Below are 68,453 nucleotides of genomic sequence, written 5' to 3'. Positions count from 1 at the left end.
GCTTATTGGGTTTCTCCTGCATGCCTTTTAATGCACTTGAGAAAAAAAAATCTGCATTTTGTAACGTGCAAATAAAGTAATCAAATCAAATCTGGCCCCTGTTGCCACCCCAGTGGGTGATTGATTGTTACTCCTCCACCATCGAGCTGCACGTATACACCATATACCATAACCTCAGCACAGTAAATAGTGATGCAGCAGAGATGGCTTGAGCACACCATTTCCCATTCCCTATGACCCCAAACAGGTTTCTCCTTCCATCATATCCTAAAAGTAACGTGCATTAATTCACCAAATCACGTCGCCTCCTTTTGATTTGCAAGCTTATAATAAGCTGCAGTTGTTGCACCGTTGTGAAGAGTATATAATCCACATTTCAAAAGCAACGTGAGTGCCACGCTGCAAAAATCACTGGCCCCTCTTTGGCCGCCCCATTCAGAATGTCCTGCAGGCGCCACTGTGTAAGGCGTGTTATATGATCAACTCGGCGAGGGCGAGGGCGAGCGGCGGCGTGCCCATACGTTAGATCAAATCTGATCGTAGAGCTGGCAGGAATAAATAAATTAAGCTTACAAAGTAATGGGCGAGCTGGCGTTTTATCTAATGGCACTGCAGCACTTTCGGTGCCTCCTGCGAGTGTGGCTTAATCACTTGTAAGACCTGATCGAGTGTGTGTTAATAAACATTAGGCTGTCTCTCTCTCTCCCCAGTGATTAGTGGTTTATGTTCTCGGCTCTCTGCAGGCTGAAGACGCAGTCCTGAAGATTGATGGAGGGCCATGCTATTCAAACAGCAGGCACTGCTGAGACAGAAGCTCTTCGTTCTGGGCAGCCTCGCTATCGGGAGTCTCCTCTATCTTGTGGCCAGGGTCGGGACCTTGGATAGGTGGGTGGCCGCCGTCGCTCTTTGACCAAACACTGCTTTATGTCACAATACTGAACACTTGTTTTTTTCCATCTGTGCCACACGGGATGAACAATGACTGGGGGCGGCACGGTGGCCCAGTTGGTCAGCACTCTTGCCTCACAACAAGAAGGTCCTGGGTTCGAACCCCAGGCCGTCCCAGGTCCTTTCTGTGTGGAGTTTGCATGTTCTCCCCGTGTCTGCGTGGGTTTCCTCCGAGTGCTCCGGTTTCCTCCCACCGTCAGAAAGACACGCGTGTTAGGGTTAATACTCCTGTCTGTGCCCCTGAGCAAGGCGATGGAAAGAAGAACTGGAGTTGGTCCCCCGGGCGCTGCAGCTGCCCACTGCTCCTAGCTACAATGTGTGTGTTGGGATGGGCTAAACGCAGAGAGCGACTCTCCCCACGGAGATTCATAAAGTACATCTTATCTCTTCCATTCAACGTGATTGTTAAGCGTCTTTCAGCGGTGTTGCATCGAGATCATGTGACGATCTCGTCATATGTATTACACAGCTCGCCTGTCTCAGTGAATGATGATGAGAATTCAGTACTTAACATCCATTCCGTCCATTAGCCAAGCCACTTATCCTGCTCTCAGGTTTGCGGGACGCTGGAGCCTATCTCAGCAGTCACTGGGCGGCAGGTGGGGAGACACCCTGGACGGGCCGCCAGTCCATCACAGGGCCGGCACACACACACCGGGGCAATTTTTTTTTATTTCCCCCCTTTATCTCCCTAGTTGTACTTGGCTAATGACCCCACTCTTCCGAGCTGTCCCGGTCGCTGCTCCACCCCCCTCTACCGATCCGGGAAGAGGCTGCAGACTACCACATGGCTCCTCCAATACATGTGGAGTCGCCAGCCGCTTCTTTCACCTGACAGTGAGGAGTTTCACCAGGGGGATGTAGCGCGTGGGAGGATCACGCTATTCCCCCCCCCCCCCCTGAACAGGCGCCCCAGCCGACCAGAGGAGGCGCTAGTGCGGCGACCAGGACACACGCCCACATCCGGCTTCCCAGCCGCAACCACAGCCCACTATGTCTGTATGGGCGCCCGAGCAAGCCAGAGGTAACACGGGGATTCAAACTGGCGATCCCAGTGTTGGTAGGCAACGGAATAGTCCACTACGCTACACGGACACACACCCAGAGACAATTCAGTATGGCCGATTCACCTTGATGTTGCTCACAAAATGAGTTCTGATATACATGCAGGAGTATTAATTGAAAACTAATGATATACTGTAACGATCATATTCAGTTTAGTTTTACAGGGACGGTGCACATTGATGAATATTCATGTAAAAGTGACAGTCTGGCTTCTTCGACCGACGTACACAACAACGAGCTCTCATCGTAGCAAGTTGGTGCAGGTTCTGATGTTTATGTTTTGCTGTTCATGTATAGTGAACATAGTGCCGTGGAGACCTGGCATTGTGTAATGGTCGATGTACCTACAATAGAATAAAGTAGCAGTGTGGAAATCCCCATGTCGCTGTCTGTCGACTATCTGAGCTAATCCGCTATCCCGGGGCTCTTGCTAACTAGCCACATGCTGCTAGCTGTCTCCACCTACACCAGGCCAGTGTTACAATACACACACACACACACACACACACACACACACACACACACACACAGCCTACAGGGCAGATAAGCTAAATCACAAAAAGGCAAATATGGTACGAATAAGTTACAGCAAGTTAAACCAGAGATAACAGCTTTACACAGTACTACACACACAGTACTACATACACAGTACTACACACACAGTGTACTACTGCAGTAAATAAAACAATGAGTACATGTCAGACTGTTACAAACATCTGACCGTCTTTAAAGGCGCATTAAAGACTGACTTGAGAGAAAATAATGCACATCAGGTGTAAAATAAATCTAGATGTGCCGGTGAAAATCTGCCACTGATTTTATGGCGATTAAACATCTAAAAGTGGAGAAATGCTACCTGCACCTCTGAATTTCACCTAGCCATTCATTCATAGCCACAACTAAAACAAAAGGAATTAAATGTTTTCTAGCATAAAGTATGGACTTGTTGTGTGGTGTAGCTCAGACATTGGAAGTTGTTTGGGCGACATACTTAATAATGTAAGAATTGATTAAACAGGGGGCTACATTTAGCTGGATATATTCTGAGCTAGCTGACAGCTAACGCGTTGCCTCCATGCTGGAATCGGGTCTGCCACTCGGTAGTGATGGAACAAGTATTCAATTCCTTTACTTAAGTAAAAGCAGCAATACGACAGTGTGCGAATATTCCATTTATAGTAAAAATGTGGCATTCAAAACTTCACTTAAATAAAAGTAATGAAGTATTTTGGTAAAGTATACTCAAGTATCCAAAGTAAAAGTACTTTTTTAAATGGCCCCTTTCACAGTGTCAAATTGTTTGTTAACCTGTCAGCAATTTCTCTGTTGTAGCTGGTCTAACTACTATATATACTTTTTAAACGCTTAATGCATCATGTTATGATCTTACCGTATGTTTTGCATATAAAACCTTAAATGCAACGTGATTGATTGATTGATTGATTCTGCATAGTAACTGGTAACTACCGTCGTCAGATAAATGTAGTGGTGCACAAAGTACAATAACTCTCTCAGAAGTGTAGTAGAGTTAAAGCATAAAGTCTCACAAAATGGCAATAAGCAAGTAGAGTACCAGAACCTCAAAATTGTACTTAAGTACAGTACTTGAGTAAATGTACTTTGTTACTTTCCAGCTCTGGTGCTCAGTGGGGTAACTGTTTAGAGAATTTTTTCTCACTTTGTTTTTTGTTTTTTTTTCCTCTCTCTCTCTCTCTCTCTCTCTCTCTCTCTCTCTCTCTCTCTCTCTCTCTCTCTCTCTCTCTCGTATGCAGGCTGCAACCCATTTGCCCCATAGAGAGCAGACCGGCCTCTCCTGAGCCAGAGCAAATCCCGCTTCGCACGCTGCAGTTCAAGCGCGGCCTGCTCCACGAGCTACGCAAGGGCAATGCCACCAAAGAGCAAATCCGCCTGCACAACCTGGTGCAGCAGCTGCCGCGGGCCATCATCATCGGGGTGCGCAAGGGCGGCACCCGAGCCCTTTTGGAGATGCTCAACCTGCACCCGGCGGTGGTCAAGGCCTCGCAGGAGATCCACTTCTTCGACAACGACCAGAACTACGCCCGGGGCATGGACTGGTACAGGGGCAAAATGCCTTTCTCTTTCCCCCACCAGATCACTATCGAGAAGAGCCCGGCGTACTTCATCACGGAGGAGGTGCCCGAGCGCATCTTCAAAATGAACTCCTCCATAAAGCTGCTCATCATCGTGCGCGAGCCCACCACGCGAGCCGTGTCGGACTACACGCAGGTGCTGGAGGGCAAGGAGCGCAAAAACAAGACGTACCACAAATTTGAGAAGCTGGCCATTGACACCAACACCTGTGAGGTGAACACCAAGTACAAGGCGGTGCGGACCAGCATCTACACCAAACACCTGGAGCGCTGGCTCAAGTTCTTCCCCGTGGAGCAGTTCCACATCGTGGACGGCGATCGCCTCATCGCCGACCCGCTGCCGGAGCTGCAGCTCGTCGAGCGCTTCCTCAACCTGCCCTCCAGGATCAGCCAGTACAACCTGTACTTCAACGCTACCAGGGGGTTTTACTGCCTGCGATTTAACATTGTCTTCAACAAGTGCCTGGCGGGCAGCAAGGGGCGCATCCATCCCGACGTGGACCCGTCCGTGGTGGCGAAACTGCAGAAGTTCTTTCACCCCTTCAACCAGAAGTTTTACCAGATCACCGGCAGGACATTCGACTGGCCGTGACGAGCTTCGGACGTCTTTCGGTTGAAGTCACCGGGACGGCTCGTTTTACGACACTATAGAGGGACGTCAATAGCACTTTGGATTGAATTTAATACGAGAACGACGACGTGACCAAATATCAAAGGAAGTTAATGTATTTGTTTTTAAGTGTGCGGAGGTTCAAAAAAAAAAAAAGAAGATATAGTTTGGGGGTTTGACGAGCTGAATTGGTTTATAGCACTCGATCTAGCAAAAAGTATGTCCCAGGTCCTCACTCAGCCCCGTCAAGAAGTTAACGTACTAAAGTGAGGTGAATTGAAGAGATTATTTTTGTGTCATTACGTGTTGCTTTTCAAAAGACTGTAAAACACCCCCAACGTTCATGACCTTCATGCAGTTGCAATAAGCTTGAACTGTAATGGCTTTCCATTAGAAACCACACGAATGAGCATAAAAGAAATGTACACAACATTTGCTGAGAGCCACGGTTGTTCCTCGTGCTGTTTCTTTGATTCTATAAGCATGTGGTATCAAGTTCCCATGAGTTTGTTGTGGACTGCTGTGTTGTTTCTTGTCCCTTTCCCCCTCCCGTACCATTGCATTCTTTCTTTTTTCCTTTCTTTCTTTTTTTGTTGCTATTTTCAACCGTATCTTTGGTTAATTCTACTGCATGAGCTCTGCGAATTATATCAGTTCCCAGACGCCCATCAGAGTAGAAAATACCTATAACAGGATCGGATTGTTCAAGTTTCACTCAAACCACGTCCAGAACCCTCAAGCATTTAACACTTGGCCTTGTGTTGTATTGTAACTTTGTTGCTTTACCCCCAACACACACGCACACACACATAATACACACACACACACACACACACACACACACACGCACACAGCTTTTACACTGGTTTCCAATGTGCTTGGCAGAAACAAAAACAAAAAAAAGCCATCGTAAAAAAGAAAGTCACCTAAACATTCTTGTCCAACCAGCTGTTTATTCTACGATGAAATTTGTCTGTTTATGTGCAAATATTCATTCTGTATCATAAGTGTGTTGTTAAAAAAAGATTTAATTAAAAGAACATGTAAACATATGCCGTCTGGATTATTACATCCACTGGTTTCCTTCTTTCACTGGACGATCAGAACAGAATAGAAGAGAATAAGTTGATCTGTCTATGGTTGCCTTCAGCCTCCCTTATTGGGGTTCATTGTATCCATGGTAATGGGGGCAATTGCCGTGAATGGCGCCAGGTATGCTGGGCAGAACTACTATGGACTCCAAACGTGTCCTGGGGAAAAGCAGGGGGTGTCCATATTAAGACGTCTATGCTAGATGTGAACTCACAGCATGCGTAAGCAACATTGATTGGCAAAAAAATGTGCACAAGACAAGCAGTTGTTGAGACACTTTGTCAGCCAAAACTGCCTACAGTGTGTATAATATCTACTCTCGGAATGTGTGTGTGTGTGGTGTTAGTGTGTGTGTGTGTGTTAGTGTAGATAGCGGTATTGTCTCAGAGAGTAAGGGAAAAATCCCAGAAAATTAAAATTATGCATAATTATGCATAAATGTGCAAAATATGCATTTTCTAAAAATGGCTAAAAAACCACTTTTCTCAGCATTTCAGGTGATTCTGAGCATTTGGGGGGAGGGAGTTGGAGTGGGGGGGGGGTTAGGGGCAGGGGGAAGGCGGTTAGCTGGCAGGATGAAGAGGAGGGAGATTTAGACGGGTGGAGAACCAAACCGCTACATTGTAGCGGGGTTCTTCTAGTACGCATCATATACCACCAATGTAATGTGCCCTATAGCAGTGGTTCTCAACCTTTTTGGGGTCCTGGACCCCCTGCGTATTTTTGATCTACCCTGAGGACCCCCTCCACCTGATCTTGGGGGAGGGGGTTGCAATTTGATAGAAACAGTAGAAACTGCATTTTAAATTGCATTATAGCATTTATTCACTCTTTGGGGCACAAATAAGAGCTTTCAGTTGTAACTTAGATATAGTTAACAAAACAGAATTCTTATGCAGTAACTTTCAGATATATGTAACAAAACAGAATATGTATTCAGCAACTTTCAGATATATGTAACAAAACAGAATATGTATGCAGTAACTTTCAGATATATGTAACAACACAGAATATGTATTCAGTAACTTTCAGATATATGTAACAAAACAGAATATGTATTCAGTAACTTTCAGATATATGTAACAAGACAGAATATGTATTCAGTAACTTTCAGATATATGTAACAAAACAAAATATGTATTCAGTAACGTTCAGATATATGTAACAAAACAGAATATGTATTCAGTAACTTTCAGATATATGTAACTACAGAATTTTTATGCAGCAACTTTTAACAATGCAAACGGGAGCGAGATCTCTTATTAAAATACAATAAATTACACTTGTGAAACAGATGTAATTAGAGAAAAAAGTCCTGTTACCCTTTATAGTTTAGGTAGATAAAGGTCTCAGTCACATTTGAGTAAAATAATCCTATTTCTACAAATGTCATAGGATCTTTTTTTTTAAAGATATTTTATTTTCACGGACCCCTTGCAATTACACCACAGACCACTAGGGGTCCGCGGACCCCCGGTTGAGAAACACTGCCCTATAGGACCAGAGTGGTGTAGCGCATCTGGACTGGCGCAATTAGCGGGGTGTAGCTCGGGGTTATTTTGTATTTGTGTTGGCAAAGAAATGGACAAACAAAAGGAATTTATAGACAAGCGCTTGGACGTTGAGAGCCGAGAGCTTTACCGCCGACCGGAAGAGCAAACAGACTTTGAAAGAGTATAAAAAGAATAAACCCTAATAAGAGCTGCGACGCGACGTGACGTAACGTGACGTAACGTGACGTAACGTGACGTGACGCTCCCCTCTGCGTAAAAAGCAAACGTTCCGACCGCCACCGCCGCCGCCGCCGGGGGACTCCCCCCTCCCGGGGCCCCGCCCAGTCCGCCCCGCCCACCTCCGCCTCGCGCCTCCCATTCAATTTCCAACCCCGCGCCGTGGTCGTTTGTTTTCCTATTTCAGCCTCCGACCCTCCGTGTCTGTGAGCCGAGGTAGCGGAGCGTAAGGGGGCGTTGAAAGCATGGCCTACACGACCGCGGGTGGAACCAAGAAGAAAGTCTGCTACTACTATGACGGTACGGGGACGTGTGGCGTCTTGGACGCGCGGGGAGCCCGATGCCGGGGCGTCCGGCAGGCTAGCGTTAGCCGTTAACCTGCTCCAGCCGCTAAGCTAGCTGGCGTGCTAATGCTAGTTAGGTGTGTGCGCACCAACCGCCCTAACTGATTGGGCGAGGCTAGCTTAGCTCGGATAGGGGGTCCGCTAGCGTTAACTCGGCCGGATAGTCTCTTAACGTTACTCTGTGTGCCGACCTAAAATGATAATAATACCGTTGTCAGTGAGCAGTGTGTGTGTGTATGATTTCTATTTAATGCGTGTTTCTGCCATCGTAAAGCGACGCCAATGCTGCAAATGCAACGTTCATTGTAAGTGAACAGGCAGCGTCACATCCATTATTGCTTTAGCCAAACTGGCCAAGCTGCTAGATTTACAGCCAAGTAAAGGAATATATATATATATATATATCTATGTGTGTGTGTGTTGTACGCGTTTTGGACGGTTCAGATTCCCCTCGAATTAAAACCCCACCATATGTGAAATAAGCCCCCCCCCTCCCTCCTCCACGCTTCCTCTCTCTGTAACATACCGCTGCTGTGCAGGCATGGTTTTCCCAGCAGTGCGTCCTAATTGATGCTTGCTTGGCAAACCGAGGGGAGGCCCCTGTTACTACCGGATCCAATACCCCCCCTCCCCCCGCTCTCCCCAACTCAATCAAACGTTTTTAAACCTGAAAATGGAAAGTAAGGCAAGAAAATAATATGCAATGGCAACGTGTTGTTCATCTCGTCGCAGGGATCTGCCAAAGTGGTTTTCAGTAATTGCCAATGACGCAGCACCCGGAGAAAGTGTTTGGCTGGGTGGCGTCACTCTGGCCTGGTTTGCCCACCGGCCTTGTGCCCGTGCATGCAACACGCAGGTGTCTCGTGCATGCCGTGGGAATGTGCCCGTTTCTTTTCCACGTCAGACCCCGTTAATGGTCAACATGCGTCCTCATTTGGGAGTCGTGGTAGTGTTTTACCACAGACATCTGGTACTCGCTGTGGCACAAGTTTATCCATGACGGAAGTAATTCTTGCATACAAACTTTTTGAAATTATTCATACTGAAAAGTCAGACATTGAGCTCGTTTCTGCCGACATGTCTGCATCTCAGCTCCTTTTCTCGGCTGCTGTACAGTGTGTGTGTGTGTGTGCACATACACTATAAAATGCTGTACCAGCCCTTAACATATTCAGCTGCAGGCTGGTTCACTTGTGTATCCCAGAGTTGGGATTGAGAGACCTGGGCTACTCTTCGTTGCCACCCGGCCTAGATTTATCAGATAAACAAGTAGCATATTGAACTATTGAACTCAGACAAGACATGACTTGAGCTGACTGCTTCTGTGTCTATATTGGGAACCCTGATTTCATATTGCTAACATTTTTAGATTATGATTTAAATCTGCCGCTGGGCCCAAAACTGGGCTCAACTGTTTTTCTGGTGAAAATCTTGATCAGCCCGGATCAACGACAACTATGTCCAAAAAACGCAAAATGTTATTTATCGTTCAAACATTTTGGTGGGTTTTCTGTGGCAATAGGTTTTTTTTTCTTTGTTATTTTTAATTTTTTTTTAGGACATATAACTGAACTAATTCTTGTTTAGGTTTCTCATTCCATGCATATTTCTTGATTTTTAGTTTAGGCTGTTCATTTTTGGTCCTCTTTTCTGCCATTGTAAACTTATTCTTGGGAATAGTGATTGTCATGCAAGATCTGGATTCGGTATTCTTAAAGCTAAGGGCAGCGCTAGGATCTCTGCAGGTCCTGAATATTTTAATAAACTGATCTAAATTTATAAAATCCTATTAGGACTGTCTAAACCCAAGGATTTAAAAGGTCTTGAGTGTCATTAAAAATAGCATTTGAAATTATTAATTCAACCTTTAAGTCTTGAGACTTCATAGTGCGCTGGTTTTTTTTTTTTTTGGAGTGTGTTGGTTGTCTTTTTTTTTTTAGTGTGGTGGTTTCTTGGACCGAAGTCAGCCTGTTCTCATCAGTTTTCATACACACATTTATCACGGATGTCTAATTCTGACTGTCCACACAACGGTTTGAAAGGTTTGAATACAAGTTGATTAAACTTACAGATGCCTGCAAACTTGTGAATCATTCACCAGTGTTTGTGAATGTTGTATTTAACGTGTCATGGTTCAATTTTTAGGTGACATAGGAAACTATTATTATGGACAAGGGCATCCCATGAAACCACATCGCATCCGCATGACTCACAACCTGCTTCTGAATTATGGACTTTACAGGAAAATGGAAATCTATGTAAGTTTCTACTTCCACTTTATTCAGAATTACTCGCTGTTTTTTGTAGAGTCTGTGTCATTGACCGATTCCTTCCATGTCAAACTAGATACACCATATTTCAGTACTTTTAAGTATGTAGATGTCGTTTGATGCTTTTTTTTCTGTTTGGAACATTGCCTTCATCTCCTTGTGTCTTTATTTTGAGCATCCCTTCAAGAAAAATTCCAAGTACACGCAAGCTTACTTGGTGCTCGAGTAAAACTTCAGCACAACGCGAGATATTGATTAAAACAAATGAAACAATGCTCAGTCTTTGCCCAGACCCGTTTTCCATCGAGCTTTTTTGACTCCTTTCATTTCTTTGGAATTACAGAGACCCCACAAAGCCACAGCGGAGGAGATGACAAAATATCACAGCGACGATTACATCAAGTTCCTCCGATCCATCCGGCCAGACAACATGTCCGAGTTCAGCAAGCAGATGCAGCGATGTAAGCGAATGTGTGCTATGTCCCCACGCCATCCACATTTTCCCCAAACACTACACCACACACAGTTTAGGTTCCTGTTACTAATGTGCTGTGTACGTACCCTGAAGCTCCAGTTTGTGCTTCGAAATATTTGAAGGAGTTCGCGTTGATTTGTAATGGTAGATAAGATCAGTCCTTGCTCCTTTACAGTTAACGTCGGAGAGGACTGTCCAGTGTTCGACGGCTTGTTTGAGTTCTGCCAGCTTTCTACAGGTGGCTCTGCGGGTGAGTTTTAAAAAGTCACCGTGTCAAATGGTGTTCACATGCGTTATGGGAAAGATGATGCAACACACCTCATTTTAGTAACTCTGAAAGGAAAGAATGCAGTAATTCAGAACTTCCGCTTTGCTGCATTACATAAAATGCATTGAAGTGATGGAACCGTATCTGTATCCACCAATATCATTGTCGATTTCAGTTTTTAAACCAACTTTCAACTTACAATAATAACATTTAGTAGAAAATAAATTGGATATTCATAGGATGATATCTGTACTGTTTATAAACAGAACTTTGGAGCTCACAGGAAGTTAAATCAGTTCATCTGGACACGTTTATTGAGAGCGTGAGAGCAATTCATATCTGATGTTTGCTTACTTTTCATCTTTCACCATGTATGACCTATACCATCTTTAACTTTATTTTACATTGCTTAGATAGATGCTTAAAGTCTGTGTGTAACAGAACAAAGTTAGTCTTATGAAGTGTCTTCTCCAGGCGCACAATAAAGGCCTATTGTGAACTGTAGGTTGATAGCGGACGAATGTATGGAAGACTCGCTGAGAGTAGCGAGTCTGTACACACTAACTGGAGAAATGGCGTTGGTGGGATATGAGCTGGAAGACATGAGATAAGGAGGGGACGAACAAACAACTGCCCTATAAGAGAGACCGTACTGTATTGATCAGCACGCATTCAAGCATCTAGCCTTGTGCGTCATGTTCATGAACATTAAAATGTGACAATACTGTAAGAGATTTTTGTCTCTCATTTAATGTCCAAGTGGAATTAGATAATTTCCAGGACAAGAGAAACGTTTCATCACTTGTCTAAGCGGTCTCTTCAATCTCAACTGACTGCAGGTACCCCCACCCTTATAAACAATACAGTGGCATAGCGACTGGAAACAACCATTATGCCACTGTACTGTTGGGGGGAATATTCTGGTCCCTGTGGTTACCTGTTAAACTAAAACGTTTCCTTTGGCACAGCGGGGTCGGTGAAGCTGAACCGACAGCAGACGGACATCGCAGTCAACTGGGCCGGAGGGCTTCACCATGCAAAGAAGTCCGAGGCCTCCGGGTTCTGTTACGTGAACGACATCGTCCTGGCCATCTTGGAGCTTCTGAAGTGGGTTTCACTTTCTGCAGAAATGTCCCTTCCCAAAACATATTGGCCACGTTCTGTCTGGCCGGTGAGATGTGACGGTTAAAAAAAAAACAGCAGGTCAACTGTGACCATAATTCAGGGATCATCATAAAGAAAAAGGGCACAAATAGTATAAGGAAAGTCTTATAAATGCTTTCTTCTTTGATGAATCTTATTTTTTCTTTTAAAATCCCTCCTTTTTATAAATTGTATACGACTTACTGGGATGTTTATTCCTTTACATCCTTTAAGATTTCGCAAATAAAAAGCTTGACGCATTTCTATTCAAACGGATAACCTCGCAATGCCCGTTGTATCAAAAGCGCAACCAATACCACAAATCCCCAGCCAGTGGAAGTAGTTAAAACCACCTCCTACCTCAGGGAAACATCGCTGTCTTGATTTTTATTTTGTATTGAAAGTTGATTTGGAATCGGGCTTTCCAGGATGAGTCGCACTCTTGAAAATACAGCCAAACAATTAAAACCTTTTCTGCACTTCTCGTCTTTCACTTCCAGGTACCACCAGAGGGTGCTGTACATCGATATTGACATCCACCACGGAGACGGTGTGGAGGAGGCCTTCTACACCACAGACAGGGTCATGACCGTGTCCTTCCATAAATACGGGGAGTACTTCCCTGGGACCGGAGACCTCCGAGTGAGTGTCTGACTGTTGACTGGTCACATTTAAGTTTAATTGATATTTGCTGTTGTGAAATTGACAAAAAAAAAAAGAAAGTGGTATTGGTCGTACGGACCTCCCGCAAGCAGCAAAGAAACACAATCACATACTGTTTTAGTGGCAGCTGGCTAGGACAGGGCTCTGGGGCGCCGCCCCCGTCAAATGTCAAGAGATGAACATCTTACTTCAGCATGTTAAATATAATTTAGTTGTATAATGCAAATAATTATGAAATAAAAGTGTTTTTCAGTCTGTGAGCGCCTGTCAGCAGCCATTAAATATCGGTTCCAAATGGGATTTGGTTGATTTCTGTCTGAATACATATGCTTCCTGGGTGAGGGGAAGCCGCTCAAGCGATCCCTTATGTAAGCCCTCAAACTTGTGGTGAGCAGGTGACCCGAGGCTGCTGTCTGATTGGTTTCTTCAGATTTTCCACAGGGCGCAGTTCTGTGCGCCCCAGACACTCCCACCTTTATTGGTAGCGAATTGGTATTGTTTTAATGTTTTTTGATCTAATGTGATTGGACAATTCTCATGGCTGTCAATCATGTTCACACCCACTACCACGCCTCGTCTCGACTGTCGATCATCCACCGTCTATGAACCCTGATAAAATCTATAGGCTACACTGTCCTTCTTAACTTAATAACTCTGTGACTGTGTGGACGTTAAAGCAGCCGTCAGGTGTGCTGTGCCAACGTAAATTGCGCCCCCCCCCATTTTTAGCACCAGCTGCCACTGATTTCCAGTAGTTTTTTTACACGAGGATTTTGACTTGTGTTTCTTATTGGACATTTGGACAGACTCATGAAAACATTGCCCTTTAAATTTGTGTTTTGTTTGTCTGAGAAAGGAAGATTAAGAAAAAATGCCTCTTTTTAATGTGTAAATGGTAAAATGCTACATAAATTACAAGTCTGAATCTACTGTACAATAGAAACGGACTTTCTTGTATCTTCGATTGTTTATATAAATTTGTTATATTACGGGCTACCGGGTAGCGTAGTGGTCTATTCCGTTGCCTACCAACACGGGATCGGCGGTTCGAATTCCCGTGTTACCTCCGGCTTGGTCGAGCGTCCCTACAGACACAATTGGCCGTGTCTGCGGGGTGGGAAGCCGGATGTGGGTATGTGTCCTGGTCGCTGCACTAGCGCCTCCTCTGGTCAGTCGGGGCGCCCCCGCGGATCGGTAGAGGGGGTGGAGCGGCAACTGGGACGGCTCAAATAAAAAAGAAGAAAGAACGGGGTAATTGGCTAGATACAATTGGGGAGAAAAAGGGGGGGAAATTGGAGGGGAAAAAAAGCTATATTACCTTGTTTGAGGAGACACCATAGGCATTATCAAATCTTCACACTATAGTTTAAATGTCTAATTTATGCATGTCGCATTTTAACATCATTCAGTATTCATACATTTGTGAAGGAGGAGGACTTGTTGGCGGAACAGAACAATACAAAATTAGTTTTTTGTTTGTTTTTGTTTTTTTTAGTAAGAACATAAAATACAATATTTACAAGTGCTAAAATTGTAATATGTAGGCCCTATAGATTAGGGTTCGGATTACCACCCTGTGTGGGCGTTTCCCCTCAAGAAGAGAGAGACTGCATAAATTGTCCATCTCAAATGAGCTGTATGATGCAGTCTGTTTTTGTTGAATTTATCACCAAGGCAGTCGGTTCTTGCACCCAAGGGAAATGCCAACATGTTTTCAGTTCAGAAAAAGTAATTTAAAGGTTTACTACCTCTTTAAGCTGTCATTTTACATGTTAACGTGCGTGCGCATTATCCCCACAGGACATCGGAGCTGGCAAAGGCAAATACTACGCTGTCAACTTCCCGCTGCGGGACGGCATCGATGACGAGTCGTATGAGCAGATTTTCAAGCCTGTGAGTACATTCCTGGAGGTCTTTGGACCGATGTGCCAGTCATGCCCGCCGCCTCCAGAGACATGTGTCGCACCTCGGCTTTCTTTCGTGCATCCCCAGACAATGGAAACGCCAGTCGTTCCACCAGTCTGGCTGTTTGTACACTGTCACGTTTGTTGTTCAGTGACGTTGTTCTTTAAAATACACTTGATCTTTATATTATTAAGTCCCGGTTTTTCATTTACTGTGATCGATACCGTCCTCAGAAATCTCGCTTTGATATTAAAATGGTGTGGGTGAGCTTAGGCCAACGTGGTTATCAAGCAACATTCTCCTCGTGAAAATTGATTATTGATCTGATTCCAGTAATCGTGTCTTTGATAAGATGTGATAAATATCATTCATACCCATCAGAAAAACTGTTATCTTTAAGGGAGACTGTATTAAATCTTGGACCGCTTCCTGACCCTGGACTTCCTCCGTGTATCTTGGCTGGCTTCCAGATTGTAATTATCTGCTGTGGGTCTGCAGGTGATGGCCAAGGTGATGGAGATGTATCAGCCCAGTGCTGTGGTCCTCCAGTGTGGTGCAGATTCCCTGTCCGGAGACCGTCTGGGTTGCTTCAACCTCACCATCAGAGGTAACGCAGCGTGCATGAGCACAGGAACACGAGCGTACCGTTTACTCATATCAAGAGTCAGTTATTGTGGAGCTGAAATGGCAGCATTTGGTTTTTGAGCTGACCTCCAGCTTGGTTAGATTTGACCTCATGGTGTCTTTGTTCACAGTAATGCGACTGATTTAATGAAAGCTCAAGTCTTTGAAGGGAGGATGCGACGCGACTGTAACAAAATGTCGACTCTTGTCTCTAAATCTCCCCTTTCCAGTTCTAGCAATGAAATGCCAATTGTTTTTTTTTTTATGCAAACTGATGGTGGTAAATTAAATTTAAACTAGTTATAATATTATTATTGCTGTTGTTATTTCATTCCAAAGTGGGGCCTACAGAGTCACACAAAGGTGAATCAGTTCATCTGGACACAACGTTCAGTCTCAACTGACTGCAGGTATCCCCACCCTTATAAACAATACAGTTGCGTAACAACCAAAAACGATCGGTTTCATATGTAAATTGCTGTGACCATTAACTAGAGTTTCAGTGGCCATGTGTACTATTCACAGGATTGGGGAATGGTTGCAATCACAATATTGTAAGATGGCGACAGATGTACTCTTAGCCCCTCCCCCCTCGGTTCGGGGAGGGTCATTCCTTCTTCACATAGATGGCCTCTTTGACTCCCCGTTCAAACCAGCGTTCCTCCCTATCAAGGAAGTGCACATCCTCATCCTTGAAAGAGTGGCCACTGGCCTGTAGACTGTGGGGTCGTGGCCTGACGTGTTAGCTCTCCGGTGTTGTGCCATCCTCTTGGCCAGCATCTGTTTGGTTTCCCCGACGTACAAGGCATGGCAATCCTCCTGGCACTTAACATCGTACACTATATTACTCCATTTGTTCCGGGGGACCTGATCCTTGGGCTGGACCAATTTCTGGCACAGCGTGTTTTGGGGTTTGAAAGCAACTGAGAAGCGGTGTTTGGAAAATACACGTCTCAACTGTCCCGACACTCCCGCCACATACGGAATCACCACTGGTTTACATTAGGCAACTGTTGTCCTTCTCCTCTCTTCAATTGGCTGGTGCACTGTTTGGGCGTCTTCCTGGCTTTGACAAACGCCCAGTTAGGATAACCACACTTAACCGGGGCCTGTTTAATGTGGGATTCCTCCCCTTCCCCGGCCGCTGGGTCAGTGGTGACGTTGTCAGCTCGGTGGTACAGCGTCCTGATGACTCCTAGTTTGTGCTCCAGTGGATGATGAGAGTCAGACCTTAAGTACTGATCAGTATGTGTTGGTTTACGGTAAACCTCAACAATCAGATGTCCCCCGTCACCAATTGCAATGTCGCAGTCTAAGAAGGCTAACCTGTCATTTTTCACATCCTCCCCGGTGAACTTGATGTGGTTGTCCACAGAGTTAATGTGGTTGGTGAGATGAGGTACGTCCTGAGATTTAATTTTAACCCAGGTGTCGTCCACAAATCTGAAATGTCCCTGGATAGGACATTAGAGCCTTCTTTTCCACTTGCTCCATATAAACGTTGGCCACTACAGGTGAGACTGGGGTACCCATAGCACACCCATGCCTCTGCCTCTAGTACTGCCCCTTGTATGTGAAGTACGTGGACTGAAGACAGTTTCAGGAGCAGATACACTTGGTCAGTGTTAAGGGTGGTCCTAGTGCTAAGGGTGAGGTCGTTTTGTAATTTCATACAGACTACCTCTACTGCTTCATCAAAAGGAACACGTGAAGAGAGACGTAAAGTCATAAGGGACCATTGTTTCACCCCTCTCCATAATGATGTCCCTCACCTTATCCACAAAATCCATAGTGTTCTGAATGTGATGTTCATTACCGCCTACCAGCGGGTTAAGAATAGATGCCAGAAACTTAGAGATGTTATAGGTCACTGAGTTAACCATACAAACAGTAGGCCGTAATGGCACATCCTGTTTATGTATCTTAGGTAACCCAAGAGACTAGGTCTACCTCCCCCTGGGTATAATCTATGCTACAAGATGCTGTCAGTAGCATTTTCCTGTTCTAAAAGCTTCAGACAATCACCATTTTCTTGTACCCACTGCCTGGATGTCGTTTCAGGGGCTCATAAGTATTTATGTCACTAAGTAACCTCATAACGTTCTCATGATAGTCTTGTCTGGTTTAATACAACGGTGCATCTGCCCGCATCTGTCGCCATCTTACAATGCTATGGTTGCAACTATTCCCCAATCCTCTGTGAATAGTACACACGGCCATCGTAACTAGTTAATGGTCACGGTAATTTGCATATGTAACCGATCGTTCGTTTCGGTTATGCCACTGTATTGTTTATAAGGGTGGGGATACCTGCAGTCAGTTGAGACTGATGAGGTCACTTACATGAGTGATGAAACGTTTCTCTCAAAAAACGTTGTGTCCGGATGAACTGATTCAACTTGCTGTGATTTCCTTACCTGCATTATTGAACATGCATTAAAAAAAAAAAGGCCTACAGACTACTACTACTGCTATCGGCTGCTCCCGTTAGGGGTCGCTACAGCAGATCATCCGTTTCCATTTCTTCCCGTCTTCTGCATCTTCCTGTGTCACACCAGCCACCTGCATGTCTTCCCTCACTACATCCAAAAAAAGGCCTACAGAGTGTTGTAAAAAAAAAACAAAAAAAAAACAGTGCAGTGTATAAGCAACAGCTTAACAATTGAAGGAAAAGGAGAATTTTGAATAATAAAAGGGAACTATAAACAAATTTAAAAACCTATAGATTGATAGAAAGACTACACAGAATTGGAATGAGTGTTAAAATCAGCAAAAAAGCTGATCTGTTGCTGGCACTATGGTCTCAGCATTACTCTCCTTGTTCCATCCTACTTTTGATTTACTACTAAAATATAGTTTTTATCTCATCTGATTGTTACATGTCCCACTTAATAAAGGTTTGGGGGAAATGACACTAGCGGATGTTCTGGTTAATATTCTTTTCTGACTTTTGCTTTCTTCTCAGGGCATGCTAAATGTGTTGAGTACATGAAGTCCTTCAACCTCCCGGTACTGATGCTTGGTGGAGGAGGCTATACTATTCGCAACGTGGCCCGGTGCTGGACCTACGAGACCGCTGTGGCTCTGGACACAGACATTCCAGATGGTAGGTATGAGGTTGCCAACTCCTTATTTTAAGGAACGGTTGACAACCGTAATGGTAGGTCACCCGTTCTGCGTCAGAAATATGTCATTTTGTTCAGTCTATAGTGAAGACTAACTACAGATCGGTCATTTCACAGAATGATGGAATCAATGTGCCTTGAGGTTAAAAAGGTGCTGGTTTGAGTCCAATATCATGTCCCCTTGTGCCTTGTCTGGGCTTCATACCAAGTCCTCCCTTGCTTGTGCAAACTCACCTGGTGATCAGTAAAACTTGTATGTTTCACTGCACACTGGTCTTCAAGTGCAGTTTGCTGATGGTTTTACTGGTCCCCTCCCATGTCAAACTCGTATGATCGGAGCAGGGTCTCTCTCCACTAAATGTTGTATGACTTGCCTCAAGGAAGGTGCACGTCCACAGGAAGCTGACTAAGCGAAATGTCTTGAGCATTTGTGATGGAAAGAGTAGGAGATGGAGGGGGGGGGGAGAGAGAGAGAGAGAGAACAGCCTATCAAAGGGGCCAGCAGTTCTCGTAATGGGATCTCAGGACATTAACTAAACTCCCTACTACTTTCAGTCTATCCTCCACTCTCAGTGTAAGATTGTCATATTTTATGAATCTATCAATTGACAGGCATGGGCGCAAGTCCATGAATACTGGGAAGGCATCCAGCATTTTACCTGTGCCCCCATCCATAGGGTTAGTGGTTGTGTCAGGAAGGGCATCCGAGGCAGAATTTTGCCAAATCAGTATGCGGATTGACAAGACCATACTGGCTTTACATTGCTCCTCAGGGATAATAAAGATATCCTTGATCCTTGAATTCTAAATCCGTGGGGGAAAATAAAAAAGAATAGTAATTGAATTCACTCTTCAAACATATGCATATAATCTTCTGACAGCCATGTCTGCTACATCTTTTGATTGACATGTTCATTTTCGCTTAAACAATGTCTTTACTGTTCCCTCATTATGTTTCTATTCCAGAGCTGCCTTACAATGACTATTTCGAGTACTTTGGTCCTGACTTCAAGCTACACATCAGCCCGTCAAACATGACCAACCAGAACACGCAGGAGTACATGGACAAAATCAAGTAAGTATCATAGTGCTTTGAATTATTAATGATAATTAATAATGATAATGGCTTCCGGTCAAGATGGCGTAGTGAGCGGTCGATCGTTTTGCAAGCTCCGAGACCTGTTTTTTATTATTATTTATTTATTTCCCCCCTTTACATTAAGAAAGATTACTTTTGCACTGACAGACATCATTTTACATCAAATCACTATTGAGCAACTGCGGATGAAAATGGGAGAGACACGGAGCTGGGTTCTTTTGTTGCGACTTGATGCGGCAATTATTTACTTCCACTCTGACATTAAATGAGGAGCGAGAAAAAAATCTCTTACAGTATTGTCACACGATTTTAATATGTTCAGTGAACAGACGCGTGCCCCGATCTCGGAGCACACCCTCTTTACGCCGTGCAGTAGAACAATGCCCATTGTTTCGATTACAATCCTATGTACCCAGAGTCTCTTTTATCATAAAAAGGAGGTAGTTTCCACCACAATGGTGCATACTTAGTCTGTCCCTCATCTTGTCTTCTTCCAGGACTGCTTCCCATGACACTCAAAGGGCTTTCACACTTCCCTCTGTTATCAGGCCCTTACCATATTTTAACACCACCTTTGTCCTGCTAAACATGAGCCCCCAGGCATCCATTCAGACAATGTAAACATATTATAGCTGATCTGTGGTCAGTGATTAAGCAACGTGCATATGTAAATTGCCCTCACAATCCCCCTTTTGATTACTTTTAATGAACAACAAATCGTCAAGATAAAGCATCAAAGAAAACATGACAATGGATGTTTCTCTTTGGGAACATCTTACCTCACGAGTAACTGTGAGGCCTGTGTGTCAGTTGTAAACCAACCGAAATGCACCAACACACATGTCAACACACTCCATATAAACTCAGCAGTCAGACAGAAGTCACAATCACTCACTCCATGTCCTCTGAAGCCAAACATCTCACCTCACTCTTGAGTAGAAATGAGTGAAAGACTCGAAATTACCAACACTAATTTGAGCAACCATATCCCAAGAAAAAACCCAGTGTTGACATTTGGGGAAAAACTTATCCATCTAAAACACAATATAGTCCCCAGTAACGCTAAACAACGATTAAACGATAAAACAATAAAGGGAAGATGTATTCATATTAACTAAGTAAGCGTTAACATAATGAAAAGAAAAGAAACCAATAACTCTAAATAAATAAGGGAAGGGATCTGGGGGGAACTATATCAAGTGAGGTGACTGTAGGCACTTGCTAAAATCCTTATCATCATCATCATCATCACGCTCATATGGCGGAACCCCAGTATCAGGAAATATTTAACTCATACTGTATTAAGTACGTTCTTAGTACAATATTTACGGATCATAGTAATCGTACAAATAATGTTAAAAACGATGACAAAAAACATAATACCCAAAAATCAGAGTACCTGTGAATGACCAAGCCGGAGGTAACGCAAGGTTTCGAACCCAGAATCCCCATGCTGGTAGGCAACGGAATAGACCGCCATGCCACCCAGACGCCCATCACTGCTAATCTTCTATGGTGTTCCCCATCTGGGAATAATCTCTTACTAGCACCTTTGCTACTGTGGAGGCATCTGCCTTTCTGATAGGGAAAACTTCAACCCACTTGGAAAACGTGTAACGATCACAAGACAATATTTCTTTCCATCACATGGTGTTGGTTCAATGACATACATCTTTAGGCGATCAAATGATTGGTCAGGGGAAGGGTGGCTCAGGGCTTGTGTAGTTTGCCCTCTTGCAGCATTGTTTTCCAAGCAAATTAAACATATTGAGCGAACGTTTTGGGAATAATTTATAAAGCCTCTCGTAAACCAGTGTTTGTTTACTGCGTCCACCATCCCCTCTTTTGACACATGGTCCTCTCCATGTGCCAGTTTTGCATAGTAAGGAAACAAACACTTAGGCAGGCAAGTGTGCCAAAATCATGTACAACTCCAAATTCATATCTGCTATCAGTGTACAGTCAAGGATTTTCCTTCCACTAGTTTGCAAGTCCAGGTTAATGCAATCAGTTCAGCTGCCTGTGCAGACAACTGACCTGGGAGGCGTGCACTTTCAATGATGTCATGATAATCCACTACTACATATCCAACTTCATTTTTCCTGCAATTGTATTTTTCCTAGCAGATCCATCAACATACCATACATAGTCAGAATAATGAGAGGTGTTCCCCTTAAATCCACTCTTGGGCTGCATACTTGTGTTATCATGGCCAAAGAATCATGAGGTTCCCCATCTTCAGCAGTGGGTGGTAGGGTGGTAGGTTGTAGAATGTTGTTATACGTATCTCAGCCAGCATGCTGGAGACAAGTGAGCCATTTTCTGCTCTAGCAGAATAGAGGCCACTGAATGAGGTACTAATAGTGTGATTTTTCTGATACTCCACTATATCCCGTGATGAAACTATGGCTTTCTCTGCTGCCGCTATTGCTCTTAGACAGAGAGGCAGGTCCAATGCTACACTATCTAGTTTTAAGGAAAAATATGCCACTGGTCACTGCTTTCCCCAATGTTCTTGTAACGGAACAGAAGTCATAAAGCTCGCCTTTTCGTCCACAGTCTGTGAATGGTCTGTCAGGTCGGGCAGTCCCAACATGGGCGTGGTAGTCAAAGTTTGTTTCAGTCGAATGTAAGCTGCATCATCAGCAGCCTCTGTCTACATCACATTGTCAGTTGGCTTTAGTCCATAGCCGTGCATGATAGACAATAGTGAGCCTACACACACACACACACCCACATGTAATCACAAATCCACTGTCTACAATAGTGTGTCATCCCCAACAATTACATCAGTTGTGTCTTAGTGCAAGCTTTTCGAAGTTTGAGAATGGCTTCCACTTTTATCATTTTTTATTTTTAGAGATCTCGTGCCCTAGAAAGGTGACTTTTTCCTAGACAAACTGCAATTTACTCAGACTGGCCTTGTGGCCTTGTTCTACAAGTTGTTTTAGCAATGTAATGGGACCAATCTCACAAGCTTGTTTTGTTGATGAACAGATCATCAAATCATCAACATACTGTATCGGTGCGCTCCCTGCTGGAAGATCTGAACTCTCCAGACTTGCATGCAAAACCTGAGTCGACTGCTGGGGACTCTACATAACCTCGTGGCATCCTGGTCCACATACTTGTTTTACCCTGAAATGTGAAAGCAAACCAATACTGAGAGTCTGGTTTCATATGGACGCTGCTGCATTTACTGCTTATAAATCGTGCATGAATCGCCACTCTGCTGGCTGATTCTCCAGCCTCATCTTTTTATCTGGAAAGATAGGTGTCCTTACTGGTGAATGAGCACATGGGATAGTGACCCCTGCTGTCAGCAAACTGTTAAACACTGGTGTTATATCTATTACTACCACTGGTTTGAGTGGATATTGTGCCTGACATGGACGGTTTGTGTTTTTGGGTGTCACGTGGAGGGGTTTAGCCCCTTTAACTAATCCCCGCATCGTAATTATGTGTTGCCCATAAAATTTGTGGCACTTCATGCAACTCTGGTGAGTCAATGGTTAACTGGGGGAAATTTCCCCACCGCCTCAAAGTGAATTTACTGCTCTGTGCTAAATGCACTGTCCATTTTCCCATAAAAGTGCTCTGAAATGGGCATCTATATGCTTAAATTTGGGGTGAATATCGCACTTTTTCTCCCCTAGTCTGCCACATGTGGTCTTGTGAACACTGAGTTACCCACAGCCCTAAATCCTTCCACTGGGTGTCAACTATTTTGACTAGAGGCACATGTGGTGTTGAGTTACACACTCAGTGGAGCTGGGTTACGACAGGGGTCAGCACAACCATTAATGCACACATATCATCATCCCAATACATCCAATCACCAGTCATAAGATCACTGTCTTTCCCTTGTCTGAACCACCTTCTTTATACCTTGCAGTAGAACAATGCCCATTGTTTCGATTACAATATGTACCCAGAGTCTCTTTTATCATGAAAAGGAGGTAGTTTCCACCGCAATGGTGTGTACTTAGTCTCTCCCTCATGCTGTCTTCTGCCAGAACCCTCCAGGACCGCCTCCCATGACACTCAAAGGGCTTTCACACCTCCGTCTGTTATCAGCCCCTTACCATATTTATAAAGAAGAGGCATTTTTAACCCCACCTTTGTCCTGCTAAACATGAGCCCCCAGGAATCCATTCAGACAATGTAAACATAGTATTGATCTGTGGTCAATGATTAAAAGCAAGCAACATACATCTGTAAATTGCCCTCACACGACTGAGGTGTGTTACTGGCTAAGCTAACTAGCTGGCGGGTGTGGGTAGCGTAGAGGTCTACTCCGTTTTCTACCAACACGGGGATCGCCTGTTCGAATCCCCGTGTTACGTCTGGCTTGGTCAGGCATCCCTACTGACACAATTGTCTGCTGGTGGGAAGCTGGATGTGGGTATGTGTCCTGGTCGCTGTACTAGCTCTTCCTCTGGTCGGTCGGAGCTGCTGTTCAGGGGGAGGGGTAACTGGAGGGAATAGCGTGATCCTCCCATGCGCTCTATCCCCCTGGTGAAACTCCTCACTGTCAGGTGAAAAGAAGCGGCTGGCGACTCCACTTGTATCAGAGGAGACGTGGTAGTCTGTAGCCCTCCACGGATCGGCAGAAGGGGTGGAGCAGCGACTGGGACGGCTCGGAGAGCGGGGTGATTGGCCTTGTACAATTAGGGAGAAAGAGAAAGGGGGGGGAGAAAAGCTAACTAGCTGGCACAAACAAGACTCAACTCAAAACTTTATTGCAGACTCGGGGTCCATAACAGACAGAGACATGGTAAAAAAATGCCATGGTAAAATCAATGACACAAACAACCACAGAAGGGAATGATAGAGATTATAGGGACGGAAAGCCAAGTTCCATTTTTCTTTAGAGCAGTAGAAGAGAAGGAAATCGTGGATATTGTAAACAAATGCAGGAACAAAAAAATTACTGACTGTAATGATATTGATATAACAATAGTTAAGAAATAATCGAATGTATTGCTAAACCACTAACCCACATCTATAACATGTCCTTTCAATCTGGTAAAGTTCCAAGCAAAAGGAAAATGGCAAACGTTATACCCCTATATAAAACCGGAGATAGTCCCCAATTTACAAACTACAGACCACTTTAATTATTGTCACAATTCTCCAAAATACTAGAAAAACTAGTTGGCGTTAGACTAGACAAATTCATTGAGAAGCACAATCTGTTGATCGATAGTCAATATGGGTTTCGACCAAACAGATGGACATCTCTGGCGCTCATTGAATTAATTGAAGAAATTACTAATTGCATAAACATAAGAACGTTTGCTGTTGGAATATTTATAGACCTAAAAAAAAGCCTTTGACACTATTGACCACAACAGATTAATAGATAAATTGGAAAGGTATGGTATCAGAGGGGTGGTACAGAATTGGCTAAGAAGCTATTTAAGTAACAGGCAGCAGTTTGTAATGATAGGTGAACATAAATCGTCATGCATGGATATTACTTGTGGTGTACCCCAGGGGTCTGTTTTAGGTCCAAAACTGTTCATTCTGTACTTAAATGAATGATGTATGAAAGATATAAAAAATATTGAAATTTGTTTTATTTGCTGTTGTTGACACAAATATATTTTGTTCTGGTGAGAATTTACAGCAGCTTTTGGAGGTGACCACAATAGAAATGGGAAAATTAAAACGGTGGTTTGACAAAAACAAATTATCCTTAAATCTGGACAAAACAAAGTTTATGTTGTTTGGAAATCATATAATAAATGCCCAAGTAAAAGTAGTGAGTGACAATGTCCAACTAGAACGAGTATATGAAAATAAATTCCTAGGTGTGATACTAGACCACCAAATCTGCTGGAAACCTCACATAACGTGTGTGCAAGCAAAGCTGGCAAGGAGCATTGCAGTCATGAGAAAAGCAAGTCATATTCTGGATCATAAATCATTGCATACTCTGTATTGTTCATTTATTTTACCATATCTGATCTACTGTGTGGAGGTATGGAGTAACGCCTACAAAAACAACCTACAACCATTATGTATACTACAAAAAAAGAGCCATAAGGATAGTTAATAATCTAGGATGTCGTGAACACACCAACAAGCAATTTTTAAAGTTGAACTTCAGGGATTTAGTAGAATTTAACGCAGCACAAATAATACTCAAAGCAAGAAACAATCTACTACCGATTAATATACAAAAAATATTCTCAGATAGAGAAGGGGATATATGAGAAGGAAATTACACTTCAAGAAATTATGTGTTGGTACAATTTTGAAGAGCGTGGGCATTTCAATCTGGAGTAAAATTGTGGAAAAGTCTGAGCATGGAACTCAAAGAAAGTGCAAACATTATGCAGTTCAAGAAGAAGTACAAAGGACTGATTGTCAAGAGATATAGGGATGACGGTCTTTAGTTTGAATGAAGGCAAAGGCACAGGAAGTTTTGCATCGTATCCTATGTATTGGTACATGTGGACTGTGTAGGTTTCATAAACGAGGATAATGAATCTTGAGTCAAAATGGAAAAACTGAATTTAAGATATGAACCAAGTCACAGCACCTTGACAGCATCTGTGAAAGATCTGGTTAGTGAGGTCATCGCATAACCAGAGGGCCAGGGTTCAAGTCCCGTCCTGCCATATCCAGGGGTGAGCAACCATGCCATGGATGGGCGACAGTATGCAGGTCTTCTTTCACCAATTAACACAAATTCACCCAAACAGGAGGTACTAATTTGTGACATTACCCAGTGTGGAGTGTAGTTGGAAAGAAAACCTGCATACTCGCGGTCCTCCATGACATCTGATCGCCCATTCCTGGCCATGCCTGTCAAGACATTACAACTTTGACAGCTATTTCACCATACCTGCTGTAGGGGGCGCTGCACTAACTGGCTGCCCAAAGGAGAACTTTAACTTCCCTTTGGGGATAAAATGTACCAGAACCAAATAATCACTAAATATTTATCATAGCATAAAAACATGAACAAGGCTCAGCGTTTTCGGTTTTCACCAAAAAATACCCAGATTTTTAAACTGATTTTCACCTGGATTTTATGTTTCCACAGATCCAAAAGTTGTTCCTGTTCATATGAGGTTATGTAACAGTGTCCTCTTGTGGCGAAATTCGGCATGCTGGATGGCTTTGAAAAATAAAAACCGAAAACGCTGAGCCTTGAACATGAAGGATCGTTGACTTGCACCACCCCGGTTTCCTCTACTATCAGCTTGACTGTTTTCAACCTGCAGGCAGCGTCTCTTTGAGAACCTGCGCATGCTGCCTCACGCCCCTGGAGTTCAGATGCAGGCCATTCCAGAGGACGCCATTCCAGACGACAATGTGGATGAGGACATGGAGGACCCCGACAAACGCATGTCCAGTAAGTTAGCCCTCTTCTTTATTTTTTTTTGACTGGTAGATTTCCACTCTAGTTATTGTGAGCACATTATTCAAGCTGTTGTTGGTGCTCTGTCCTCTTTTCCATGCTAATGCTTAAGATCACGCTGCGGTGTGTAGTCGGGTCGCGTGTTGCTCCTTATAAGGATTCCCACTAATTATTGAGAAACAACTTGTTGTTATGAAATGTTTTACTCCAGAACGGTTCTTCGGGAAAAACAGTGGAGAGAACGTGTTGAAGACTACACGCTTAACATGTGGGCAGCATGGAAAACTAGTTTTCAAAAGTAAAACAGTTGAGGCCAAGCCTCATAAACATGTTTAATATTTTATAAATTTGAGTGGTTTCCCCTTTACATCCATCCATCCACTATCTGAACCGCTTATCCTGCTCTCAGGGTCGCAGGGATGCTAGAGCCTATCCCAACAGTCATTGGGTGGCAGGCGGGGAGACACCCTGGACAGGCCACCTTTACATTAAAATGTTAATATCTATTTATGTAAAATTGTTGCAAATTATTTGATTTGATGCCATTTGTCTAAACCTGAATAATTCTTACCTTAAAGAGATACTTGCATCAAAAACCGACTTTTCCTGTTGTTAATCAATGGATGTGATCGATGAGACAAACGGTAGCCCTAAAATCACATTCATGGCCAGACGAGAGATATCGGCGGTCGAGTAACTGATTTCCGGTTGGCGAAAATGTGGTAACTTGCCGCGTCACGAATGACCATTAGCGTAGAGGGCGTGTCCGTAGTGGGACGCTTTAAAAGCGGAGACGTACCCTTTTTGGCTCGAAGGAATATGGCTGTATTGGCTGAGTGACATATTCGTGAGGCGAGTAGTCAATTTCCACTGAGAAAGAGGAATCGTCTTCCACATCCTCAACCTCAAAGCTCCTGTCGGTGGTCTCGTTGCTCGCCTTTTTTTCCTTTTCTTTTTTTTTGAAGTGACAACAGAGCAGGAAGGGGGCTGCCACCAGTGAATTTCTTGTCTTTTTTACAGCAAGCGGTGAAGCCCCGGTGTTTAGCCCACCCAGCCACACCCACATGACCGCCCTGAATTTCAGTAGCCAATAGCTGTGAAATCATAAAACCACACCTACCTTTGGGGTGTAATTCAACAGGTAGGAGCAGTGCGGCATAGCAGCCATAGGGGGCGCCAGGATGTCTGTCATCAATGCAAGGTGTCACCAGAGCACCTGGAAGTCCCATAAAACAAAATCAGAGAGAGCATGCTTTACTACGACTACGTGTATGTTAATGATGTAATCCTCAAGTATTACAGTTTCAAAGCAACAGGTCCTCAGAAACATATATGGACGGAAAAGGATTTATTTACTCAAAAGAACTGTATAAACGAATTAAGAACGGGAGAGAATGAAAGAGATTGCAGCGATTAATTCAGTAATCGTCAGAGCTGTGGGAACATGTCTTGACCAATCAAATCGCTTCCCCGAAACGCCCGTTCTATAAACCAGATGCAACTGTGTCATCAGGGGGTTGATCATGTGACTGTTTTTTGACTGCCAGTGATGGCTCTTCCCTCAACAGTGCCAGCCAAACGGGCACTCCATCTAGGGCAGTGTCCAAATACTAATGTCTTGTCTCCTCGTAGTTCGCGCCTCAGACAAGAGGATAGCCTGTGATGAGGAGTTCTCCGACTCCGAGGACGAGGGGGAGGGAGGCAGGAGAAACGTGGCCAATCACAAGAAGGGAGCCAAACGGCTGCGAGTAGAGGAGGAGAAGAAGGAGGGAGAGGAGAAGAAAGCCGGTGAGTGCTCTGAACGTGGGTGCTTATCGCAGGATCACATATATATATATATATTTTTTTTTTGCTTTAACATAAATGTATTTTGGTCACATATGGTGTGATGGCCCCGAGAGATCAGATCAGTTTCCCAGAAGTCTTGTTTTCGCTTTGCGTTTTGTCAGCCACCGGACAACAAACCTACTAGGATTGCTTTACGGCACACATAAGTACAGTAATTTTATTTGACCTTGTCTGTGAACATAGCTCCTCTTCTTCCACGATAGTCTTTTGAGCTATGACTTGCACATAAATGTGCTGCATTATAAAATGCAGAAGGTTACCCCGTGCGGCTGAAGGTTTGATTTTATCCCTGACTGGTAAAAGCTTTTGATGCCCGTTGCTCGATAGAAATATTGAGTAACTTGAGTATGTTTGCATTGTTAAGGGCTGTGTTTCCTCAACAAGAACGAGTCACTGTTTAACAAGGCAGTGATTGAGTTGTTCTAAGTTGGCATAAACAAGCTGCACGAGGGTGCGACTGTTTCTATGACATCACCAAATTCTGAAAATATGTAATGAAACGAGTATTGCGATTGCTTTACTTCTGTCAGTAACCAAACACAAGCTAGCTAACACTTTTTCCAAAACGGGGGAATGACGAGGTTATGTTAAAATCCGAGTCTTTGTTTTGGTTTTCGTATTTCTCAGAGATGAAGGAGGACGACAAAGCAAAAGATGGCAGCACTGAGAAGACGGACCCAAAAAGGTAAAGTCTGTCTTCTAACAAACCAATGATTCTTAGAAAACACTCATATGTTTCTCAAAACACATTAACTGCAAGTTTATTCGTGATTCCTCATCTTTCTTTCACAGTGGTAAGACTGAGCACACTAGCAGTGCCTGATTTTTGTTTGTTTTTCACATCTATACAACGGCGCCATCTACTGTTGAGGATCCAACTTTCACCAGACTCCGTGGCAGAAGCGTTATATTTATTAGGGGTCCACCATGCCCTAGGTGTAAATCTCTTGTGAATGTGGACATTTTCCCGTTTGTGTATTGTAGCAGTGGATTCTTTCAGTCCACCATCAACTTGAATGTGCCATGCAGCCATACCTACCATCCTTTTCATACGTTTAGAGCATCCTTTCCGATCTGCTCTTCTTTATAAATAAAACATCAGCCTGATGTTTTTTGAGAAAAATATTATGTGGGTACTTGTATAATAACCTACAATGAATTCCTATGTTTAAAATTTGATATTTTTCATTTGTCAATAAACCTTTTTATACAGTTGCCTAGAAATGACTGCTTTATTTTTGATTTAATGAGAGAGACGTGTTCAGTTCTCAGTTTTAGGTTTTGGTTCAAAACTGTCATTTGGAGAAAAAAAGATGTTGAAACGTGTCACCGATTTGTCTGTTCGCACACCAGGGGAGATGGAAATTATGTTTTCCGATCTTTTTATATTTTTATAACGGGTCTGTTAATGTAAAGGTACCAAAATACTTGAACTGCTGTTATGAAAATGGACTGAAACTGTAGAGAAACTCTCCTCCTGGTTGCAAACACAGTGTTTCAGAAAACATCCTGCTTCCTGTAATAAATGACAGCATTAATACTCTGATTTGATTGGACGGTCAATGAATTGTCATCAGTCCGTCCGTCAGGTTGAATAGTTGTCTAGCAACATCGTACGTGTTAACGAACTTGTTACCCATCAATAAAGAGTCTTGTACAACTCAACCACCGGAGAACTGGCTGTGTTTAGAGTTCAGAGAACCTCTGAGGCTACAAGAAATGACTCTCATCACACTAATAGTCCACATTTAAACTTGTTTGACCAAACTGAAATCCCCTGAGTGGCTCTTTATGCGTGTGTGTGCAGCTAATCTTGCAAACTACTGAACCTATCAACCTAAATTTTTATGTACAGTTATTAGTGTATGATGAAGAACCCTTCCTATGGAGCCCCCCCGGTGGAAATGGGCTCTCTGGTGGAAATAAGAACCTCTCATGGTTGCAGTGATTCATTCATCCATCCATTATCCAAACTCGCTCATCCTGCTCTCAGGGTCGCGGGGATGCTGGAGCCTATCCCAGCAGTCATTGGGCGGCAGGCGGGGAGACACCCAGGACAGGCCGCCAGGCCATCACAGGGCCGAGACACACACACACACACACACACACACACACCTAGGGACAATTTAGTACGGCCGATTCACCTGACCTACATGTCTTTGGACTGTGGGAGGAAACCGGAGCACCCGGAGGAAACCCACGCAGACACGGGGAGAACATGTAAACTCCACATTGAGGACGACCCCCATGGTTGGACTACCCCGGGGCTCGAACCCAGGACCTTCTTGATGTGAGGCGACCGGGCTAACCACTGCGCCACCGTGCCGCACGCGGTGATTTAAAAGCTTCGCAAAACGTTTGTTCTGTGAATGCCATCGCCATTCTCTCTGCATTCACTCTCTAGCTCGCTCGACTAACGCTGCACTTTCTCTCTCTCACCGCGCGCGCTTCCCATCGAAGTCAACGTTGCGCATGCGCGACTCAGATCTAATCTTGACTTGGATCGGGCAGCGCAGCGACATGACCAGAGGTAGTCGGTCTCCAAACGTTTCGCTCAACAAGAGACTGAGGACAATCTCCCAGCGTTCGTTGCTAAAACTGGGTGGACACCATTAGAGTTTAAAGAGGCGCTAATCACTTAAACGTGTTTTGAGCTGTAAACTGTATGTAAACGTGTCTACTGTGATGAACCACGTTAATGTCGGCGTTAATATTGTAGCGAATTCGGGGGACGGCGCGGGCGGCCCGGGTTCGCTTCCCGGCCGCGGCAGTTCCCGTGGTTGCGTTGTCCCCCGAATTCGCTACAATATTGAGATTTCTTACCAAGTTTATAAAAATCGGCTTTTCACGGGTTGAAAAACCCGGGGGATTAGTTACACTTAAAAATAAAAATAAAAAAAACGCATTGCAGAACCAAGTCCCAAGTCTTCAGGGCGGCCCTTCGTAATAGGGCGGTGACGTTGGAAGTCGTGTGCTTGTAAACACTGACGTACCAGCAACATGTGCCATAGTGATGGGGAGGCGCGACTCTTTTCACGGACTCGGTTTGGTATGAGTCACTTGTAATGTTCTTATTTATTTTATATTGATAGAGATTGTTTGGAACTTCTTGCTAGCTCGGCTAGCTGCTTTATTCTCTCCCTCGGTTCCGGTTTGCGCACGTTACCTTCTTACTTCCTGTCTAGCCATGTCATCTGTGTTATACTGACACCAACTGGTCACCCACATGTATTGTTAACCTAAACATCATTACGTCACTAATTAAAGAGTTTCGGGTTTTCGGGTTCGCCCAGATCCTGGGGAATCACCCACCAGCACCAGCGTTAGACAGCTTGGCTTCCGGTCGAGCCGGCAAACTTCCGGTTTGGCCCTCCTTGCTAACTGAATGGGAGAAAATGATTTAATCGCGCGGCTCTTCTAGACTTTCCAAACATTATCGGACCAAAATGTATGAAATTCTGATAGTGAAGGGAGTCATCCCGTTGGCGTTGTGACGCTCAACAAAATGTAACCACTATTTTACAGCCGCCCCTTTTCCAACGGTTGTGTGCGGGGAAAATGCTCAACTGTTTTGTATGAGTCACTTATAATGTTCTTATTTATTTTATATTGATAGAGATTGTTTGGAACTTCTTGCTAGCTCGGCTAGCTGCTTTATTCTCTCCCTCGGTTCCGGTTTGCGCACGTTACCTTCTTACTTCCTGTCTAGCCATGTCATCTGTGTTATACTGACACCAACTGGTCACCCACATGTATTGTTAACCTAGACATCATTACGTCACTAATTAAAGAGGGTCGGGTTTTCGGGTTCGCCCAGATCCTGGGGAATCACCCACCACCCCCAGCACCAGCGTTATGTAAAAAATGTAACCACTAGTTTACAGCCGCCCCTTTTCCAACGGTTGTGTGCGAGGAAAATGCTCAACCGCGAGGAGTGCCGCACGCGAGCAGTCTAGCGCGCACACGCTGGAGTTTCAGTTCATCTGATTGGCTTTAGTATTTAATTAGCTTCGGAGACGAGGGGCGAGTATGTTGCGAACACTTCCGTCGCTCAGAGACGGCAACGAACCAGCCCAGCTGACCCGCACACCCCGCAGCAGCACTGAAACGACGTCAACCAGCCATGAGGTACAGAAAACAACTTGTGCAAAATGTTGATCATAAAAAGGCTGAAATAATTGTATCGATTTAAAATTGTTTTCCGTTAGTTAGTTCCGTTTCAGAACGGCGTCCATAGTGTAAACTACTAATGAGACACGTTAGCCCCTAGCTAACGGGTCTGACCCTTTAGCCGAGCGGTTAGCGACGTCGCCTTGTGGTGCAGCACACCCCGTATCGAATCCCGCACAGGGCAAGAAAATAACCGGTTACATTAGCAACACAGTCTGCTAATCAGGGATTACACCGCGGAACTTCATGACTGAACAAATAGTAAACCACTAAAAGGGACAACGTGAGATCCATGGACGCCCACTGACTGGCTCGGGACTTGTGGGTGAGTGAGTGATTCGTTCAGCCCGAGTTAGACCCCCAGCCCCGGGCTGGGAGAGCGAGTACCGAGTTGGAGCATGCGCCACCGTGGTGGCTTTTCTCACGGGGGCCAGGCTAATACGGTAATTAACCCCATTCATTTCCACAAATACCGTTTGGCGTTTCATCGCCGTAGTTCGCACGAGTTACCGGTAGGGGGCGCGTCAGTCAACGATTTAATGCAGACGAGGATTTGTCACGGCCGCACGGTAGCGCAGTGGTTAGCGCGGTCGCCTCACGGCAAGAGGGTTTCTGGGTTCGAGCCCCGGGGTAGTCCAACCTTGGGGGTCGTCCTCTGTGTGGAGTCTGTGTGTTCTCCCCGTGTCTGCGTGGGTTTCCCCCGGTTCTCTTCCACAGTCCAAAGACATGTAGGTCCGGTGAATCGGCCATACTGAATTCCCCCAAGGTATGAATGTGTGTGTGGGTGTGGGTGGGGGGGGGGGCTCTGTGTGATGGCCTGATGGCCTGTCCAGGGTGTCTCCCCGCCTGCTGCCCAGTGACTGCTGGGATAGGCTCCAGCATCCCCGCCACCCTGAGAGCAGGATAAGTGGTTCCGATAATGGAGGGATGGATGGACGAGTTGTCACCCCCGACGTTCATGACTCGCTCATCACAAACGTGCATTATGGGTTGGCTCAGTCGCAGAAAAACCGAAGAAAACTGAAAAAGCTGTACCTGCCCCTCCATAAGTGAGAGCAAATGACGTATGACCAGCACCGTACAACACAACACCGTAGATTTCTGTCCCTGTGCTGACAACAAGTGGCAGACGGTTGGCCTGGCTTGATAGACCAACCTTTTGCCATAAGCAGTTGGTAAACAAGGCAACACGTCTTTTCTTGTCCTGGGTTAAAAGTCATAAGCGAAGTCGCTGTAAATCCTTAATTGCACTAAACTTGTGGAATGAGCACAGATTTGATAAAACGAAATCAAATAATCTAACATTGCTCGTGACATCCATTTTCAGTGCTTTAAAAAGCTCACATCTACTACTACTACTACTACTACTACTACTACTACTACTACGTTCGGCTGTCCCTGTTAGGGGGCGCCACAGCAGATCATCCGTTTCCATCTCTTCCTGTCCTCTACATCTTCTCTGTCACACCAGCCACCTGCATGTCCTCCCTCACCACATCCATAAACCTCCTCTTTGGCCTTCCTCTTCTCCTCTTCCCTGGCAGCTCCATATTCAGCATCCTTCTCCCAATATACCCAGCGTCTCTCCTCCACACGTCCAAGCCATCTCAATTTTGCCTCTCTTGCTTTGTCTCCGAACCGTCCGACCTGAGCTGTCCCTCTAATATACTCGTTCCTAATCCTGTCCTTCTTCATCACTCCAAGTGAAAATCTTATCATCTTCAACTCTGCCACCTCCAGCTCCACCTCCTGTCTTTTCATCAGTGCCACTGTCTCCAAACCATATAACATAGCTGGTCTCACAACCATCTTGTAAACCTTCCCTTTAACTTTTGCTGGTACCCTTCTGTCACAAATCAATCCTGACACCCTTCTCCACCCACCCCACCCTGCCTGCACTCTCTTCTTCACCTCCCTTCTGCACTCCCCGTTATTTTGAACAGTTGACCCCAAGTATTTAAACTGTTACACCTTCATCACCTCTGCTCCTTGCATCCTCAGAATTCTGCTGTCCTCCCTCTCATTCATGCATATGTATTCTGTCTTGCTCCTACTGATTTTCATTCCTCTTCTCTCCAGTGCACACCTCCACCTCTCCAGGCTCTCCTCAACCTGCTCCCTACTCTCACTACAGATCACAATGTCATCCACGAACACCGTAGTCCACAGAGACTCCTGCCTGATCTCGTCTGTCAACCTGTCCATCACCATTGCAAACAAGAAAGGGCTCAGAGCCGATCCTTGATGTAATCCCACCTCCACCTTGAAACCATCTGTCATTCCAACGACACACTTCACCACTGTCACACTTCCCTCATACATATCCTGAACCACTTCTACATACTTCTCTGCAACTCCCGACTTCCTCATACAATACCACACCTCCTCTCTCGGCCCCCTGTCGTATGCTTTCTCTAAATCCACAGAGACACAGTGTAACTCCATCTGGCCTTCTCTATACTTCTCCATCAACATTCTCAAAGCAAACATCATATCTGTGGTGCTGTTTCATGGCATGAAACCATACTGCTGCTCGCTGATCATCACCTCTCTTAACATAGCTTCCACTACTCTTTCCAATATCTTCATGCTGTGGCTGATCAACGTCATACCGCTGTAGTTACTACAGCTCTGCACATCACCCTTATTTTTGAAAATCAGTACCAGTGCACTTCTCCACTCCTCCTGCATCCTCTCACTTTCCAAGATTGTGTTAAAACAATCTAGTTAAAAACTTTGCCAACCTCTTCCTCTGTGTACTTTGCTGTATTTCCTCATCCCACCACCAAGTCTCCTTGTCTTCCTTCCTCTATTGAAATGACACACACCAAGTAGTTTTTATATAGTATGGTGTAAATTCGGACTTTTTTGTAAATAATTATATGATTGGCATAATGTCGCATTTTTTGGAGCGTCATTATTGTTATCAACATAGTGCAATTACGACATACAGCCGCTAGGTGGCAGCACATTCCGTAAAACTGCTTGCAGCATCTCTGCAGGGTGCTATTTTCACCCGTGGCACGGTTTACCTCCGTATTGGTGCTTTTCTGTGGAAATGAACTTGGACCAGGGAGTAGCCATCCCCATTGACCTTGAAACAGAGACATCCTCTTTTTGCAGCTCTTGGAGGAAGGTAAGAGACCTTGCAGCAGTCCTGAAGATGCAATGGAGACATAATTGTGCCTGCCAGGGAAGTGAAACGCAGGAAGCATGACAGCTGCAGCCCAGGGCATAGAGACAGACGACATTGATAATCAAAGCAGGTATTGTTGGCTGGATACGGTGTGTGCATATTCACAGTTATGACTAAGACCTTGTCCTTATCCCAGCTTTACCAGGTATAACGTGCAGCATCTCAAACGTACCCACGGTGCTTTCTCAGCTTCTAAAATGGCCATGCTATTGTCCTTTATTCCTAGATGAGAACACTGAGGTGATTGTAACGGAGAGTGTAAAAATGTTGCTGGTCTAAAGAAATGCAGGTTTTACACAATTCCATCACCACAGGAATTACGAGCAACTGTCATCAGGGTAAATTATTGTGGAGTATATGTAAGATAAAGTCGAAAGACGTCAGCCTCCTCCATTTGCAAGCTACAATAAAATTGGCCTCGTGATTGCATTGATAGCTACATCGGTTATATAAATTGCTCTTATTTGATGGATTGAACTACATTATATATGCATTATATAGATCAAAATGACCAGGTTTAGATCAATTTAAATCAAACAATTGGTTATTATTGTCTCCTTAAAATATATATACTGTATATAAATTGTCTCCCACTCCAAACCCCCAAGCATTGTTGGTTTTCTATTTTGTCTGTGCCCTTGTTTTCCCAGCTGTCAACCAGGGGGGTATGGATGTGGAACAAGGTGATTGTAATGAACTTCCTGGAAGAATGGACAAAAAAATTTACAACGCTGATAGAGAGGCACATCCCCATCTGGGCTGGATTACCAGGTCTCCCGGACTCTCCGCTCTACATGTGCCAAAAGAGGTAAAACTTTGGATGACAACAGGGCCCAGTACAGTCTCATATGGGGTCATTCGGTCAAGTCAGGTCAACACGAGGCCGTGTCATGTCACGAGAACATTGCGGCCCGTATTTGCTCAAAGAAACCTCACGTGCTTGATTCTCTAGGCCTACAAAACTTCACAAACGTGCAATCAGTTAATCTAAAGTATTACATTTCAGGTTGAAAGTGTGGCTACGCCTGTGGTGTATTATCTTAATCGTCAGCATATTATTAACTCAAAATGGGTCAGTTTGCATTCGCTAATGTTGAACGTTGACTTCTGTATCTTTGATCATTCAACATCCAGAATAAGAAGGGTTTTAAAAACATGGAAAGTTCAACGAACTATAATCGGCTTCCAAATCTGAAGCCTGTTGACAGGGTGGAGGCCTGCGATGCACCTGCCATCACAACACTTGCCAAGTAGCACTGCAAACCATGGCTGGAAGCACGATTCCCTCTTAAAATCCGCTGCGAGTTTAAGTTGTGTCGGTTGGAGTCGTTGACGGGGGTTATGGGACACATAATTCAAAACGTATAGACGACCAGAACCACGCGGGCGCTGGAATTCCCTCAGCCCTCGGCTGTGGAGTCCATGTGCAGCTTTTCAGCAACAAAGCAAAGGTTAAAGTACATTCTGTCCTACGGGCGTCTTTCTGCACTCCATCTTCCCATTATGCAAAGTGCATTTCAGACTTAAAATGTGTACACAGGTGTGTACACAAGTGTACGAGTTTCACCGCAGGGTTAAGGAGAAGGTCGGGAGCGCCGCCGCCCCGGAGCAGGTGGGGAATTCAGTGTTTTGTTCACAGATAAGTCTTAACAGGACCCGGTTCGACACCACCTCCAGTTTCTGTTTCGTTCCACCCGGTACAGAAAGATACCTTTAATTCCTGGGTTTCTTTACTCATTCGCCCACCTCGATATTCTCACACAGTTAAACACTAATACATTCTTATCGCTCTCGTGTTTATCTACTTTCAATCCTTTTTTCTTTTTTTTTGCCTGTGGTTTTGTACACCGAACGTCAGGGTGGGCAAACTTAAGGTGGCGATAAACTTGCTAAACAACGTGAACTACGACCTCCCAGCGACTGTGTATGAGCGGCGTCTCTAGACTTGCAGGCCGTACCGCGGGATGTTTTCACATCCTGTTGGAAAGCTGTTATATAATCACCAATAAATTACATGCTATGATGCAGTTAAAATTATGTCTAGCACGACCCCCTCCGTGGTCGTTCTGGATTTAATGTGTCATAAAATTTACATGTTGGACTGACGCCCGGGTGGCGCGGCAACATCGCAGCTGACTCGTTAGAAATCCATCTCGCCTAAACGTCAATATTACATCTCGCACAAATAAAATGTCGTGTCGATCGCTATCGCCGACGCCATTGTGCGGTAATGTTATTTCTCTACCGGACCTGGAATAATAATAATAATAAAAAAAAAAAAAAGACAGATGCCGCTCAAATTTTATTCACATTTATTTTTTTTTTGAATAAACTTTTAACTTGAACGTTTGCTTTTAGTGTGCTCACAGAAAATTAGAACACCTTAAGCAGAGGAGTTTAATAGCAATTTTTTTGTAAGCAAAGTTACATTCCATCTCTAAGTCAAATTGGTCAAAGCTTCTCCAGTATTTACAAAAAAAAAAGAAAAAAAAAAGAAGAGAGAAGATGCTACACAAACATTGCATCTGATAGATTCCTTAAATTTTTGTCAAAGACCACTGAAAAAGCATTGTCTGCTGTAATCAAAACATACCACAGTATATAAACAGTAACCATTCCACTTATCACAGCTTGGTTGAGTTCAAAATTGCTTAAAAGGTCTTCCAGGATGACTTTTTTGTTTCACCGTTATCTTACAAAATGAGCGGGTGGAGAAAAAGAGCTGCAAACTTCATGTGCTTCTTGAGATCCAAGATTTCATTTGTACAATAATCACAGTTAAAAACACCCCGCCTATACATACTTACACTTTATTAAGGTCGTAAAACCAGCAATAAACAATAAAGCCTATACAACTCGTATGTCTACTGAATCACTGACTGGTACAGCTAATGAGAAGTGAAAAGCTCCTATGGTCTTTATATGACGTCCTAAACCTAAGCTCTTGGAATTGTATTTTTGTTGTCTTATAGTAAAAAAAAAAAAAAAAAAAAATCACTTAGTGTTGTAAACCGCATGGTCCTCTCATCACGTATAGATGTTGGTCTGTTGTTGTTTATTTAAGACTACTTTTTACGTAATAGTCTGTGGCACATTTCCCCAGGCACAAGGGTGCCACCTCCAAATCTTTCCCCCACCCTAAACCCCCCTTCATGTACATCTGGACTCAACCCCCACCTCCTTCATACCACGGGCATGTCCATACATTTTGACAACTTTACATTTTGTATAAAAATGCAAAATGGAAAAAAAAATAATAATACTGATGCAAAAGTATATGGCAGAATGTGGATTTTTTTTTAATCCGTTTTAATTATTTAAGCCACCCACCTCCCTAGCCCGTTGGAATAGAAGTAACAATGGACCGAGATGGGTTTTGTGTAAGGGGGGGGAGGGGGATGGAAACCCAAAAAACAAAGTTTAAAAAAAAGAAAAGAAAAGCTTTAAAATATCCCTGGTTTGTAGACAAGTTCTCCAGAGCCAGGAACTGGCACCACTCCAACATACAAACAGGGACATGGTCTTTGATTATCTTTTTCTTCCTCCTTTACTGAATTTCTTCCATTTTGCCCTTTGCATCATCTCCTAATCTACTCTGCAGCCTCGGCTGCAGCCGGTGCCTCTGGCGATGCCGCCTCCTGCGTTTCAGGAGCAGCCTCCTCCGCTTTCGGAGCCTCCTCGGCTACCTTGGGCTCCGCCGCTGGCTCGGCTGGCTTCTCCTCTGCCTTTGGTTCCTCGGCAGGTGTGGCGGCCTTGGTCTCCTCAGCAGGCTTCTCTGCCTCTTCCTTGGCCTCCTCAGGAGCAGGTGCGGCTTCCCCCTCTGCAGGCTTAGCCTCCTCGGCGGCTTCCGCCCCCTCCGCGGCCTCAGTCTTGGCCTCCTCCCCAGAGGCAGCGGCTTCCTCGTTCTCTGCCCCCTCGCCGGTCTCCTTCTTGGTCTTCTTGAAGGAAAAGCCGCTCAGCTTGAAGGACTTCTTGAGGGAGAAGCGCTTCTTCTTCTTCTTGGGTGTCTCGTTGCTGGTTGAAGGCGCGGCGCCCTCCTCCGGCTTGGCCACTGCATCGCCCTCGGCGGCGGGGGACGCAGCTTCAGCTTTCTCCCCATCTGCAGCTTCCTTCTCTGCAGGGGCGGCCTCTGCCTTGTCGCTCTCCTCAGCGGTGGCGCTGCCATTGGCCTGCACCTCCTCTTTCCCAGCCTCGGCAGCCGCAGGAGATGCATCCCCGTTCACTTTGACGTGACCATTTTCCTACACAAGGAAAAAGAATACAGTGGTAAAGCGCTGGCTCAAGAGCTTGGATTTGTAATGTGGATCAGTGCCACCGACCAACACAAGGGGGAAGCAGACACCGTAAAATGAACAGCGACAAAAACCACCAGCTCTCCATTCGGCGTTATGGGGGGGCGCAGAGCCTTGACTTTTACGCACAGCTACAGCGCACCAACGTCTAAAAATTGATAAGGAGGAAGGGGGGGGGGAATATCACACTTTGATTTCGACGAGTCTCCATGTTCATCATCTAATCCGATATTGTCTGGTATGGCACCGGCCACAGTGCTAAAACGCAGTGCCTCCACTGAATCGCAAGGGGTCGGTACCCATTCGCTCTTAGCGCAGCGCCAAAGGAAAGCAGCTGCTCATTAAAACAGCAGATGCTCATTAGTATACCAGATCACGAAGAGCAGCAGTCAGATGTATTAAAATATATATATATATATATAATTTGAAATAGGCAGTCGAAACTGGCATTGGTTGGTGAAACTTTTTCTTTTTTTTTGGAAACCCAGCGCAGCGGTGAGCTGCAGGACTCCGCGTATCCAACCGTGCGGAGCGCACCGTGCGGGTGCGCAGCTCCAAGCCTGAGAGCGGCAGCCTGCCATCTCCACTTTCTAGCATCTGTAACAAAAGGCGTGGTGCCACAGCCCGCGGAGAGCCATTGTTGGCGTCGTGCATCACGCCTCATCCCACTTAGGCGACCGCGTAGCCGAGCATTTCGACGATTAACCACCAAAAAAAAAAAAAATCAGCACGAGAAAACGCAAGCTTATTTTCCAAAATAGTGTTATTTCGGTGTGACCTGCAGACTGCGTGCCAGTCAACACATGGTCCCCCCCCTCCCTCCTTCCCAGGCGATCGCGCCGAGGAATGACCGGATCCAAACAAAGGATTCAGCCTCTTCCAAATGCCTCGACGCAGCCGAACCGCAATGTTAAAAACCCTTTCGTTTCCTTGCATCGATCGTGGACTCATCCCCCTAAATAGAGGCACAATCTCGCATTATGGGGGGGGGGGGTCCGTGTGTGCAATATTTCAGAAAAGAAAAGATCAACTGTTGCATATCTAAGCGTGTTATATTCTCATTTTCACAGCTGTGCCATTTCGCCGAAGCCTCCAACGGGCACTTTACGCACGGTTTGCGCCATTCGTGCAACTCCATCGTCTGCCATTTGGCGTTGATGGGCAACGAAGAGGATTCCTGCAAAAAAAACCCCACAACACCCCCCCCAACCAAACCCCCACCCCCACCCCATTTACCTGTCCGTTGGTTTTGGTGGGTGAAGCGGCGGTGGCGGCGGCAGCCTCCCCTGGCTTTTCAGCCGCGGTTTCGCCCTTCGCCGCTGTCTTGGAGAATTGCGCTCCCATGCTTCTCGCTCCAACAAAGAAAAGTCAAGCGATCCCGGAAAAAAAAGAGAGAACCCGAACAAAGACCCCGCAAAGCCTCCTTTTTCGCCCCCCTTACACGCCAGCCAAACCCCAAGAAAAAAAAAGGGCCCCTTCGCTTTAACGCGTCCCTCTGTTTGGAAAGTTGGCCGACGAGAGAAACCAAAAGTCCAGTTTGCAGCGAGCGAAATCGCAGAAAACGCGGCCAAGCGGAGGGGAAGAAGAAGAAGTGGTGGTGGTAATAAAAAAAAAACCCCCCGGGTTCGTTGCTGTGTCGCCGCGGACGGGCTGGAAAATGGAGAAATCTCCCTCGTTGCTAAGACGCGGAGTCCAACGCCCAAGCGCAGAAATGAATGGGCTCTCCGGGCGGTGACGTCAGCGCGCCCTTATTCAGCCAATCGCGGGCGGCCGCCTGAAAGTGGGCGGGGCTCCGGGGAAGGAGCCGAACAATGGGTTGTGCGGGATAGTACACCCGGGGGGGCGGGAGGGGGGGGGGGCAGAAAAGAGCGCTCTGCCCGGGCTGCGGACAATCCGTGTCTATAATGTGCAATCAGTTCGTCCGCAACGCTCGATGCGCGTTTGTTTTTTTTCTCCTCCTCCAGTTTGCGACACTTTGGAGAAGTCTTGAGGATAAGAGAGTTGATGATACGCGCCGCCTTCCTTTTGTTTTAAACCGATTTATTTGGATTAACCGTGTGAAGATGTGACACAATTGCATGGTAACCATTCACTCCGGCGGGGTAAATGTGCCATGATTGACCGCTTTCTGCAGGTTTATGTAACTTGACGGGTGCCTCGTCCAGCACAGCTTCCACTTTGATAAGATTTAGTCACAGCGGTCCACATTCCGCTTGCATGCTGTGTGGCGCGTTGGCTAAACGTCCCGAGGGCCAGCGGTGTTCTATTCTGGCGCCCACGTGCAGCATCTTTAACGAAATTCCTCTGAAATGCAGACCTATCAGGAAGATCACATCTTCACGGGTTAAACGAGAATTGGGGCCAGTTAAACATTTCGGGACAGTGGTCTTTAATAGCATGTGCTTATCTCGGCATTTTACGGGTATTAGCCCCACAGCTGTACGTGAGACATAACTGAATCATATCTATTAGCCATGATAATTAGAAGGGGAAACGAGAGGGGAGGAGCAGCAGATTGATATCAAAGCCATATATGACGTGCATAAACCTGAGTTGATGTATACACGCATGGAGTCTGTCCTGAGAACAAGGGTTGGATGAACACAAGGGGTACACTGTGGTGTAATTGTGTTGCTTCCTGGTAAGGCTGTTATGTTGTCAACATGACACACTGGGAATCCAGACAAGGGAGATCTCAGTTTAGTTAATGTCCTCCTCTTTCTAATGAGACTTTCATTGCTTTTTTCCTCTATTGTGGGACGTTGTGCAGTGCCATGGTGATGTGGTCTGCAGAAGTGAAGATGAGCAGAGGAAGTAGCGCACAGTTCATTGGATGCGCAAAACAAAACGACGTTTTTAGAGGCAAATTATTGGCAAGATGCAAAAACCCATATTGGAGATTGATAGCCAGTTGATTTCAAAAAGCAGCTGTGGTTTTTGTGCACTGATATTGTCTCCCCACACTTCAGACTACGGAAGTGGTGTGTCACACACATGGTTCACACTGTAATTCTCGGGTAATTTTTTTGTGTTGTTGGTTTTTAATAACGTTGTATGCTGAATGCTTGCCCAGTAAATGTGCACTTGAGGAAATGGTTTGCAATGTTTTGCCTTTTTAATTTTAACTGCAGAACTGGACTGTGTACAAAAGCCCCTCTATTGTCCCCTGAGCCCTCTTAATTAAAGCCAAATATTGAGAGTTTATGGTTCTCCACCATAGGCTTGCACATGTACCTTTAGCAAACAGAAACTGGCGTTCACTATACAACCTGTATTTCCAATGTAATGGTTTACGGAACATGAAACAAGACAAGTCACAATTAAGGTCTACTCACTTCCCCGTCTGGAACACTTGTAAGTCTTTTTTTTCCAACACTTTCTAACCTCCGTCAAACTTTCAACATTCACACAGCAGTATTACAGTAATATGGTGGGTGAAAGTTTGATTTGAACTTTATCAAAAAACATTTTAAGATGGAATCACGCTTTTGCCACTCTACTGTACACAAGCCCATAGTCCCTTAATTCCCATAGGAATTTGTAGGATGTCGGTGTGTGGGCATGCTTTGCCATGTCAGAAGGTGAGACGCTGCCAATGATGAGTGAATATTTCTCCTTGGGTCACACACTTGAGTCAGAGGTCGTTCAGGGTCACTAATAGAACCAATACCCACTCTCCCCTGGTACAGTCTCACATTGACAACACCTTACAGTGGCTGAGAGCCACTGTAAGGCTGTGTTTACAGGTCCCAGTAAACACAGTAAGGCCATGTCCACGTTAACACGGAGGAATTTGAAAATGCATCTTTTTTTTTTAAACTCCATTTAAGGCCTTCCGTTCACACAAAGCCAGCATTTTCAAAAGCCGAAAATGTATATTTTTTTGAAAACGCTCTCAGAAATGAATGAGTCTGAAGATGTCGTGTGTTGTAGTGCGGAGAGGGGAAACGTCAATGGAGCTTTTAAAAATGCCGACGCATGATTGCCATGTGATCCAGGCCACACATCCAAAATGGTTTAACGCGGCTTGGTGGGGAGTGGTGTGAAGCTGCCAACTCAAGGCGCTTGTGCCGGCCCAAAAGAAGAGATTTCTGTTTCAATGTGGACGACGACATTTTCAAAAATGAGCTGAAAGCACCAGTGTGGATGGAAATCTTTCTACCTGTTTTTGACATAACATCCATCCATCCATCCATTGTCCAAACTGCTTATCCTGCCCTCACGGTCGCGGGGATGCTGGAGCCTATTCGAGCAGTCGTTGGGCGGCAGGCGGGGAGACACCCTGGACAGGCCGCCAGACCATCGCAGAGCCGACACCCACACACACACCTATTCATTCCTAGGGACAATTTAGTACCGCCAGTTCACCTGACCTACATATCTTTGGACTGCGGGAGGAAACCAGAGCCCCTGGAGGAAACCCACGCAGACACGGGGAGAACATGCAAACTCCACACAGAGGACGACCCGGGATGACCCACCAAGGTTGGACTACCCCAGGGCTCGAACTCAGGACCTTCTTGCTGTGAGGTGACCGTGCTAACCACTGCGCCACTGTGCCACCAGACACTGTGCCACCTTCATTCATTATCCAAACCGCTTATCCTGCTCTCAGGGTCACGGGGATGCTTGAGCCTAAACAAATCGCTTGTATGCACCCTATGCATTCACACCTATGTCCTATCGGACTTGAACCTAGTTTTTCGACACTTGCGTTGTCGTCTCCTGACTCGATCCTTGCTTGTATTAACTCTCAAATAAATGAAATTGTAACCTTGTAATTGTAACATTGTAAAAGGCAATCGATTTTCATATTTGTAAGTTCAGCCTGTAATGATGCCTGTGGTAATAGCAATAATAATCCTCATCATTGTTGTCGTCATAGGAGCTTCTAAAACCAGAAACTGGACTTTGAAGGATCGAGGGGTCCTGGTCACCTTCAGTCATGAGCCCAGCAAGAATGGTCAGTAGGGCCAAATGTAGCTTGGCACGTCATTACAGATTCCAGTCAAAGTAAAGGAACCATAGAGATGCATCAACAGTCATCTCCAGTAAAATGAAGAATGCCCGTGGCTTTCAGAGGCCAACTAAGCAAAACTAAGAAACCAAGCAGGATTTTTGACAGAGACCTCGATAATGCTGCTAAGAGCAAAACCAAATGATACCTTAAATGCGAGGTGGTAAAAATGAGCTGTCTGTTGTGTCTTACAGCATCTTCTGTTTTGTTTTGTTCAAGACACATGACATGTAGCCTGACTATGGGCTCTACTTGGCCATCAGGAATAACTGCCAAGGGCCAATACATGACAGTCACCAAGTACTCCTCCTCCTCCTTCTTCCTCATCATCTTCTTCTTCTTCTTCTTCGAGATTTTACATGTTTGAACCCTAAGGTTTGACATGTTTTTGTAGTGTCTTAGTCAACAAAACAAGTGTGAAAGGAAGCCCTCAACAGAACACAATAAGAGAAGGCGAGGGGGAAAACAGGAAGTATGCAAAGACAAATACTCTGTGGCCAAGTTTGTTTTGGTTCTGTTTTGTGGTTGCGTTAGACTTGAGTGTTTTTGTATTGAAGAGATCGGGTACGTACTTGGTGTCTTTACCTTGCCGTCAGGCTGGTTATTCTTAGATCCAATGTGCTATCAAGTGTATCGCCTCGTCAACAGCGAGTGAAATTAATAAATAATCGAATGAAAGAGAAAAAAAATGGAAGTGAGTGTGCAGTCTTGTCACAGTTCGGACACTTGTCAAATCTTTTTGACAGCCTGTTCGGTCATGTAAGTGCATGTGCATCCATGTGGCACCTGTGCATGTGTTTTGTCACTCGCTCAGCCAAATGACAGTTAAGCTGGTACCCAGTTATCTTTTGCATGTGTGTGTGTGGGGGGGTGGGGGTGGGAGGGTGGGAGGCGACACCCATGTGATCTGCCCCAAAGAGGAAGTGAGTTTTTTCAAGCAGGTCTCACGTCCCCCATTTGAAATGCAAATACATCACACAGACAATGTCAACTGTACTCTCACTGTACCCAGAGACAAAGAAAACAGATACGGCTTGGCACAAGTCAGAATGGGCTTCCTGGAGCCTTTTTTTTTTAATGTCAGGAGTTTGTCAGTTATCCCATGCTATGCAAAACAGAGCAACAATGGTACTTTTACCTGCCACATAAAAGGCACCACCTCCCACTGTGTATACCGCACACCCCAATAAATTCAGGTGGTCCAAATGTAATCTGAACAAGAAATGGAAATGGACCGCTTTAAAATGTTCTAATAGTAGAACTTGTCTAATGTAGATAGTGCTTGAACCTTACAGAACTTTAATCATCAGCACATTCATCTAATTATGTTCATTTACAGCTCAACAGGTGTTACTTTACTAGAGAAGATAATACAATTTGGTCCCTGGTGGAGAAAATGTGTTCATATCCTTGTAAAAGAATGATGAACCCATTCTTAGTCTGCATATATTTATTCTTTTAACACAGTATCTATTTATATGAGGAGTGTTAATTCGCCTTATTGTCGTTGCATGGATTTAGTAGAGCGTCCGCTTTCAAACTGGCACACTGCTGCAAAGTACACATTTTAGTACATTACAATTTAATTTAGCAGATGGTTTTATCCAAAGTGACGTACATCTGAGAGTTAATACAACACAAGCAAGGATCTAGCCAAGAGACAACAATGCAAGTAAGCGCCAAAAAACTAGGTTCAAGTCTGATAGAAAATAGGTGTCTACAGGCAGTCCACAAAGGCAATGCATAAGGTTCATAGAAGTGTGTTTTTTTCTTTTGTATTTTTATTAATACCATCAGGTGTGTGGGTGTTCATGAAAGACCTGGGTCTTAAGCTTCTTCTTAAAGATGGAGAGGGACTCAGTGGATCAAATGGAGTTTGATAACTCATTCCACCGCCGGGGAACTACAGAAGAGAAGAGTCTCGCTAGTGACTTAGGGCCCCATTGTGGCGGAAGTGCCAGGCACCTTTCATTGGTAGAGTGTAGTGAGCGGGACTGAGTGTAGACCTGAATGAGGGAGTTCAGGTAGGTGGGAGCCGTTTTAGTTGCTGTTTTGTAAGCGAACATCAAGGTTTTGAATTTGATGTGGGCAGCAACTGGGAGCCAGTGGAGGGATATGAACAGCGGAGTGACATGGGCTGTTTTGGATTGGTTGAAGAACAGATGCGCCATTGCGTTCTGGATCATTTTCAGATGTTTGAAAGTGCATGCAGGGAGACCTGCCAGTAAGGAGTTGCAGTAGACAATGTGTGATATTACAAGAGCCTGTACCAGGAGTTGTGCTGCATGCTCAGACAGGTAGGGTCTAATTTTCCTGATGTTGTACAGGGCAAATTGGCATGACTGAGTAATCAAGGCCACGTGAACCTTAAAGGTTAGTTGGTCATCAATCATGACACCCAGGTTTCGGGCAGACTTTGTGGGCATGAGTTGGGTTGATCTGAGCTGGATATTGATCTGCTGTTGTATGGATGGACTGGCTGGGATGACAAGGAGCTCAGTCTTAAATAGGTTAAGCTGAAGGTGGCATTCTTTCATCCATGCAGAGATATCAGCAAGGCATGACAATATCCGTGCCGAGACTGTGAGGCCATCTGGCGGGAATGATAGGAAGAGCTGGGTATCGTCAGCATAGCAATGGTATGAGAAACCATGGGGAGCAGATGATTGCACCAAGTGAGGTAGTGTATACCGAGAAGAGAAGGGGACCGAGCACTGACCCTTGAGGCACTCCTATGGATAAGCCGTGTGGTTTGGACACTTTTCCCCTCCAATATACTCTTAAAAGATCTCCCTGAGAGATAGGATATGAACTAGTGGAAGACAGGTCCTGCGATACCAAGCTCAGAGAGTGAGGAGAGGTTTAGTGCAGTCTCGGTAGAGTGCCCCTGCTTAAAGCCAGACCGGTTTGGATTGTACAGATTGTTCTCGGAAAGGATTTCAGAGACTTGGTTAAAGACCGCACGCTCAAGTATTTTTGATAGAAAGGGTAGAAGTGAAACTGGTCTGTAGTTTTCAACATGGGCTGGGTTGAGTGTAGGTTTTTTGAGCAGTGGGGTGACTTGAGCTTTCTTAAATGCAGTGGGGGAACACACCCATTGTAAGCGAGGAGTTGATGATGTATGTGACTGCAGGGTTAAGTACGGGAGAAATGGTCTGTAGGAGGTTGGATGGTATCGGTAGTGGAACGAGAGTCCAGCAGAAGCTTGGCGACTTTCTCCTCAGTTGGGGAGGGGGGGGGGTGAGTGAGGCATAGTTGGTCAGGCTCAGAGAACTGGTTACTGATGGCAGAAACCTTATCAGTAAAGTCTGAGGTGAACATGTAGTACAAATACATGTACATGTAGCACATGTATTTGTAGTACATGTAGTATGAACATAGTACAAATTGGGATCAGCTTGCAACAACACCCTCTGGTAGCTTTTAGCTGACTGATGCTAATACTGTCCTGCAGAAGGAGTCAGGAGAGGCCATGAGCCCCGGGTTACCTCTCAACATATTGTTTTTGTGTAAACATGACATATCTGTTGTATGATGTATTCATCACACAACACATAGAAATTGCAGGACTTGATGTGAGCATTAGATGGGAGGGAAGGAGAATCAGGAGTGGCGAAGGCACGCCCATGTCCATTCTACTCATACCATCACTCTAGTTAGATTCATGAAGGGTGTGTGTGTGTGTGTGTGTGTGTGTGTGTGTGTGTGTGTGTGTGTGTGCGTGCGTGAGTGTGTGCGTGCGTGAGTGTATACAAGACAGTTATGAACTGTTGCTTTAAGTCCCATAAATGGAGAGTAACTAGCTGAATTGCTGGGCTTGGCATTTTGCTGTATTCTGGTTATAAAGAAATATGCAGCACTCCCAAAAGCGCATCTCTTTAAGTGGCCAACCTTAATAGCCTCAAGACCTGCTGCAGGGCAGTTTCACTCACACCGCTTTCCAGAGGACCACAAAGACCCCTGTGATTCTTACTGAGCAGTTTGAATAGTTTCACAGGCAAAACCTGCAGCGCAAACAAGACAGTGTGACTTCACACTGACAATATTTGAAAGGATAACTATTTTAGAGCTTTTAATGCAGGGATTTCTTTTGTCGTTATTGACCGCCAGTGTAGCAATGATTTAAACTATCTGAGAGACGGCCATCTTCACAGGTTACGATGTCTTAAGGTTAACCTAAATAACCTGTAATTTACTTCGCAAGATGAGTTGAAGCAACAAAAAAAAAGGTCTTCTGCCACTTTAAAACAACAACAACAGCTTTATTTGGGCTATTTTAATGGCAGTTGTGAAGTTGCAAATAAAAACTGATTAAGATCCCAAAATGCTGAAAGAATTCCCTTTTGATATAAAAAATGTCTTTACTAAGCCATGAGATGGAAAAATAAAGTGATAGTTTGACAAAAATTGCACTTAATGTTGGGATGGGTCCATGGCTCTGGAGTCGGAGGGATGAGGGTCTCTGTTAAGGGGGGGGTCTCTGTTAAGACATTTGCTATATGGATTCTTTGCTGGCTGTATAACAAGTTCAACTAACACTTGTTCTGTAAAAAAAACCAGTCTGTTATTCAGCAAATCACAATACACATATATACACAACAGATGCTGTGTGTTTATGCTAACAGGGGAGCCTGTGTGCACACTAACAGGCGGTGGGAGGATGGCGGCGCATGATGCTGGGAGGGTCGTTCTAACAGGAAACACCCAAAAAAATACAGATGTGTTCAATTTTCCAAACCCCACAGTGTTGTGTTCAACTTTGACAGCACACGAGGCTGTCGGTGGACACACATTAGCTGCCGCAAGACGCAAACTTGTGAACCTTCACATGCAGGAGCGTCCCCTAAAAAAAACTACCCCCCCCCGACACCAACTCAAGATAAACAGCATTGTTCAGCTGTAAGCCCCCCCCCCCCGATAACTTGTTGGCAAAACATCTTGTTCGCTGACCGACACAAGTTGTCGGTGCAAACACCTTTACAAACCACCCTCACCTTGCAGGAGGCACGCCCACGGCCGCCTCAGGGCGCACGAGGCGCCGGGCTTGAACGCATGACTTTTCACGTGCCCCCTTGTTGAACAGTAAATCACACACCGCGCGCTCACATCAACCTTCATTTTCATAGATCAACAAAGCCATCGTGACTTCTGGAATCCGCCGTGAAATTTGAATTTTCCTGCGAGTGGAACGGGGCGGACAGAGCGAGGCATTGTGCGTACGGCAAAGGGGGGTGTTATCGGTGCGACGAGGCGCTGCGGTCGTTTCAGCCTTCGGTATCTCAGTGCAGGCGGCACTCGTCAGCCATTTTGGTTGGGGTTGGGCAGACCCAGCGTTGTGAGACTAGGACGTCACCTGCTTTAAAAATCCTCCGGGTGCTGAAACCACAACTGACGACTAAGTAATGGGAGTGATTAACACGTTGCACAAACAGTTAAAACCATCATCGCAGGGCTTTTCCGAGCAATTGCCCTGCCATAAACCCTAGTGTCATTAAAATATAATGCAAATGATAATATTGACCGGCCACACCTTGTTTACTAGCTGCCCCAAGCCGTTAGCAAACACGCTTTTTACCTGAGGACTCAAACAGCCGATGAGGACACATGGCGCGTGTAACATTTGAGATGTTTTTGTTCCAAAAAAATGACCAAAGACACCATTTTAACAAAGTGTTCATCTGCATAAGATATGGTCCTTACTCAGTCAAATCAAGGTAATATTTGTGGGGGGGGGGTTCCCTCCTAAATGGAACAGTTGTTTGGTCTGTCAAGAAATCCTTGCAGGACTTCCGTGTGACTCATTCCGAAAGGTGAAACGATCCGATCGGATCTCCTTTTTGTATTTTTTTTTATATCACTTCCAAAATTTTTTGTCAGTGTTCCTTCATTGCAATGTTACAAGCAACCCGGCCGTCAACTTCTCCTTTTAGGCGTTTAAGATGAAGGCCTCATCCAAGTCACTTGACGGAGATCACCAGTAGAATACCCAGAATTCATCCATCCATTTCATCATCCAAACCGCTTATCCTGCTTAGACCGTGGGGATGCTGGAGCCTATCCCGGCAGTCATTGGGCGGCAGGTGGGGAGACACCCTGGACAGGCCGCCGGTCCATCACAGGGCCCACACACATTCACACCGAGGGACAATTTAGTACGGCTGATTCACCTGACCTACATGTCTTTGGACTGTGGGAGGAAACCAGAGCCCCCGGAGGAAACCCACGCATACACAGGGAGAACATGCAAACTCCACACAGAGGACGACCCAGGACGACCCATCCAAGGTTGGACAACCCTGGGGTTCAAACCCAGGACCTTCTTGCTGTAAGGCGACTGCACTAACCACTGTGCCACTCTGCCGCCCACCCAGAATTCCAAGACAGCTAAAAGTCGGAGCAAAAGTTCATCGGGTTTTTTTTTTCAAGTCTCGGGTTTATTCATTGTGTGCAGCCGTTACGCAGGGTTTGATGCAGGGAAATGCTTCCTTGGTCTCGGCAATCAAAATGAAACCAGCAGAAACAGAACTGAGAAGTAAGGAGGGCAATTAAGGGAATTTTGCTTTCTTTTTTAAAAAAATTTATTTGGGTAATTTCCCCAAGCCCACACTTCCCTCTGGCACATATACCTACACCTGGCCTACACCTGCTGCCCTCCAGAGTTCACGCTGACTCGGTTTTGGGGTTTTTTTTCCCCGCCTGGACTGCAGATAAACGAGGGATTTTACAAATGGCATGGGGCTTTAACGCGAGGCGACAAGACTCGGTAATACCCCACGTCCTGTCAGCGACGCCGGCAGACACTGTGCACTGTTTATCACAATCTCTTTACTTCCTCTTTTCACCTGTGTTCTGTTCCCTCCCTTTTTTTCTATCTGGTTTGTTTAAAACCTTCATGTCCTCCTTTCACAACAAAAAACAACAAAAAAACATCCCGATGCCTTGCTCCGAGCAGTTCTCACCAACAAGGAGTGCCGGGATACACTCACCCTAGAGAGAGGGAGAGAGAGAGATGGAGAGAGAGAGCGAGAGAGGTGAAGAGAGGTGGAGAGAAAGAGAGCGAGAGAGCAAGAGAGAGGTGGAGAGAGCGAGAGGTGGGGAGAGAGGGAGAGGTAGAGAGAGAGTGAGAGAGGTGGAAAGAGAGAGAGAGAGGTGGAGGCGACAGAGTGATGGAGCATTGTGAATGGCTGGGGACAAAACAGTGGGGAGGAGCCCACTGACCTGGCTGAATAGGACAAGGACAGGAGGAGAATGGAGCCTCTCTAAAACTCAATCTGCCCAACCGTTAATGTTTGCCCACAGCCTTTCTACCCCCCATTACAGGAAACCTTGTCAGAAGGGGCCTATTGAGGCCTGTGGGAATAGCCCGACTCCAGCCTCTTTTGGCCAAGCTGAGATTGGTCTGTGTGCGCGGTACACAATAGGTATAGGAACCAAACACTCATACCCGCACAAAAGATTCTGGGAAACGTGATAGTCCCTTTTCTTCCTATGCTTGCATTTATTGCGACGGGGAGGCCGAGGTAGCGGGCTTTCCGCCGTGAGTTGTAGAATTGCAGGTCTCGCCTCCCTCGCCGCTAGTGCAGCCCCGGTCATCACTCCTGTTGCTTTTTGTCCCGGTTCGTCCGCTGCCTTCCCCGCCCTGGCCAGGAGCACCGAGGGGATATATCTCCTTCTGTTTTGGGTGTGCCTCCGTACCGACGCAGATGGTGACTGCGGGCTGCCCGCGTCTTGCACGACGCACCGAGCTTGTCGCCCGACAGCGGTGACCTCATGCTCCTCCTCGGCGTGGACTCCTTTTTTTTTTTTTTCTTTGTCGACGGATAACGCGGGCGTTGGTTAACAAACGGGGGTTGTTTTGCAGCGAGGGCTTTTGTGTTTTCCAAGCAGGAGAGATCACGGGAGGCTTTTGACTTCTCTCTGCCTCTTCATGACTAAACACTTAACAAGCTGCTTCGGAGCGTCCATTCAAAGGCCTTTTCCAAACCGGGCCAAATCTTCCCACTCCTCTGAGTGGGAGAAACTTCATCCTTAGGAGAGAAACTATGACAATTTACTGATATAACTCCTACATCGATTAACCCCCCCCCCTTTTTTTTCCTCTCCAGTTGTACCCTGCCAATCACCCCACTCTTCCGAGCCGTCCCGGTCGCTGCTGCACCCCCTCTGCCGAGCCGGGGAGGGCTGCAGGCTACCACACGCCTCCTCCGATACACGTGGAGTCGCCACCCGCTTATTTTCACCTGACAGTGAGGAGTTTCACCAGGGGGACGTAGCGCGTGAGAGGATCACGCTGTTCCCCCCCCTCCCCGAACAGGCGCCCCGACCGACCAGAGGAGGCGCTAGTGCAGCGATCAGGACACACACCCACATGGTCAATTGTGCCTGTAGGGACGCCCGACCAAGCCAGAGGTAACACGGGGATTCGAACCGGCGATCCCTGTGTTGGTAGGCAACGGAATAGACTGCTACGCTACCCGGACGCCCCCTCTTACATCTATTATGTGTTGCTTTGTGTGTGTGTGTGTGTGTGTGCATGTGTGCGTGTGTCGTTATTTGGCACCTGGAAGTAATAGTCTCACATTCCAAGGCTGATGTTAAGTGTTTCTCATTAGAAAAGGGAAAAAGCCTTTCACATCTTCAATGTTGGCACGGGTGAAAAACAACAACAACAACCATAACAAATTCCTCTTAAGTTGTCATCTAAAAAGAAACATCCCCCCCCCCCATACTCTTGTCTCAACCTATATCGGCCATAGCATCGATCAAAGACAGGCTGAAACTGCTGTGGGATACGTTGCGTGTTGTGATCAGTGACAATTTGCACGCCTCTCCTTTTTTGAAGAAGTGATTTAAAACAGGCCTGTGGTTAGAGAGAGGGAGCGTTAGAGTGGATGGTGGTCTGTGTGTGTGTGTGTGTGTGTGTGCTGGGGGGGCTTCACATTGACTGTTGTTTGCGGGGCTTGTTGATAAGACTTTTGTCTGTGCAGATCGCTGTCTCAGCACGGGCTACAGCCACAGGAATGCCACCGGCTGACAGATGCAGTACAGCCCGGCCAGCATGTGTCTCCCTGAGTAAACGCTGGCCGACCAAGCTTTAATGCTGCAGCAGAGAGAGAGAGAGAGAGAAGAGAGCAAGTAAATAGTTTCATTTACTTTATTTTCAGACTTCTAAAAAGAAGAGTGATGTGGAAACACGGCGGGCGGGTCGTCTTTTCAGACACGGAGAAACATTTGTGAAACAGTTTGATTTTCTGTTAGTCACAAGTGGAATTATCTCACTGTTGGTTTCTCTGTTTAAGAATAATAAGATTTCAAGACAGCATACTGAATTAAAAGTTTTTGGGAATATGGATGGTTGCAGGGTACCCCTCTGTCCATTCCCTCTTTGGATTTTTTTTTTTTGTTTTTTTGGAAGAACAGCAGCATGTTGATGGAAAGGGTGTCTCAGGTGTAAGTCCATTAACCCTGATGGCATGGGTAGACGAATGAGACACTTGTCACGGCACGGGTGTTTCTGGACATTTCGCTCTCCATCCTTTTGACATTTTACCGTCAAGACAATAAAATGAACACTTCTACTCCTCAGAAAAATCCCTAGAAATGTATGGCCATGGAAAAACAAGGATATTAAAAAAAAAGAAGCTGTGTACATGCCAACTGAGAAAAACCCCGTGAGACAATTTATCTGGGCTTTTAGTAAAATAATTTGAAAAATTTTGCAAGACAGAACAACCTGTGTACATGGTGTCCCAACCTGTGCCGTCGGCCATGTTCCCATCCACATCTTCAGGAGGCACAGCTATTCAGGGCCCCGTGTATGCAGGCTTTGATTACAACCAGCAGCCAAACACTACACCAGCTGGTTAGTGACAAACACACACACACACACACACACACACTGGTTAGTGGCTAATCAGTGAAATCAGCTGGCACACTAATTGGCAGTGTTGAACTTGATCGTATGGCCTGTTAGGATGGTCTTCAGCCCCCTGGCATAGGGGGCTCAACCCTTCACAGTTTCTTCAGTATGCCAACAAAGCCTCCAGCAAGGCCTGGGCTCTGTATAACATGTCCACAACAATCCTCTTTGATCGCCCCCCTTCAACCATTTGCTCCCAATTAACAACGAACCCGTGGTGAGGATCTCTGATCCCTCGCTTTATGGTAAACAGGGCGGCTGCTGCGTGTGGTGCGTCAGATCAGCAGGAATTTAAGAGACAGCAGGAACAGGACCCGAGTAACGACTTGTGAACCCCCCCGTCCCCGTCCCCACCACCACCACCCTGCAAACACACACAAACAAACAACAAACAAACAGCCCATCATCTTCGCCATGAGGCATTCCCAGCATCCCTCAGCCCCGACTTCCATCAATCAACAGTGACAACATCGGAGCCAAGAAGTCGCATGTTTCTGCCCCAGGGGTCGACATAATCTCCCAGTGATGGCTCATTTGATTCATATCTAAGTATTGCTACTCCATCACTGTTAACAATCAGGCAAATTGGTTTTATTAGTGTCGGTATGGGTTAAGTGTGGGTTGCTTGTTTGCTCCTTTTTGTTGGCATGCTGATGATATTTATTTTGGTGAATTTCAACTATGTTGGTCTGGTTGATGTGCAGCATCACAGGTTGATGCCAGAAGTGAAACGAGACAGCGGAAAAGAACTTTTCAGAAAGATAGGACGCTTTAAATCAAGAAACCACATCAACGATTTAAACAACAGTTGGTCACATGACGGCATCGCTCCTCATCCCGGCTGAACGTTTGTGCTTGTCGCCTCGCCTCCTCTTTTTGATTGACTGGGGAAGTCCACCCGAGGTTGAACGAAGCCCAGACTCTGCAAATGCAGAAATTGTAGAATTAACAGACACGGTCAGTGAGTTTCTGTCACGAGTCTGGAGTTTTTGAACCCCCGAATATGTGAAAATGGCAGAGTATTTGCCCACTGACCAAGACACCCCTGGACTGGGAAAAAAAAAGACAAAGGTATCCTGAATAAGCTAAACACCTTGGGTTTTACTGCACCACACACACGTTTGTTGAACCTTTACTTCAAACACTGTGTTAATTTAAAGTGCATGGCTGGTTAGCAGGAGAACGGCCGTTCTCTTTGAGCCTGTTCGTTTGGTATAAAGAGAATTAAACAGTGCCTCCATCTGTGGCAAAATTCAAAGCAATGCTGTCAAGTTTTATATGGGCAAAATAAATTTGACATACGGCTTAAATTTTCTCCACAGCTAATGAAGACCCCACATGGGTATTCTAAGTCACAGTCCATTAACTATGTACAGTCCAATGCAAAGTGTCACCGGACCTCACATACAGGTGCTTGCAATTTGGAGCTTAGTGAAAATAAATCAAATGTCCTGCTTTTTTTTTTTTTTTTTAGCAAGGGCTACCACTTAACTTGGACTTGGATCATGTATAGCTAACGTATTGTATTTCATCTGAAGCAGTGACTCTTATAATTTTGGGCAAATGCAAACATTGATGCCCAACAAGACTGGGAAAAGTAAATGTTTCTTTATTTGCATTCCTGAAGGAGGGCCAGAAACCATGATAGTGACACACTTCCTACTCCAAGAGAAACCGGTTTCGGGTTCCAAAATCCCCAAGAAAATGGCAATTAATGTTTATTTCGTGTCCCATGTCCTCCTTAAAATGAACTCCCACAGCAAAGCTGCTACTTTCTTGCACTGACTCTTGGTGATCTGAGTTTCTCGGAAATGGCTAACACGTTCAACCAACTTCCTGTGGTACTTAATCCGTAGTGGCCATTGTTGTTATCATAAACTTGCTAAATTGCTTTTTCATCATTCTCTTTGTTGTGACTGGTAGGTAAGGAGGATCCTCCTCCTCCTCCTGGATTCCGGTGACGGCACAGGACAAGTGAGGAACCACAATTACAATCTTCCATCACTTTATCCAGATTATTGTCACAATTTGATTTAATTGATGCTTGGAGAAGAAAAAAATCCAACACCAGACAGTCCACATGGGTAAAGGTCTCAGGGAACTGGGTCAGTGCTGCCAGGCTAGACAGGGTGTATATCACCAGACACCTTAACACCAGGTTAGTCAGGAGCAACAAATTTCCAGTTGGCTTTACAGATCACCACTTAGTCAATGTTATTTTATGTCTTTCACCAACAAAAAAATATAAATCTTTCTGGCATTTTAACATGAATTGACTACAGCCAGAATAATACCAAAGCTAACCTAACATAACCTTAACTGATAGCTAACCTTAACTGATGGCTAACCCAAAACCTAATCCCATGACCGTCTTCGTCCCTGATTTGCAAAGGTACGACATCACAGCCGCGTGATTGGTCAGTTGCGGTGATGGTCCGGGAGCAACATGAATTATGATGTCGTAGGAACAACACCAATACAGCGATATCAGATACACCATTTTTTATGAGTACTTTTACTTCTACTTGTGTAAACATTATTGGAAAGTAGCTATACTTTTCTTGAGTACCGTTTTTGTTTACTCTGCCCATCACTGTTCAGAACATCTTAGGAAGTCAAGGTGCTCTATCTGTAAGGATCGCCCAGATGCCACTCACGCGATACGGTGTCAGGCTCAACAGCAATGTACTGGCCTCAGATCTGGCCCAGGACTTGTGTTGTATGCAAGCCCCTTTTGTACAATATATTTCTTACAAGAGAACTACTAAATTTATGAAAACTATCATGGAGACCCGCTAAATGCAGATTTTACCTGCTCGTGATCAGTTTGTGTTTTTTCCACTCTGTACAGAAAGACACGACTCACCATTAGAGAGCTTGTTTGCACATTAAAACACTCCAATTATTGGGGGACTTTTAAAGATTTTACCCTGGAACATCATGTTTATGTCCTCGTGTTTCTTTATGTTCAGCATCTCACCAAGATGAAATCTGAGCATGTTCAAAAGGAACACGGTTATAAGGGGAAAAGCAGGAATTTGAGTTTCATCGGTTGCTGAAAATGGCAGCGCGAGCCAGCTGGGTGAGAGATGAAGAGGCGCTCTGGCAGCCAGTCAGCTGGCACCATTGCAGCTTTTTGAGAAGCCGTTTCGGTGATGGAGGGAGGACTTCCTGGATATCTGTTCTGGGCCACGGTGCAGTTCTGATGCACCTGGTATTTTCACACCAGCAGTGGTTACTGCATTAATTCAACCCACAACATGCCCGTGGAGCATCCAGTCTTATAAACAGTGCAGTAAAACATCATTAGCTAGATTAATCACAGTAAAATGAAATCTTATTACAGCTATGCAGTTCAGTCTGTAACCCTTTTGAGCGACTCAGTCTTTTTCTTTTTTGGACGTATCCCCAGGCTGCTTGGAAGTAATATTTAAGATTTTTACAAAAAGTCATAGAGAAGTCCCTCCATGATGTTTGAAATGATGGCGAGAATTATAAACTCCACATGGAACCAGAAACTCGGGGCTAATCAAATGACAACCACCTTTTGCACCCCACCTTTGTGAGACGGCTATAAGTGTGACCTTTCTTAAAAAAAATTTTTTTTTAAATGAAAGGGGAAAAAACTGATCTTGTACAGAAAAAACAGCATTTCTCCTTTTTAATATCCAATTTCTTAAAAAAAAAAAAAAAAAAAAACAACCACAACAGAAATGTTGTTGGAGTGCAACCTCTCTTGTGGGCCAGACCCTTCAACGTTATGCTGTGAAGTTGGAGGAAGCTGGGTACTTCAAAATCAGGACGATCAGAACGTCCATGGATAGCTAAGAAGGTCAGAGCAAGGGCGGCTCCTCCACTCACCTGACCTTCACCATCAACTGCGTCACTACAGAAACAAACTGACAAGGCTGTTTTAATGGACTGTTTAGCAAAAGCACACAGCTTCACCTTTTAATGCAATGCAAATAAATAATAGATAACAAATAAAAGATGCTGTAGTTTCTTGGTGGCCTTAGGACAAAATGGATAGCTAAACTGATGTTCTGTTGTTGTTGTAGCTCTATGGATATAGCACTCATACAGGAAGGATGATGGTCAAGCCACTCTGAACACCATCCATCCATCCATTATCTGAACCGCTTATCCTGCTCTCAGGGTCGCGGGGATGCTGGAGCCTATCCCAGCAGTCACTGGGCGGCAGGTGGGGAGACACCCTGGACAGGCCGCCAGTTCATCACAGGGCCACACACACACAGTTATTCCTAGGGACAATTTTAGTAATGGCGATTCACCTGACCTACATGTCTTTGGACTGTGGGAGGAAACCAGAGCCCCCCGTAGGAAACCCACACAGACACGGGGAGAACATGCAAACTCCGCACAAAGGACGACCCGGGACGACCCCCAAGGTTGAGCTACCCCGGGGCTCGAACCCAGGACCTTCGTGCTGCGAGGCGACCGCACTAACCACTGCGCCACCGTGCTGCCCCTCAGTGAACACAGTTTTTATAAAGTAACCACTTAGCTTCCTTTCACTTTGTATTGGACATAGGTAGTCAGTTGTTGCACAGGGGGTGATGGGATACCTTGCAATGTGAACCAAGCTTACGGCAAAGGAAAGGAGATGGACAAAAGTTGACGTTCAGTTAACCTTATCGGGAATCAGGAACATTTATTTGTCATTTCATTCCATGCAGCTGCGCACATGAAATGAAACGATATATCGTTTCCCCCAGCCCATAGCAGTGCAACACAAAGACAACAACACATATCCAAACTACGCGAACACATTATTCCAAACTGCAAAAAACTACAAAAACACATATATCCAACATATAAAAAAACAAACAAACAAAAAAACCTCGCTGTCCAAGAGAGCGAATGCCAGCCAGGATTGCTGTTGGACTACCGGTCTGCATGGGCTAGCAGTTAGCTTAGCCTGCCCTGCTTATTCAGATGAGACCGCAGTTTGTAGTGTGATCAGCTATTGGACAAGTCGTGCAGGGGAATATGAAAAATATTATTGTGATTATCATAGGGCATTTCACACAGTATCCATATGCATCACGATATCTTCCTGCATACGTTTAAGAATCCAGCTGAGGTTCATCACGCTGAACTGTCTGGTAATATACAGTATAATAGCAAACGAAAATTAGTTTTCAAATAATACTCCCTCAAATGCTTCAGACCTCATTTAGTGAGAAATTTTAGGTGCCGCCCAATGACTGCTGGGATAGGCTCCAGTATCCCGTGACCCTAATTGGGACAAGCGGCTTGGATAATGGGCGGATGGAGATTCTGTATCAGAATTATAGATGACAAAACTGTTTATCACAAAATGACAATACCAGAATTTCATCGTCATACAATACTGCTATAAAAAACGATAAACAATAATATTGAATGATCGCCCAGCCCCACAAACAAGATCCAGTTTGCTCTTGGCGTCATTCCCCTGAGAATTAATTGAAGCGGATTGAATTGAATGACCAGGCCGCTCACGTCCACGAGTGGGAAGGGTGGATGCAAATCTATGCCAATGCATTTCAACCATCACAGGGTTGGCTCCATCCAAAAAAATGTTGATGCACTTCCTTGGATCAGAGGGTCTGTTCAATGGCATGTGTTATGTGAAATAATCGTGTACGGTTAATGGAAGAAAACAAACAGGCAGTTGATCACAGTAAAGATTATTCCGCTGACTGCTGCAGACCTTCTGAATTCATACTTTGACCCAATGACTAAGAGTGAAGTTGACATTTGATTCGATGGCATAAAACGTTTTGTAAGGGCGCTCTTTGGTATTTTGTGAATGTAATACATGAAGGAAGACTTTCTAGGATACACTGAACAGTTATTTATGAGCAGTTTTTTTCCCCCATGTAGTGAGGCAGTGAGGATTTTTCAGTTGATCTGCTGTCATCACCCACGGATGACCCAGAGCTGGTGAGTTGAGGATAGCTAGCTTCTTCTTCTTCAGGTAATTACTGTAGGTTGTCAGAGGGTTTGGAGAACGCTCTCATTTACTTATTTAGCAGCTGTTGCTGTTTGAATTCTCAAGCACCTCCTCATGGGACCTCTTCATGGGAAGTGCTGTCTCCTTGCTAGGTTCTGGACTACGTATTGTGTTTGGCTAGAGAGAATAACAAGTGTTTGAATTGAAGTTGTTGGAGATGCAACAAACCTGCTGCTTTGCTGCTCAGATTCTGCCGACAGCCAAATAAGTGTGCTCATAGGAATTTGTCTTGTTGGAATGCTCATTATAAAGAGGCACAGAAATGAACACCAAGTTTTAAAGTAGAAAAAACTGTAGAAATATCTGTGTAAGAGGATGTACTTGCATATAAATAGTTATCTAATCATACAAATATAACATTTGTATTCAGTTGGACTCTTCGATACTGTATTCAGATATTTAGTAATGCACCAGTAAGAGTTGTGCTGCTGGGAAAACTGCCCCTCCTCAACAAACTCCATTCCTTGGACAGTTTAATCTAAAGGGGTTGGCAGCATAATGGGAGTGCACATTTTCAAAATGCATGGCCACAGTGGTAGAACCGAACTCCTGGAGTCATTGGTGCCATACGTGATCAATGGAGCTACAGGACCACACTGCTGCAGCCTGCAATGCATGCACACCTAGTTGAAAGGAGCGTTTAAATTGGCACCAGCTTCCTGTTAGCAGCACCAGTCCGAATTGAACGGGACTGAAACAGCTTCTCTCTACACCGCATGCCAGCTTTTCCGTTGACCTCCGGAAGCTCCGTAGCAAGAATGAGGAATATAAATGTTGATATCCTATAATATCCTGTTTCAAAGGACTGCGCTTGTGGAACAAATGGTTTTACTTTCAATTGACTTGTGCAAGCACTGCTAACAATGCCCAGGGGACGTGAATGCCAATTAGCCCCCCCCCTCCCAAACCAAAGGGGGAAAAAAAAACAAAGTCGCAGGCTGTGAAAATGCTTAAATGTGCAAAGATTGTTTTGCAATAAGCAGGAAGGAGTTAGGAAGAAAAAAAAACCTACCCTAAAGTACACCATATTCTATCAAAGAGTAGGGAAGGGACGCTATACATACATATATATATATATGTGTGTGTGTGTGTGTGTGTACATGTACTGTTTCTTACTTGGGCATATTTTAATAAGCATGCACATCAGAATATATATATATATACATGGTTGGGTAAGAGTATGTAGAAATGTAGTCAGTTACTAAATACATATTACATGGCAATATTTGTAATTAGTAACTTAATTCATTGGATTACAAAAATTGTGCTGTAATGTGAACACTTTTGAGTTAATTCAAAATCAAACACCGAAAATATTGCACCTTATACTGAAAAAAAAATGGACGCAGCCACAAAATTTGGAGTTTCCATATATATATAGATATATATATCTATATATATTTAGTATATATTTGTCTTTAAACAGTGTAAAACATTTTCAATGCAAATAAAGTGCATTTTCCACATTCAGCATTTACAGTTGGTCAAATCAAATTACCCTTATAAAAACAGTACTGGCACAAACTACAGGTGTACTGTGTGTATTCTACAACCATGTGGGATGCTGTTTCTTTTGTGAAAATTTCTGTTGCTGCTGTTTTTTAAATCAAAGGCCACATGGAAGACTTTGCTCTTGTAATGCAAGAGGAGCTCTTTCTCAAAATGTTCATCACTGTCCATTTTCAATGTAAATAAAAAGGAATTAAAATCCATTGTCCATAAGTCATCATGAAAAACAAAAAAGATTAGTTAAGTCATCATTTAAAAAAAAACTGGCAACCTGAGAGGATTAACTTACTTTGACATACAGTAGAACATATTCCGCATTTAAAATTTGTCACATCAAACTACCCTTACAAAAACATGGTGGCATAAACGTCTACAGGTGTACTGTGTTGCTTCTTTTAAGTTTTTGTTGCTGATGTGTTCTAATCAAAGGCCACAGGGAGGAGTTTGCTATTGAAACGCAAGAGGGTAACTCATTCAAAATGTTCATTTGACAAGTGGTTCCTCTGAGGGGTAAGGATGTTGCCATCACGGCTGAAGAGCCATTCAATAGGTGCACTTGAGGGTAACAACAACAACTTAGTTTTGTATAGTGCTTTCAAGGAACCCAAGGATGCTTTACACTAGATAAGACCAGCACAAAAATAATAATTAAAACAAAGATCAAAAGACTAGAGACCATAGGCCTTAGTGAAAAGGTGGGTTTTCAGTATTCTTATAAGATATTCCAAAGCAGCAGAGTTGCAGACCTCTGCTGGAATAGCGTTCCAAAGGGTGGGGGCTGCCACACTAAAGGCTGTATCCCCAAAAGTCTGCAGGCTGGTGTAGGGGATGGAAAGCAGGCCCATGTCTGCAGACCACAGATTCTGGGATGGAATATAGGGGTTGAGGAGGTCTGATAGGTACTGGCAGGTATGGGCATGGAAGGATTTATAGGTGAGGAGGAGGATTTTATTAGGGGATTTGACTGGGAGCCAGTGAAGGTGGACAAGGGTGGGAGTGATTTGTTGCTAGGCCCTGGTGCGGGTGAGCACTCTGGCAGCTAAATTCTACATATACTAAAGCCTTTCAAGGGCTTTGCTAGGTACTCCAGACAGGACTCCATTGCAATAATCCAGACAAGAGGTGATGAAGGCATGAATGAGGGTCTCTGCCACAGAGTCCGAGAGTAAAGGCCGGAGTATGGAGATGTTTTTGAGGTGAAAGAAAGCAAATTTGATGTGACTGGAATGAGAGGGTGGAGTCCAGAATTACACCAAGGTTGTGGACTTCTGGGAATGGGCAGATGGAGTAGCCATCCACGTCAATGAGAAGATCGCCAACCTTCCGGAGCAGTGCCTTGGAAGCCACAGCCATGAGCTCAGTCTTTTGGTATTTAGCTTGAGTAGATTTGATGACATCCAGATTTTTATTTGGTGGAGGCAGTTACCAAGGGATTGTGGGGGGAGCTGAGAGAATGGTCGAGTGCCGAGATAAAGCTGCGTGTTATCAGCATAGCAATGGAAACTTAAACCGTGGTGGTGGATGATCTGACCAAGGGGAGCATATAGATGGCAAAGAGGAGGGGTCCAAGCACGGGGCCTTGTGGCACACCTTGGTTGACTGGGGCTAGGGTGGAACTGGAGTCTCTGATGGTAACAAACTTGTTTCCTGTTGGTGAGATATGACTGGAACCAGGAGAGAGCTACACCAGTGAGGCCTAGGTATTCAGTTAAGCTGTTGAGGAGAATGGTGTGGGAAACGGTGTTGAAGGCTGCAGAGAAGTCCAGGAGGATGAGCAGCAGCAATGAGGAGGGCATTGGTGATTCTGATAAGGGCAGTCTCCATGCTGTGGTGTGCTCTGGAGCCAGATTGGAGGGGTAAGATTGTGTTGGATTTAAGGAAGAGCCTCTTCACCCATGGAAAGTCATTAAGGTAGTCCATAGCCTTACTTGTCCCCTCTAGATACTTCCAGACTTCTTCAGCAACACCACTTTTGATATTGGAGTTTCCAGGTCCATAACTGAAGAAACCCTTATTGAAAATATATGTGCTGTGTGTAATAGGGTAGGACTTTGTTATAGGAGCTTTCAGTTTGTGTACAGTATCTTTATCCAACTAAATTCTCAGCTCACTGGCTTATCCTTCATGAGCGACCGTTCTCAGTTCACTAGTTAGCAAGCTGAACTGAACATTTGGCTGTGTTTCAGTTCAGTGAGTGGGACTACACAGTTGGAGCTCCGGTCAAGCAATGAACGATTCAGTGAACGGATCTTTTCAATTTAATGAACTGATTCTAATGATTCAGTACACTAAAAAGAACTGCTTTGCCCATCACCACAAAAGGGAGCACTTGTCTAAGAAAGCTCCAGAGCACTTGTCTGTCAGACACACTTTTTATGAGTTAAAAGAGCATTGGTTATCATAAAAAGTTTAATAATTTTCAAATGGCCACTTTAAAGATGTACTCAAAAATTTAATCACGTAATCCTTCACAATGTACGTAACTATAATCTATTTGCACATTTTTTTCAAGTATAATCTGGGTTGATTATAGTTATTTTGTAATCTGATTATGTAATCCCAATTACATGTAATCCATTACTACCAACCCTGTATGTGCAAATGGGTGCTTACTGTAGCCCACCCATCAAGTGCCTGTCGAAACATGAATACTGAATGCCAGACCAGGCACAGATTAAAAAGAATTTTAGATCGCAGTAGGCACTGGAGGAAATTATTTTCTTCCTCACACAGAAATCAATGTATTCCACCTGCATTAGCCTTCGCTTCTACTCCCACAGGCTCTTACTGTATAGTGGCTTGGGTGCAAACACCAAAGGCTATAGACACTATTGATGAATATTAGGAGACACTCTTGTCATTCTCTACCGTCTTCGGGTTTAGACACATTGAAACGTAGTGAAGAGCTGTGGTGCTCAGCCAAGTTTCACCTATTTGAGAGCATGGGGAATTTATGGGTGGAAGGGGTCTTCCCTTACCCTGCCAACAAACCGGCCTAAGGATGTTTGAACACGTTGAGGCAGTTTTAATACAAAAAGTACACAAAGAATACCTTGTCAGAGTATAAGTGGCGCTAAACTTTGCTTAGAATCCACCAGTCATGGTCAACCACCATTGGTTTGTGTGTGTGTGTGTGTGTGTGTGTGTGTGTGTGTGTGTGTGTGTGTGTGTGTGTGTGTGTGTGTGTGTGTGTGTGTGTGTGTGTGTGTGTGTGTGTGTGTGTGTGTGTGTTATTATCATGATAATCTTGGGGAAATAACTGTTTACATATCGTCACCTTCTTCAAATAATGGCCTAAGTCGTATTTTTCAAGTTTTTCAAAAAACAGAATAAACTGAAACTGAAACAAAATTTGTCAGTTTATTCTGTTTTCTGAAAAACTTGAAAATATGACTTAGGCCGTTATTTTAAGAGGGGGACGATATGCAAAAATGCCATGTTTGAGAATCCAACTGAGGTTCATCACATGGAACTGTCTGGTAATGTTAGGTGTTCTATCAAACCAAAAATAGTTTTCAAATCACACTCCCTTAAATATTCATTCTGCGTTATGTAACAGATTCTCGTTATCATCTGAACTGACGATAATGAGAATTAGGAGGATAATGAGAATTAGGAGGATAGTGTTATGACAGTATCCGCGACTTGCCGCAAGTCGATTTATACGGAAGTTCGCCGTGTAGAAGGCGTTATTATGGATTCCACTGCTTTTCTGGGCAAGACTAGGAAGACCCGCCCCTACTCTATCTCTGATTGGCTAACCCTATCCCTAACCCCACTTTAACCCTAACCTTAACCAACCGAGGCGACAAGTACTAGCCAATCAGAGGCAGAGTTTGCGGAAAACTGGTACGAGTACTGGCCAATCAGAGACAGAGCGCCCAGAAAAGCAGTGGGTTTCGTAATAACGCGTGTAGAAGGCTTGTTTTTTTTCTCGCACCCGCATTCCGAGAACTCTGTCTCTGATTGGCTAGTACTCGTTGCCTCCGTTGGTTAGGGATAGGGATAGGGTTAGCCAATCAGAGATAGAGTAGGGGCGGGTCTTCCCGGAATCCAGGTGGGAAAAATAACAAGGCTATCAGAAGCCCGCTAAAATGGCAGCAGCTCAAATAAAAATGGCCGCCGCTGCGTCGCTCATAATGGGAACGTCCACCCCCTCTCATTCAGCACCGCCTCATCATCCTCTTGTCGGCGTTGCGTCAAACTCTGTTTCCCCGTTCAGACGCTAGGGACGTTATGACACACGGTGACGTAGACGAGTGACGGAAGAAAATGCCGGACTACGAACGAGGCGCTTCAGAGGGTGTTTCCTGCCGGAGAGGATGACCCCCCCCCCCTTTGGCGTGGACTCTGCAGACGTTTTACACGCACCTCCCAGATATAGAGCACACTAAAGGTAGGGAAACCCCAGAGAGTGTGATGCAGCCTCTTGAGGTGTACTCTGTTTATGGAATGGTTTTGTGGTCAGCTACTGCTAAAGCACTGTAAACTAATAATAAGACACGTTAGCCCCTAGCTAACGAGTCTGACCTTTTAGCCGAGCGGTTAGTGACGTCGCCTTGTGGTGCAGTTCACCTCGTATCGAATCCCGCACCGGGCAAGAAAATAACCGGTTACAGCACCAAACGACCGTTTTTGTTTTCTGAAATCGGTGTAGTTCGAGTTTTGTCTCTTAACTAATGTGATGGGGATGAGACTGAAATAGGGACATGCTGAACTGTGGAAAATGAAAATCAAAGGCCAAGCAAATGCCGTGTGTGTGTGTGTGTGTGTGTGTGTGTGTGTGTGTGTGTGTGTGTGTGTGTGTGTGTGTGTGTGTGTGTGTGTGTGTGTGTGTGTGTGTGTGTGTGTGCAAGTGCAAGTGCAAGGATGGACTGCAGATGTGGGCCTGGTGGTTTTGACTGAACTGGGACGACAGGCAAGCCGGCATCACACCACATACTGGAATATAGCGAGCCATGTGCGTCTGTCAAACCTAGTCAATAACAGAAAGGTGATGGGAGGGGGGAAAAGATCCTTCAAAAGAATTTTTTTTTTCATTTTCTGTCACATCTGCTGCCTCGGTAAAGAGGAGAGGCGTCATTAAGTCCCCGGTCGGATGTCATTAGGAGGGCGTAATGGCTGACAAGAGGGAATGATTGATAAATAATATATCAATTAAATGTAACGTGAGAGACGGCAGCCTGTGTGGAGGACACAGAGTGGGACATCTGTTTCCGGAGTCCTTCATCCCAGCTGGGGTCAACCCCCGAACCAAGCCCCTCCAGTTTAACCCCACCTGAGTACGTCTATCCACCGGCACATGCACTTCACCCTGACCCGCTACATGGTTCGTATTCACACACCACACACACATTACGCGCACACACACACACACACACACACACACACACACACACACACACACACACACACACACACTACACACACACACACACATATATATATATATATACAGCAACTGACTGTGGATGGTCATCTGAAAAGGACATATATTTGTGCATATATGTGTATTTTCCCCGTATTCTCGACCATAATACTTGCCTGCTATGTACTGTCCATCCATCCATCCATCCATTATCCGACCCGCTTGTCCTGCTCTCAGGGTCGCGGGGATGCTGGAGCCTATCCCAGCA

At 44.9% G+C, this 68,453-nt stretch overlaps 3 protein-coding genes across 4 annotated transcripts; 2 read left to right on the top strand and 1 right to left on the bottom strand.

Moving 5' to 3' along the window:
* Positions 1-778: 778 nt before the first annotated feature.
* On the top strand, positions 779-4,716 carry LOC130125440 (heparan sulfate glucosamine 3-O-sulfotransferase 5). The gene is made up of 2 exons (XM_056295019.1): positions 779-885; positions 3,786-4,716. Exons 1-2 carry the CDS (start codon positions 779-781, stop codon positions 4,714-4,716), a joined length of 1,038 nt encoding a protein of 345 aa, XP_056150994.1.
* A 2,989-nt stretch (positions 4,717-7,705) lies between these two features.
* LOC130124936 (histone deacetylase 2) lies at positions 7,706-30,344 on the top strand. Of its 2 annotated transcripts, none has more exons than XM_056294301.1 (14): positions 7,706-7,856; positions 10,046-10,158; positions 10,514-10,631; positions 10,821-10,895; positions 11,882-12,020; positions 12,557-12,698; positions 14,520-14,612; positions 15,123-15,231; positions 18,214-18,354; positions 19,340-19,448; positions 26,711-26,841; positions 28,480-28,635; positions 29,323-29,380; positions 29,488-30,344. In XM_056294301.1, exons 1-14 carry the CDS (start codon positions 7,802-7,804, stop codon positions 29,516-29,518), a joined length of 1,470 nt encoding a protein of 489 aa, XP_056150276.1. In that variant the 5' UTR covers positions 7,706-7,801; the 3' UTR covers positions 29,519-30,344. The 2 variants fall into 2 exon arrangements, with proteins under 2 accessions (XP_056150276.1, XP_056150277.1); XM_056294302.1 differs by lacking the exon at positions 7,706-7,856 and adding an exon at positions 8,099-8,205.
* An 8,690-nt stretch (positions 30,345-39,034) lies between these two features.
* Positions 39,035-42,033, bottom strand: marcksa (myristoylated alanine-rich protein kinase C substrate a). The gene is made up of 2 exons (XM_056294634.1): positions 41,590-42,033; positions 39,035-40,302 (listed from the first exon to the last, which is right to left on the bottom strand). The coding sequence occupies exons 1-2, from the start codon at positions 41,695-41,697 to the stop codon at positions 39,652-39,654; spliced, it is 759 nt and encodes a 252-aa protein (XP_056150609.1). The 5' UTR covers positions 41,698-42,033; the 3' UTR covers positions 39,035-39,651.
* Between the last annotated feature and the right edge of the window lie 26,420 nt (positions 42,034-68,453).

This window comes from Lampris incognitus, chromosome 15 (assembly GCF_029633865.1).
Source record: "Lampris incognitus isolate fLamInc1 chromosome 15, fLamInc1.hap2, whole genome shotgun sequence".
Lineage (NCBI taxonomy): Eukaryota > Metazoa > Chordata > Actinopteri > Lampriformes > Lampridae > Lampris > Lampris incognitus.
This window is presented reverse-complemented; position numbering and strand designations above follow the sequence as displayed.

What these genes read in the sequence shown, in the direction of transcription:
- LOC130125440 (XM_056295019.1), top strand. Translation starts at nt 779, where the DNA reads ATGCTATTCAAACAGCAGGCACTGCTGAGACAGAAGCTCTTCGTTCTG. An exon ending in AGGGTCGGGACCTTGGATAG is followed by an intron (nt 886 to 3,785) that starts GTGGGTGGCCGC and finishes TCTCGTATGCAG; the next exon opens with GCTGCAACCCATTTGCCCCA.
- LOC130124936 (XM_056294301.1), top strand. Translation starts at nt 7,802, where the DNA reads ATGGCCTACACGACCGCGGGTGGAACCAAGAAGAAAGTCTGCTACTAC. An exon ending in ACAGGAAAATGGAAATCTAT is followed by an intron (nt 10,159 to 10,513) that starts GTAAGTTTCTAC and finishes TTGGAATTACAG; the next exon opens with AGACCCCACAAAGCCACAGC. An exon ending in GCCATCTTGGAGCTTCTGAA is followed by an intron (nt 12,021 to 12,556) that starts GTGGGTTTCACT and finishes TTTCACTTCCAG; the next exon opens with GTACCACCAGAGGGTGCTGT.
- marcksa (XM_056294634.1), bottom strand. Translation starts at nt 41,697, where the DNA reads ATGGGAGCGCAATTCTCCAAGACAGCGGCGAAGGGCGAAACCGCGGCT. An exon ending in CCACCAAAACCAACGGACAG is followed by an intron (nt 40,303 to 41,589) that starts GTAAATGGGGTG and finishes TTCCTTGTGTAG; the next exon opens with GAAAATGGTCACGTCAAAGT.